Genomic DNA, 70,440 nt, shown 5'->3' with positions numbered 1-70,440 from the left:
ACCATCCCCCCCTCGCTCTCCTCACGCCCCCCCCCCGCGCTGTGCTGCAGCGTCAGACCCTCCCCCTCAGCAGCATCAGCTCCATCTTGGCCTCCAGCCGGCCCTGGGTGCGTACGAGGCTCTGAGGCGCCACCGACCTGGGGGGGCGGCGGGGCGAACGGACCGACCCCCCCTTCCCCGACCCTGCCCCTCCCCTCACTTACCTGCGCGCGCCGCGGCGGGCGGGCAGCACCGGGGAGGGGGTGTCGCCGGGCGAGGGGGGCGGAGGCGGCTCTCCCGGGGGGGGTTGCGGGGCGGCGGCTCCTCCTCACAGGCCGGCCCGGGCTCCGGCGGCGGCGGCGGCGGCGGCGTCTCCTCAGCAGCCGCCAAGCGCCACAAGCGAGCGGGACAAGGAGCGAAGGGGGAGGGGAGGAGCCGGGCAGAGGGAGGCTGCGTGCGCGCTCCCCCAGGCGCCCTCGCCGTTCCGCGGGGGCGAGCACGCCGGCCGCGAGCGCGCCCCGTTCCCGCGGGGCGGGGTTTGGTTGGCTTGGGGGGCGGGGGCGCGCGCGCAGGAGGGAGTCCCCGCGCCGCCCGCCCCGTGCACGCGCGCTGTCATGCCTGCAGGGAAACACGCCTGGACAGGCTGCGTCCGGCGGCGCCTGGCCAGACTAAGGGGGCAGGAGCCTGGGGGCGGGGAGGACCCAGGCAGGCTGCAGCGGCGGCTCGTGCTGCGGGCAGGTTTGCACGGGGGGGGATTGGCCCAAGGTTGCATGGCTGCTGCGGGCGCTGGCCGCTTGCAGCCGTCTAAGCCTCTGACTCAAGGATGTATGTCACTGAGGCAAAGCCCGTCAGAAAAACATCATTTCGCCTCTGGCCCCTCCCGTCTCTGCAAATTGGGAGCAAGCCTGGGTAGTGAAGGCTGGAGCAGCGCCTCTGAAGCGCTGCGCCAGAAGCTAAAGGCCAGGATGAAGCAGCATGGCGAAAGGAGGCAAATCAGGCCCTTTAGAAGGGCTACCTGTAGGGCTTTAAAATTAGGAAGGCTGGGGGGGAAAAAATCACGTTCCCTGACCGGGAATCGAACCCGGGCCGCGGCGGTGAGAGCGCCGAATCCTAACCACTAGACCACCAGGGAGCTCTGAATAATACAGCTCAGACCGCCTTAACTTCCTATCATTGTTTCACTTTCATTTTCATAACCAATGCATTATGAGAGAGAGAAAATGGGTGAGGTCATCTCTTTCATTGGTGCAGCTTCTGTTGGTGAGAGAGACAAGCTTTGGAGCAGGCCCTGAAGAAAGGCTGTGTGTAAGCCCCAAAGCCTCTCTCTTTCACCAACAGAAGTTGGGCAAATAAAATAAATGACCTCACCTAGCTCCTCTCTCTAATAGCCTGGGTCTAACTGCAATACAACATAGCAAACTGAATGCTCAGCCTACATTTAATGTGCTATATCAATACATTATTATTAAATAAGTGAAATGTATAATAAAACTAACAAGGAGTCCGGTGGCACCTTAAAGACAAATTTATTTGGGCATCAGCTTTCGTGGGTAAAAAACCTCACTTCTTCAATCTGATGCCCAAATAGATCTGTTAGTCTTTAAGCTGCCACCAAACTCCTTGTTGTTTTTGTGGATACAGACTAACACGGCTACCTCCTGATACCTGAAATGTATAATGATACACGGAATGCTCCAAAGGGCAGCACCTTTCTTTCAACCCTTTTCAGATCCTCCAGCCTCAGATTTGCATATTAAAAATACCCAGCGTGTTACTGGTAGTAGTCATTTGTTCTATTTCTCCGGAGTTCCATGCCTGACATTTCTCAGCAAGCAAAAAGTCACCAATGCCATCATCCCCAGCCAAACAGAAGGTGAGGGGGATGGCAGGAGCCTTTCCTCTGACACCCGCCCCAGAAGCAAGTGGGGCTGGGCTGGAATCAGGAGCAGCTGTGGGGCTGGGAGAGCCGGGCACAGAAGGGTAGGTCAGTGCCTGGCAGAAAGAGGGTAGGATCTGCTGGGAGGCAGAGCCCAGGGCATCACCCTGAGTGGGCAGGCCAGGGTGAGATTGGTGGGGCTGCAGGAGTTTGGGGCTGTCTCCCTTGTTCCCCATTCTGCCCTGTCCTTTTTCAGCCTCTGCCCCCCACATTTTGTCCCATGTCACCCACCCCAGCCTTTTCTGTCCCTGCATCACATCCCCTCCCCCTCATTCTGCCCTCATCCCACTGCAGGGGCAGGGCCTGCAGGCCCAGGCAGCGCGTAGAGCCCCCTGGTCCCTCCGCCTAGGACAGGGGTGGACAAACTTTTTGGCCTGAGGGCCACATCCGGGTCTGGAAATTGTGTGAATGCTCATGAAATTGGGGGTAGGGGTGCGGGGGCGGGTTGAGAGCTCTGGCTGGGGGTGCAGGCTCTGGGGTGGGGCCAGAAATGAGGAGTTCAGGGTGCAGGAGGGGGCTCCAGGGTTGCAGTGCAGGGGGCGGGGCTGGGGATGAGGGGCTCTGGGCTGGGATTGAGGGGTTTGGAGGGCAGGAGGGGGATCAGGGCTGTGGCAGGGGATTGGGATGCAGGGGGGGGCTCAGGAGTGCAGGCTCCAGGCAGCGCTTACCACAAGCACTCCTGGAAGCATGTCCCCCCTACGGCTCCGAGGCAAGGCCAGGCGGCTCTGCGCACTGCCCGGTACACAGGCACCACCCCTGCAGCTCCCATTGGCCAATAATTGCAGCCAATGGAAGCCACAGGGGCAGTGCCTGGGGACAGGGCAGCGCACAGAGCCATCTGGCCACGCCTCCGCGTACTACATAGGAGCCGGAGGGAGGTCATGCCGGCTGCTTCCTGGGAGACACGCGGAGCGGGGCAAGCTCCTGACCCCGCTCCCCAGCTGGAGCTGAGGGCCAGATTAAATGGTCTGAGGGGCCGGATGTGGCCCGCGGGCTGTAGTTTGCCCCCCCCCGGCCTAGGTGCTTCAGGGACATGCCGGTGGGTGCTGGGGAGCCCCCCACCCCAGGTAAGCGCCCCCTCCCACACACCCAAACTGCTGCTGCTCCTGTGACCTCTGTGACAGACACGCAGCCTTACTTATAGCCTGGGAACGTAAGAATTGCCAGACCAGATCAGACCCCTGGGCCATCTCATCCAGAATCCTGTCTCTGACACCAGCCAACACCTGATGCTTCAGAGGAAGGTGTAAGAACTCTGCAGTAGCAGATGTGGGGTAATCAGACCCCCACATTGATCTCATCTTAATCTCTAATAGAGATTGGTTTAAGCCCCGAACCACAAAGATTAATATCCCTTCCAGAATTTTTGTTAGCATAATTGATAGGCGCTCTAGATATTCTTGTTATCCATATAAATGTCCAGTCCCATTCTGAGTCTTGCTAAGTTCTTGGTCTCAACTTTGACAAACTTTAACTGTTTGGAACTAATATTTCATGCTTTCTCTCTGTCTCAGCAGGGATTTCATTTTTTTAAGTTTGAGCAAAAGTGATTCAGTTTTGAGAAATGAGATCAGTGAGATGTATCATCATCAGCGATCCCTCAATTCGAGGATGATCTCGACCACAGATTTACATATGGGTCCTGAGATGACTCAGGAGTCTGGTCCTAGAACCACAGATCTTCCCATCATAGGTACAGATATTTCCTGATGGGTCAGCTGCCTGCTGGGAGAAATTCTTTCTTTTTCCTTCCTTCTTTCTCTCTTTTTAGCTTTAAGGCCAAGACGCTTCTCCTCCAAGTGGGCCACTGCCTGATGGAGGATGTGGCGCCAGTGACATATATACATATCACTCTCAACCCTCTCAAAATCACACCAACAGGTTCCATTTAAGTCTGCTTTAATGGCTTAGCATTCACCAAATACCTACGTCCTATGGAATTCAGATGGAGAACTCAGTACAGGAGCAGGTCAAGTGAAGATTTTCCCCCTGGAATATGCTTTATTTTATATCACAGCGGATCTACGTTTCTTGCAAAATCACTTTGGATGCTAGAAGAAGTGTGTATCTGACCACTCCGAGGCCACTTCCAAGCTCCACTACGGCTCCATTATAGCTCACATCAAAGCATTCGAGTAGAGCTGACTGACACGTTTGTTTTGTATTTTAAGTCACCCAGAGACATTTAAAGTTTGTTATTTGTCAAGCATCTTTGTTACTTTTTGGCATTTGGGCATTTAGTGCATAAAATTAAATGCAGCTAATTTGAAGCCATATTTTAAGGTACCTTTAAAAGCCTCCTTTTTTACTGTAACCCACCTTTAATCATGACTGTCAATTGGTGGCATGTATTTTATTTTAAATTACTGGGATGTTTTCCCCAGAAAAGATGGTGGCTATAGCACAGTAGTGCATCACTTTCATTTTTTAGATATACACACACATATAACAATTGAGGCTCAAAGTCTGATTCTTCTGTTTATTCTCTTGGTGGTGATATCATTGTCCATGTAGTATGTTGAAATTGTGAACTCCCTTCCAGTTTATGTATTTGGTAATATGAGTCCACCATTGTTTAAGCAGGGAGCCCTGAGTAACCTTTCCAGTGTTTCATTAAGCACTGCATAGCTGGGTTACAGCACTGGGTCTCAAACAGAAGCCCTGCAGAGTTGAGTAATCTTTCAAAACCTAACGATCCAAGGGTTTCACTTGCATTGACACCCTTCCCATTCAGTTCCAGTTTGCCCTTTACTCCTTAAGAGGTCAATTAAGACAAGTGCAAAATACTACAGTTAGGAAGGAAAAATCAAATGCACAAACACCAATTGGGGAATAATTGGCTAGGCAGTCGTACTGCTGAAAAGGAGATGGGGGTTGTAGTGGAGCACAAATTGAATATGAGCCCAACACTATGATGTAGTTGCTAAAAAGGCTAATATCATTCTGGCGTGTGTTAAAGGAGGACTGTGTGTAAGACATGGGAGGTACCTATCCCATTCTACTAGGCATTGTTAAGCCTCTGCTGGAGTCCTGTGTCCAGTTCTGGGTGCCATACTTTAGGAAAGATGTGGACAACTGGATAGAGTCCAGAGGAGAACAACAAAAATTATAAAAGATTTAGAAAACCTATGAGGAGAGTTTAAATAACTGGGCATGTTTAGTCTTGAGAAAAGAAGACTGAGGGGGGACCCGATAACAGTCTTTAAATACATTAAAGTCTGCTAGAAAGAGAACGGGGATCAATTGTTCTCCATGTCTGCTGAAGGTAGGACAAGAAGTAATGGGCTTCATCTGCAGCAAGGGAGATTTAGTTAGATATAGAGGAAAGCTTTCTAACTATAAGGATAGTTATGCTCTGGAATAGGTTTCCAGGGAGCTCGTGGCATCCCCGTCACCAGTGATTTTTAAGAACAGGTTGGACAAACTGTCAGGAAGGGTCTAGGTTCATAGGCGCCGACTTTGTGGGTGCTCCAGGGCTGGAGCACCTACGGGGAAAAATTAGTGGGTGTTCTGCACCCACCAACAGCCAAGCTCCCCTCGCCCGAGTGCGCCGTGTCCCCGCTCCTCCGCCTACCTCCCAGCACTTCCCACAAGGCCGCCGCCAAACAGCTGTTTGGCAGCGTTAGCACGCTCTGGGAAGGAGGGTGAGGAGCGGGAACGTAGCGCACTCAAAGGAGGCGGCGGGGCCGGGGCTGGGATTTGTGGAAGGAGTTGGAATAGGGGCAGGGAGGGGGGTGGAGTTGGGGTGAGGTCTTTGGGGAAGGGTTGGGAAGGGGCAGGGCCTCATGGAAGGGGTGGAGTGGGGGTGGGGCCGAGGACAGAAGTGGGTCGAGCATCCACGGGAAAGAGGGGAGGTCGGTGCCTATGTCTAGGTTTACTTGGTCCTGCCTCAGCACATGGGTCTGGACAAGATGACCTCTTGAGGTCCCTTCAAATTCATATATCTTTGGTTCTCTGATATCTGGGCCTTGTGACATCTCCAGAGTATATGCACTAGCACAGCTTCTGGCCTTTCACAGTTCTAACCGGCTTTTTCCCATTTGTCTACGCTGACCCACATTTTTAAGAAATAAATTATAATGCATTTACTAACAGACTAATCAGGCTGAATCCTGTTATACTGCAGTAGTGCCATTCATTCAATACATCAATGGGCATATTACACCTCTACCTCTATATAACGCTGTCTTCGGGAGCCAAAAAATCTTACCACATTATAGGTGAAACCGCGTTATATTGAACTTGCTTTGATCCGCCAGAGTGCGCAGCCCCCCCCCCCCGAGCACTACTTTACCGCGTTATATCCGAATTCGTGTTATATCGGGTCGCGTTATATCGGGGTAGAGGTGTATCATCCTGGTATGCACTGAAGAACCACCAAGCAGAATTGAGCTACTCTGTCACCTTATCGTGCTCTAAACAAGTGAAGAGACACATATACACACTCATTAGTATGCCTTGAACTGATCACATGCTGGGACAGATACACGGTCCATCCTGTCTCCAACTGTGGCCTGCTCCAGAATGGAAGATACTTCATTATTATTCAATAATATTTCTGTTCCTATAGCATCCAGAGACTCCAACAGAATCAGGTCCCCACTGCATTGGGGAAACAAACCCTCTACAAACAAATATGTGAACCTGCTCCAAATTGCTTGCACTCCAGAAGTTTTAATTTCATCCTCGCTCCCATTGTTGATCCATTTGAAGCATGAAGACAGATGGCCTTTGTAATTTTGTTCTCCCTAATCTAAAACAGAGTTGCTATTATTATTTATATCACATTATTTTTTCAAACAATATTTGCTTTAACGTTAGCATGGAGTAGTAAATTTCATACCTTAATTGCATTTTGTGTATGTAAAAAGTAGTTCCTTTTAGCTGCTTGGAATTTGTTGCCTTTTAATTTCAGCACCTGGGATCAGACAAACAGGAGGAGCAAATGGGCTGCCTTTGTAACCTTCACTATATACAACAGTTGTATCCCCCTTTACTCTTCTAGCCAGGCTAATAAGGAATATTTATTTATTTTCCACCCTTTAATTGACATTTCTCATTGATGTCACCGAATCATTTTTTGTGCCTCTCTCTGGTCCTTCAAAACTGAACACCCTGTTGAGGGCAAGGGCCTAGGTACATTTTTATCATCTCCAATGACTGCAGAAGACTTCACACTTGGAAGTTAAAAGAAAAGAAAAATCAGATTTCTTGGTCAGCGTTTTGCTTTATTGGGACCGTTGCAATATGTGGTGGAGTTTGTTTATAAATTACTAATGTCTTTGTATTTCAATTATTAAAAATATTTTCAGAGTGGGATGATTTATTGAAAACTGAAGTTACAAACCAGCCCATTTGAAATTCAGCCATACCCTGCCTTCCCGTTTCCCATCTCTGCAGCCCTTGGTGGATGCGTGTCGTAATTCCTGGTTCTAGGACTCTGTGAATTTTCATTTCATGCTGGCACAGCGAAGAGGCTCTCCTGAGTTATTTCTCTGCAACTGTTTTTTGTTTGTTTGTTTGATGAAGTACCTACTTCTCCTGGCTGTGATGAATCTTTGATACATCTTTGATACGTGAGTTGTTGATCTTGGCAGGGGCATGGAGCTAAAATATTTTCCATCCAATTACTGTAATCTTGTCTGCTTTTCTAGCTGCACGGATGGAGGCCCACTAACTAGATACCACTACATTAATGCCCCACTGGTAGGTGCTTCAGAAATACTACACAGTCGATTGGGTCCCAGAGTTTTGCACCATGAACATTTTCCTTACAACAGTAAAGTGATGCAATGAAAAAAAATATAGCAACTGCTGTGAAAGAGGTGCCGTCTCCGCCGTGGAAGGGGGTCCAAGATGCAGGCTCGCTGCTGTACAGTCAACAGCACCAGTGTGGCAGGAAATATCAGCTGAAACTAAAAGGCATCAAACCTGGTAACATTAGCCCCAGACTCGGACAAGCTTTGCTGGGAATACATATCCACCCCAGCTAAAATGCAGACCATTAACTGGAAACACTTATAAATTCAGAGAAACAAGAAACAATAATCATGTTTAAAAAAACCAGAGGAATGGGAATGGGGAGATTCTCCTCCCACCCTTGTGAGTGAGTAAGAGAAGTGATGCTGCTCTGTAATAATTTATGAATACTGTATGGTGACCTGGTTATTGGGATGTTTACTGTGTGAATATATTGATTTAGATTAATAAAGGAGTTGTTGGGGGGAAAGGGAACAATGGCTCAGTAAGCCACTCCTCAGAAAACACCAGCAATGCTCCTCTGCCATGTACATTGGCCAAACCGGACAGTCTCTACGCAAAAGAATGAATGGACACAAATCTGACATCAGGAATCATAACATTCAGAAACCAGTAGAACACTTCAATGTCTCTGGTCACTCAGTAACAGACTTAAAGGTGGCAACTTTGCAACATAAAAGCTTCCAAAACAGACTTCAAGGAGCAACTGCTGAACTAGAATTAATTTGCAAACTAGATACCATTAACTTGGGCTTGAATAGAGAGTGAGAGTGGCTGGGTCATTACACAAATTGAATCTATTTCGCCATGTTAAGTATCCTCACACCTTCTTGTCAACTGTCTTAAAATGGGCCATCTTGATTATCACAACAAAAGTTTTTTTCTACTACTGATAATATCTTAATTAATTAGCCTCTTAGAGTTGGTATGGAAACTTCCACCTTTTCATGTTCTCTGCATCTCACGAAGTGGGCTGTAGCCCACGAAAGCTTATGCTCAAATCAATTTGTTAGTCTCTAAGGTACCACAAGTACTCCTGTTCTTAATGCCTGAACTATATTAGCTTTGAAGTTTCTCCTGCCTAGTTCCAGCCAATTTACAGAACCGGTTTGGCTGACTAGGGCCAACGCCTAGGAAGTCACAAGAACAAAGGAGCTGGATTAAAAGGGGAGAGTAGAGAGTTGTTCAGTCGGACCAGACTGACAGACAGGTCCTAGCGGGGGCAGAGCATCTTGGCTGTCAATAGTGGGGGACATGCCACAAGGTAAGATAGACATGTGTAGTTTGTGTTCTAAAATTCTCTCTCTAAATGCTTTGTTCCTACTGTTAAAACAGTATTTTGTCTTTAAGAAGACTGTTTTGTCACTGACTATTACTGGTCACAGACTGGCACAAGAAAGAACTTCAGGTACCACACCCAGTCAGACCTACTAGGAAAGCAAAGTTAGCACACAGGGTGTGGTAGCCGAGGGCTTGGTCTAAACGTAGGAGAAATGCAGATTTCCACCCCAGGGCATTTAGACTTGAGGCCTGTCAACTGACTGGGGGGGTGCATACAGACCAGAAAGGGGGCAAAGATGCAGCTAGCACTGTAGTGGTAACTGTAAAGTGAACAGAATGCTGGGAATAATTAAGAAAGGGATAGATAATAGGACAGAAAATATCCTGTTGCCTCTATATAAATCCATGGTACACCCACATCTTGAATACTGCGTGTAGATGTGGTCACCCCATGTCAAAAAAGATGCATTGGACCTGGAAAAGGTTCAGAAAAGGGCAACAAAAATTATTAGGGGTATGGAACGGCTTCCATATGAGGAGAGATTAATAAGACTGGGACTTTTCAGCTTAGAAAAGAGACGGCTAAGGGGAGATATGATTGAGGTCTATAAAATCATGACTGGTATAGAGAAAGTAGATAAGGAACTGTTGTTTACTACTTCTCATAACACAAGAACTAGAGGTCACAAAATGAAATTAATAGGCAGCAGGTTTAAAACAAATAAAAGGAAGTATTTTTTCACACAACGCACAGTCAACCTGTGGAACTCCTTACCAGAGGATGTTGTGAAGGTGAAGACCATAACACGTTCTAAAAGGAACTAGATAAATTCATGAAGGATAGGTCCATCAATGGCTATTAGCCAGGATGGGCAGGGATGGTGTCCCTAGCCTCTGTTTGCCAGAAGCTGGGAATGGGCGACAGGGGATGGATCACCTGATAATTACTTGTTCTGTTCATTCCCTCTGGGGCACCTGGCATTGGCCACTGTCAGAAGACAGGATACTGGGTTAGATGGACCTTTGGTTTGACCCAGTAGGGCCATTCTTATGTTCTATGTAGGGTGGCCTTGGGTAGTGTATGTAACTGCTCAGGGCCAGAGTTTTAAAAGGTAATTAAGTGCATAACTCACATTAAAATCAATGGGAGGAAGGTACCTAAATACCTTTAAAGTTGTGGCTCTCAGTCCCATTTCCTCTTCTGCAAAAGGACAATTCCCTAATGACACAGGTGTAATCAGACAGTTTATTAGCGTTTGTAAAGCACTTTAAGATCCTTTGATGGAGGTATTGTACAAACACAAATCTCTTCTCCCATCAGTGCTAGCCCCTACAGCAGCTGTCCCTGGGGAGCTGTACTCTCTGCTTGGAATCTGCCCCCTGCCCTCACTCTGACAGCCCAGCCTTGCCATAAAATGTCTTCAACTATAATCCTTGAGTTAACAGCTGTGAAAAAGCAAACATCCTTCTGTTATTGCTCAGCCTGCAAGATGTGCCAGGGACTGACAAGTTCTCTGCCTGACCTTGGATGGGAAAGATATATTGATAGTTCATGGTGAGGTGGGGACAGGGAGAACTGGAGACAATAGGCCAAATCCTGTTCACTGAGGAAAACAGTTGCCTTCCTCTCATGGGACAAGGTGAAAAGAGATGAGTAAGACCATGCACCCACTGCAACAGAGAGGCTCTTTCTACTGCAGTGTCCAAAATACAAGGAAGTACATGATATTTCCTCAAATTACCACCAATTCAAAGAGACGTTGAAGAGCAGTGGGAAAAGCTCTGCTTGACCCTGGACGAAAGGAGATGGCACTGCATTTTGTACCAACTGACCACCAGAAACAGACAGATGAGATTAAACCCCAAATCCTGTGTGTTAACTCCATCCTGGGCAGGTCATAACCACATCTGACAACACAGGGAGCTGACAGTCTTACTCTTTCACCTTGTGTGTAGCTGGTCAAGCCACCGTTTAATTAAATTGAAAAATGAGTTGGTGCTCTGGGTCTCCCCTCCACTCACCTTTTCTACACCACCAAAGAATCCAGCATCTGCAGAGTGAAGTGCTCATGTTTGGAAGTCAGGCAGCAAAAATGAATAAAAACAAACAGCTTTTGTGGTCAGCAAATGAAAGTCTCCAGTTCAGCCATCTGGCTGCACTCTGAAAGGAGAAAATATTTCCCTATGAGGTCACAGAGCTCCGCTGTCTTTCCCTGAAACATGTCTACTCCATATTCATCCTTCTCCAAAGGTCGTGCAGCCTTTGGAGCAATTCCAGACTCTCAGTCAGAATTTCCCCTTTCCTTGCACTGCTTAAGTCACACATGACTGTCAACAGTTTCCAAAAAGCTATTTTCCAGGATTATCATGCTAAAAAATTAAGCCGGTGTTTCAGCTGCTGCTTTTCCATATTCCAAGTTTCTCTCGCTTGAAGAACTTCCAGAATTGTTGCTACTGTTGCCAAAGCTCAAATATGGGACAGAAGCCGAAAATAAGGTTGAGGAAGAATTACTGGAAGGAAGCTTAAAGTCAAGTTCAATTAATCTTTAGCGTACATTTCTAGCAGAGTGATGTATTTGAGATCAATTCCCAATACGAGCAGTTCAATGAGATGGACAGCCGTGATGAATCAGTGGCTAGAATGAGAAACAATTGACACTCTCCATGCAATGACAGTGCCACAGCCCTAGAAGCCCACTGGCGTGGAATGTTTTCATTCAAGACCGAGCTGTTTAAGAATTAAAATGAGGGGCTTTTTAGGCAGTGGGGTGTACAGTAGGTTAACTTTGGTTACTTTGGCTCATTCCAGGGGGGAGAACAGGAAGAGAAAGTTTAAATAAACCTCCCCCCTTTTCTAAGCTATTCCCAGAGGCAACCAAGAGTCCTGTGGCACCTTTAAGACTAACAGATGTATTGAAGCATAAGCTTTCGTGGGTGAATACCCACTTCGTCAGACGCAAGTGGGTATTCACCTATGAAAGCTTATGCTTCAATACATCTGTTAGTCTTAAAGGTGCCACAGGACTCTGTTGCTTTTTACAGATCCAGACTAACACGGCTACCCCTCGGATACTATTCCCAGAGGGAATGAAGGAACGCCCACGTACAACTGAAGGCAGTATGCAAGGGTATGAGTGTGAACTGACCTTTCTGAAGAACTAGCCTGGGGCTCAGTCCCCTCAGAGTTGGTTTTTGACCTACAGCTTTTTAACCCCTTGCCAGCATCGCCTTCAGCAGTGGCTCTCAAACAGGGGTACACAGACGTCTTCCAGGGGGTACATCAACTCATCTAGATATTTGCCTAGTTTTATAACAGGCTACATAAAAAGCAGTAGCAAAGTCAGTACAAACAGACAGTGACTTGTTTATACTGCTCTATATACTATACACTAAAAAAAGTAAGTACAATTGATTTATTTTATAATTGTATGGGAAAATGAGAAAGTACGCAATTTTTCAGTAACAGTGTGCTGTGACACTTTTGTATTTTGATGTCTGATTTTCTAAGCAAATAATTTTCAAGTGAGGTGAAACATGGAGGTATGCAAGAAATCAGATTCCTGAAAGGGGTACAGTAGTCAGGAAAAGTAGACAGGCATTGATAATTTTTACATATGTGATTTTTAATGCAGCACTAGCAGCATCCTTCAATGCTCCTGCACCTTTTCTCTTCCCAAAACTTGGCCCAAGGTTTCCCAAGGGAGTTGTACTAGAATGGTTTTTTCCTGCTTTGGTGCCTACTTTCCTTCGTGTAGAAAATATGTTCTGCTCTGTGCCTCAGATGATACCATGTACTGACCTCTTTTCTGCTCATTCATTGCCTAACGAAACTGTCAGCTCATACCATTCCACTAAGTTCCTTTTGGCTCCAGTCTCTCCACTTGACGGGGGGCCAGCTCCTCCAATTTTAAGCTGCGTGCAAGTTCCCCCCCTTCAGTCAGTTTTGCATAAAAAGTTCCTGGGAGCATACTGTGTGTGTCAACTGATGTTTGCTAGTGGCTGTTCTAGTGAAGTACTAGACAAGAGGTACCAGTTCATCAGCTGAAGCAGAACACATACAGAAGCTTCTAGTGGCCAGAATGGCATGCATTACACAAAAGTCACCAGCCTACACCTCCCTCCCAAAATTACTCTGCTAGATGGATAATGCCCTTGATGGGTTCGTACCCTTTGCACTTACTCATTTAGATTTCTAAGTATAAATGCAGGACCAAAAATTCACTTAATTTGTTTCCCAGTGGAAAGCTTTATTGACAAATTTCCTCAATATTCACCTGTAGAGAGAAACAGTTCAATATCTACCCTCCAGCAGTCCCGCATTTAACTGACACTGTTTCTCCCACATTGAGGGTAATTTCAGCCACAAACAATAAAACCTGGTAAATGACACTCTACACTCCACCTATTTCCTATCACATCTGCCTTCTAATTTTTCATAGTATGTATCCCCCCCAACACCTGCAAAATGTGGGAACAAGGGTGGTTATTGAGGTTTATGATCAGCAAATTCAAATGTCAAAACTTGCTTCTCTAGAGGGCAAAAAAAAATTTTATCCTAGAGAAACTCTAACCAGAGAAACTACTTTGATATGTATGTAAGCAAACCTAAAGACCTGAGTAAGTCCCACTTAGCCTCTAAGGCACAGAATTGCTCACTCTAGGTTTTTATGTGGAGGCACCTTTGCCTAGAATAAGATCAGGCCACCCTAGGGTAACCTTTCATTCTATGGCTCCTGAGTGATAGTGCTGGACAGCAGAATAGCAAAATATCCAGACACTTGAGGAATAAGTTAGTCTCCAGGATTCTCTGCACGCACTGTAAATATGGGTGGAGATATTAGTCAAGAGAATGTACTATCATATTTAGGACCCTCCAAACTGAACCACCTTCACAATGGCAGGGTAGAGACAGGATTCTCCAGTACAGTGCCCACATTGCTAGAGACAGAGCTTTGTCCTTTCCTAATCTGCCTTCAGAGCTTCTTCCTTAAAGGACGACGAAGGCATACACCCAAGAACAGAGAAGCAAGTTGTATACACTCAGGCAACAGAGTGCACATTGAAATGAACACAATAACTGGCACATAGGCATGCTGCTACTATTGTATGATGCAAAACTCCAGTGCTCCAACCCCAACTTTGTAACCCGCACGCTTCTCTCTATATAAAAAGATTATAAACAAATAAAGCATAAGGTGATGTAAGGCTTGCCATTCAGCTTCAGAGTCCAAGGTATTATTTCCCTATATGATGCTCAAGCTCTCACTTAGCTTTTATTTTGGAAGTTCATTACATTTAAAAATAAAGATTTTAGTTCTGTTAAAGCTAGAGCGTTAGTGTAACAACTAGGCAGCTGCTATACGGTTTCCTTTTTGGGAGCCCAGAGAAAATGACTGTTTACTCCATTCCCATATTAACGAGAGAGAAGATTTTCAATGCCGCTCTGGCCCTGCACCTCTGTGGTAGTGGGAGAGAACAGTGATGGGAGACTAGGAACTACTTCTCTTCATAAATAATTTAGAACAGAGGGCTGTCGCCAGAAATTGAAGATTTGTGTTTCCCAGGCTGTTGGCTTCTTCCATATTTGCTCTTCCCACCCTGCCTAAAGAAACAATCTTGCCTACTCAAGCAGCTTATCACGGAGTGAGAAATGCACATGTTTGGCATAAGAAATTCTATTTCTGGACTAGGCTGAGTAAACTCCATTTTACCTGCTCTCCCAAAAGGACAGCACAGTGATACATTTCATCTACAAACTTTAGTGTAAAATATTTGTGTACAAAACATTGTTTTTATTTTACTTGACTCCAGCAGCAATGTCTGTGTATGGATGTATGAATACTTCTCTTCAGAATGGGAACTGCCCCCTTCCTTTATTTGCACGCTGTTGCTGTTGTGAAGAACTAGTGGGGCTCCTGCAGTTGTGCACAGCCGTGCAAAAAGCCACACCAAGGGATTAGAAAGGAGCGTTGTCCTGGGGGGGCTTGTCGCCAGATCCTGTGGGGGACTGGGGGTCAGTGCTGTTCTCCCTGCCGCCCACCACTTTGGACTGCAAAAGGAAGAAAAATTGTTGAAGATGACAAGAGAATGACACTGGTCTTGTGTCCTCAGTGCAAACAGTTACCAAGTCTCCAAGGGGTGTACTGACATACAGTAAAGTTATTCTCCCCTCATAATCTATTACCAATTATTAGCCTTAGAGACTGCACATTCTTAAGAAGAGGGGCTCCGAAGTGCCATTTTCCCCTGAAGTTCTCTGTAAGCACTAGTGCCCCTTTGACAGTTTTAAGCTAGTTTCACACAGACTCTCTTCCATGGGGATTTGCTTAGCATGGATATAAGTGGGAGTTTAACAACAGGAGAACAGACAGTTACCTTTATGGTTCCAACTCGGTCTTCAAATGACTTGAAGGTCGTAGAGTTCCTTAAAGGAAAAAAGGGGCAATGTCAAGTCAAAAGGGGTAAGCTACTGGAGCAACTGGTTTTTAGTTTGAATTGAACAGGCTGAGAATATCAAGCCTGTGAAAGTTCATTAGCCATTCAAATGCAAGAGCACCACCACCCACAACACACCCAAGGCAGTTATCACTCTGGTCTTCTCGCCATCTCCCTGCAAGTTAGGATTCACTATCTCTAACTAGCCAACTGCATTAGACATGCCATACAGCAAGGTCTGCAAGACAGATATTTATACCACATTATATTTTTCCCATTATTTGAATACAGGCCACTCAAGCTAAAAACCTAAAAGGCAGGCTGAGTTCCGTTACGAGTCAATGGATTACAGATTAGGTAGGAGGGGAAAGCCTCACAAACAAAGGACTGGTTTCTTGTTTATGTAAGAAAGCCATGTTTTTAGTCCAAAGGGGAAGCTGAACATTTTCAACAGGCCTGAAAAAAGTCATTCAGCTTTCTCCATTACCTACTATTAGACTGAAAAGGAAGGGCTTCCTTCGGAGTGCAAGAGATGAACGGAACATTAAGAGTTATAACCCAACGAGAATACCTGGGACTCTATTCTCTGACCACACGACAGAAGTAGTCACTTATGTCAGTGGGAGAGATTTGTGTCCTGTGGTATGAGAACTGAACCTTAGAGGTGAGCAATTAATTTTAATCCACTGTTTGATAAATTTAGCCTTTCTGCTTACTGAACGATCACAAATGTTTCAGGAGTAGTAGTCTGTATTGAAGAGTTATGATTTAGCACATATATCACGTGGAATTGTTCCCTCGATAGACTGCAGTGTGCAAGCTCTTCTAGCAAGAACATTCACATGAGAACAGAATTCAGTTTCTGTTCCTAGACATATTTGCGCACAAGACTCATTTTGAACATTTGCACCCATACAACAAACTTAACTGTTTTAGTTTGCCAGAAACACAAGAGGTGCGAGTACAACCAAAGCTCTACTCCCATCATACAGTTCATTCATCCCCATGTGTGGGAATGGGGATTACAGTTTATACCAGATTCTGCTCAATTCTGAAGTATAGCTAAAGTTTTTACTAGAAAATGAGCAGCTTTAAGGATAATTTTGATTTGTAAACTACAGGATTAAGCTTCTCAACTTTGTAGAGATTACTTAAGTGCGGAAAGGATTTGTACTGCTAACTCCTATGAAGATGAAGACAAAGGCACATTTCTGTTCAGGGAAATTATACTGTCCCAATCAAAAGTAAACTCATGCAAAGGAGGACTAAGAACATTTTTCTTACATGTTAAAACCAGAGTTTCCAATTAAACATTTTATTGTAAAGAAAAGCCAAACTTCTTAATCAGTTTATAATTTCTTCAATAGCTAGTGATCATAAGGGTAGTTAAATTCTGGAAGAGGTTACGTGGGGAGGTTGTGTAATCACTTGCACTGGGGGTTTTTAACAGGTGAGCAAACACCTGTCAGCGATGGTGTACATATACCTGGTCCTGTCTTAGCATAGAGGGATGGATTAGGTGACCTTTTGAGGTCCCTTCGAGCTCTACACTGTTATGATTTTACCACATAAGGAAGACATTGTTCTACTGCAAAAGTCAGGGTATTTTGGCTTGCTGGACCATTAGCTTGTAAACCAGGAATACAGCAGGAGGTCAGAGAGATGTCATCTGCACTACTAGTTACAACTGTATTGAAATTCTAACAAAAGGATAATAATTCTCTGTAGGGACCTTTGAAAATAATAAAATTGCAATTTGAGTTTTGGCAGGGTTACAACACTTCACTTGAGTCCTCATTAGGAGAGAGTCTAACATAGCCACTAATAAACCTATGCAACAGGCCTCAAAGCCCTGAACTAGTGGGGCTGCAGGAGACATTACCGCACAATGCACATTAGAGGTCAACTGAAGGAAACAGTCCCAATACCCAAAATGAAAGTTGAATTTAAAGTCCCTAGAAGTGGGTTGGAATTAACTTCGCCTCCCACCCTCCCACTTTTATAGACATTTGCTATGTTACCTCATAGCTGGCATACTTATCGAATGGCGAATGGAATAACTGCTACTCGGAAGCATTAAAAGTGGAAAAGGAAGAGTTAGACAATTCAAACAGACATTGACAGCATGTGTGTTTAGGTCTTGCACGATTTCCAAACACTTACTGTTCCCAACAACATTAAGGCTGCTGTAAATAGCTGAGGCAATAGAAGTAAGCCACAAAATCCCCTCTCCCCTGCCCTTTGACACGCTGCAGCCCAAACTAGTTTTGTAATTATAGGATAGTTAGCCTGAGTATCTCTAACTGAAGAATGCAAGATATGGGCAGAGTGAATGGTGTTTAGAGGCTTTGTGCTTCTACTGCTGACAGATTTGCTTATGTCAGTACAAAGAGCCAAACCTCCCACTGAAAAGCTTAATTTAGGAAAAGCTTTTTCAACACCACGCTATGTCCAAGAGCATCAAGAAAAGGCATCTGGCCCAAGATCCAGGACTAGATTATTTTTATTTCAGAGAGAAGAGACGTTGCATAGGCAGCCCACACAAAAAAAGAGCTGAGAAGGTCCATGACTGGCTTTCTTGTACCAAGTTACTCTGTTAATCAGGGTTTAATTTTAACAGGCAGGATACTCCCAGAATTTAGGAGTAACAGGGAGAGGTACAAGAATGCATGCAGTGAGCCTGAGCATGGAACCGCACTGAGCTGTCAGCTTTCAAATAAAAAAGCTGCTGTAAATTGCCTACAGCCCCATCTACACTACAAATATAACCAAGTGAAGGGACTCAATGACAGCACTGCAATTATTTATGTTCAACCCTCCCGACCAATTGCAATCTCATTGTAAGGCCAGTCCAGTGGCATCTGTTGCAACCAAGTTCCCTAACTAATCTGTATTAGCAGTGCAGATGGGCCACGGTCTGCAGCGTCCCCTGGAAAGATTAGCAAAAAAATAAGTAAGCCTCTTTTAGTACCCCGAAAAGCGTCTTACCTAAAGGAATGCGAGAAGGGATGAGCCCTGGAAGAACCCATCGGCAGCAGCAGGAAAGAAAAGTGAAATGTTAGTTAGACCCCAGTGTCCAACTGACTGCTCCGCTTAGCTGCCCATAAGTCTTGCACACAAATGCCTTAGATAGCAAGCCCACCTATCTACAACAAAATCTGCCCCAAGAGCAATTAAGAAAGCTGCCCAAGACATTTCTTATCCTATGATCTTATATTATGTGAACTGAGGTATGAAGTTGTGCAAAGATCAATAGGTAGTGTCTGCAGTAAGAAGTTACAGCCAGGGCACTGCGCATTCCAGCACTATTGAATCTAATCCCTGCCACAGAGCTGTGTCCACACACTCAAGCGTTGTCTTCATTAGAAAAAGGTTTTAACCCACATGTTGTTCACACCTGGATATTACCAAGGGTTAGCAAACACTGGAAAACCCACCTCTTCCCCCTACACCGGCCACACGCTAAGCTTTCATTTAAAAGTGCTATTGTGAATACTCCTTACAGGAAACAAATGAAAGCCAAGGCACTGTTTTCTTCCTGAGTCTGCAGACATGGCTAGTGAGGGCATGATAACAAAAACTGTTCAGCCTTACTATAATTTATGTCACACTCCAAACTGCCTTCCACCCATTCTTGGGTGCCATGTCACTACTCCACCCACCAAGACTGAACTATCCCATCCAGGCCCGTGACAGCTTCTACAATGGTTACATGTTGCCAATACAAAAGAGTCTAAGGCAGGATGAGAACATGGAGATGGCATAAAATGAATTTACAAAGAAACAACACTGCAGCTACTCTGATTTCTCTATTTTATATTATTTAAATGTAGCTGCCAGAGCTTCATCTTTGCAGCAGTGCGGTGCAGTAGAAACTAAGTAGTCTCGCCACACGCTTAAGATAAAACTTTCCACGGAGAACAAGGGGCGCCAATTACACCAAAGCCCAAGAAGTTAGTCGTGCTTTGTGGTTTTGCCCCCAACATATATTAAGGCCATCTCTTCAACAGACAGAGCCAGAGCGAAAACATTGTCTATTTGTATGTTTGAAAGGGAGAGTTTCTACAACTCGTTCCTGTAAAAAGATTAACAACTTGGACAATATACACAAACATGCACCACTCCCAACACTGTATGTATTACCACAAGCACGGCTCAGCCTGTTTAGCACCTGACACTGAACTTTTGAAGATCTATTGGTGCTTTTTGTAGCCCTTTTCCTTCTTTGATAAAATGTCTCCAGATTACATAAATTCAGGAGCTGTCCTGCAGCCAGTCATCATCAGCTCAAAATAATATTTAACCATCAATATGCTTGTAGTAGTAGCTACAGTAGCAGACTCCTTCAAACATTGACATGAACTGTATATTAGAAAATATACATTCTGAAAGTTGTCCTTTCTAATGATGAAGAGGGCATTCCATTAAGATTAGCTTACTGAAATCATACGCTACAGTAAAATGCTGTAAGGCAAGAATGCCTGAGACCTGCATCAACGGAGAATGCAGAGATAACAGAGAAAGCTAAACTGGCTAAGACTTTTGTAGCTTTAATAGCAACGCTGCACAGGACTTGCAGAACACCCATTCGCATTAGTTAAGCTAGCCACCATATGGACTAGTCCAGTGGTTCTCAAACTTTTGTATTGGTGACCCCTTTCACCTAGCGAGCCTCTGAGTGCAACCCCCCTTATAAATTAAAAACACTTTTTTATATATTTAACACCATTATAAATACTGGAGGCAAAGCGGGGTTTGGGGTGGTGGCTGGCAGTTCACGACCTCCCCAGGTAATAACCTCACGACTCCCTGATGGGTCCCGACCCCCAGTTTGAGAACCCCTGGACTAGTCTCAGAGGTTAGGCGGCTGGAGAAGATGTAGCAGAGTAACGAGCAGCATCAGTCCTTTTAATCATAGACAACTTCAAGTACCAGAAGTTAACTATTGAACATGATGAATTCTAAAGCTATTACATTTCAGACACTCCAGCCATGCATGGCAACTAACTGATGTACTGAAGAGGTTTCCCAACACAAGTTATTTTGATTCTATAGTGGCAATGTGTTTTACAAGGGAATCGTGACCAACCATTCTGCACATTTATGTTGTCATTACCCCCTTCCTAGCATTTTTCAGCAGCTAACTAAGGCTGACAAACAGTCTGCAGTGTCCCCTTCTGTTATCTCAATCCTTGTGGCAGATGGGAAAATAAATGTCTGGATCCTTTTCTTATAAAAATGCAGGCTGAATGGACAATCAGAGATAAAGCCCCAGGAGCATTCTAACAAGCAATTACAGTTAAAGGCTAGCACTGAGATTCATTGAAAACAAGTAACATCTCACCCATTCAGAGGAAAACTGCTCACTACAAGAAACCAACCTCACTCACTGTAATCTCTGATCACATCACGACCACCAACAGTTTACAGTTCTATTTGGAGGGAATGTTGCTGCTGAAGACTTTGCTCCAAAAATATCAATTGAATCTGTATTGAAAGTCTCAGGATTTTTTTTCCCTTTAAGACAGCAGAGAAGTACAGACAGAGAGCAATATAGGTTTACTTCCAGTCTTCCTCTATTGTGTGTGTAGTGTTATTAAATCTTCATGGGAAAGAAGCAAAGGTTACTTTCATTTGTTTTCCACTATAGGGCCATAAATCCACAGCAAATCCCACTGAGTTATTTAGTAATGCTGTGACTGATGTTATATATTTCTGACGGAGAAGCTGCCCACAGACCCACCACTTTGTCTTCCAAGAAGAAAGTGTTAATTGCATTAGTGTAGGGTGTTTTCACATTAGTGCTGCATGTTTAGACAGGAAATTCAGGAGTTTCTTCTATGTAAATTACAATTAACGTGTACCTTTTTCTATTCACTTTTTTTTGCTGAATTCATACCACACAGCCTATATATTTTGATATGGGCACACTGGCATTGCTCTAGGAAATGTAAGGTTACAGAGTTAAATTGAGAACTAACAAGTTCACATTGCTGAACAAACAATATTTGTGCATGGTTTAGTCATGGCAGGTTAGTGGGAGCACAAATGCTCCCAATCAGACTGTGAAGGGATTGGGCTTACAGGGCACAGAATTCACACTTTTGCCACAGCTGCATGTTTGGTAGGTAGATCCCCACATTTACTATGCACTTATGACATTGGCAAAAGGAACCATATTTTGCCCATTTCAGTCTGCTACTGCCTTAAAATAAATGGGAGAAAGAAAAGATTTATACAAATTGCCGGGTCGTTAGTAGGGAAGAGGAGTCAAATGCACACTAGAAAGGTTAGAAACTGGACTAATTCTCTGCCCAATTCACATAACCTGGGTGCTACTGAAGATGTGCACCAATATCTGCTACGTACAACTCAGTGAGTAAATTCGGATTATCCAGTACTATGTGATCAGAGATTACATCAAATGCTTACCACCTGGGTACTCCAAGCCACAGAGGAAAAGGAGAATCTCTGGGAAGAATGAGAGCTGTGATGAAGAAACTGCCCAATCTGAATTTTGTCAAACGTCATGTTTAAAGATAACTTTTTTGGTTTAAAAAAAAAAAAAAAAAAAAGACTATTTTAATAAATTAGGCAGCTATGTATGCAGAGTCTAGGGAAGAGTTGATATCCTGCAAAAAACTCTAGAGAAAAAGTTAAATACTGTAATTTACAGAATATCTTTTCTGTACACTGTCATTAACTGTCTGGAAGACTTCTAACAGATCTTCTTTCCCCATTAAGTTTGGCCCATGCAAGATAGTTCTGGCACAGAATGGAGTAAGTGGGTTTCTGCTGTTCTAACACCTTAGTGCAAACACCATGATCACAATGCTTTTGCACTGAACCTGTATGCAAAGTACAGCTTTACAAAAAATGCACCATTTAACTCCCTTAGGACTAATACACACGTAACGGAGTTTAAGAAGAATGACTGAAGTCATCCTGAGACTCTTTTCCCCCCTTCCTTCCCAGAGGGGATTACACTCTACAATTACTAGATACTAGTTTTGCTTGAAGGTTCTGGACTAAATATGATCACAGAAGACCAAGGCAACTAATACTCAAGCACAGGCAATAATAATATTTAGAGATGAGCTAAAACTGCAATTGTTCATCTGAAGACCTTTGAATTATTTCCATTTGAACCGCTCACGCAAATCTGCCCTTATGGTTTGGTTTCCCTGTTAGATACCATACTGATGGGTGCAATATGAGCACTTAGATCAGAGCAAGCACCACACCCAAAGCCAAATGGATAATTTTTCAGTTAAAGTGTGGCTAAAATCCAGATGATTTTTTTTAAAGCCAGTCTGAACCCTAGTTCTAAGCTGACCTTGAACCTGCAGGGAAGGCTAAATCTTATACAGATCTGAACACTACCTCTGAGGCATCTGAGGCTACGTCTACACTACCGGGGGAGGGGGTGGGGGAAGAATCAATTTCAGATACGCAAATTCAGCTACACAAATAGCGTAGCTGAATTCGATGTATCTGATCCAACTTACCCCGCTGTGAGGACGGCGGCAAATCGACCGCCGCGGCTCCCCCATCGATGGCACTTACTCCTACCTGGGCTGGTGGAGTACGCGCGTCGATTCGGGGATCGATTATCGCGTCCCGAGACGCGATAAATCGATCCCGGAGAGATGGATTTTCTACCGCCGATCCGGGCGGGTAGTGAAAACCAGCCCTCAGTTAGAGATATCGTCAACTTAAGTTGCCTAGGAGTTCTCTTAGTTCAGTGAAGACTGTTTTAACTTGGAACTTCCCTTTGCAAAGCTATGAACCCAAAAAGCATTGGGCTAGTACAAGAGAACTAGAAATTGACTAGTTTAGCCATCCACGCCAAATGAAATGCTAGAAAAGAATTAGCAGAAAGTGAATCACCACATTTTCATAGCTCAGTAGAAGAAATTCATAAAGAAATTAAATTACTTTGTCAGTATCCCTTTGAGATAGGTGTTGTATTGACGGATACTTCCTGCCCTCAAAATTAGGTCAAACTAATACTAGATGGTGCTTACTGAAACCCTGAGTTGATCGCACAAGAATGCCTGGGAATGCCTAATTTCCTAACTTGCATTATTTCATTGATTATAGCAACCTCAAGTCACTAGAGATATTTATGAGGTTAAATATCTGCTATATCGAAGTGTAAGACAGCCGAAATATAGTTGGTTTTGTGCTCCAATGGCTAATATAACACTGGCTTATCCATCGTTTCTAAAGCCACCTTCTGCTGTCCCAGGGAGCTACCTCCTCCGCTACACAGTGAGACATTAGCAGCCTTCCTGGTACAGTAGCTAATACAAGTCTCTAAAACCTATGCAATAATCTAATATTAGCTTTTACATCTAAAGATATAAGAATTTGGGATAAATGACATTGATTCTAGATCTTTAAACAATTCCTCCTGTTCCCTTTCAACAGATTAGTGGGTTTATAAGCCTCTGTAGTCACTGAACATGGAAAGGAAAAGTTCTAGTCCATATTAGTAACAAACACCTGGACTGAGTCACTTCCCTTATTAAACCCCCCTTCCCCACAATACCCATTCCCCACTGTGCTAGGTAGTTGTGCCCATCAGCAAGGAATATTAACTTTCCATACATCAGAGAACTGATGCACATTATTTTCGTTGCATAATATTACATGTTCAGTTTTCTCCACCTTGAGGTTCTCTACATCTCTGATGGAGCCAAAGAGCTAGACTCCATTTTCTCACTTTTTATGGTGGCGTTAAAATAGAGTTCCATCTTCCTGCAGAAGAACAAAAAGGGGCTCCCCTCAAATCTTTTCAACACCACTATTCAAAACAGGATGAATGAGCTGCAGTGGAACAATATGGTACTTCTTCCCGGTATGGGGGAGACTACAATATTTTATCAATTTGTGGAACAAGAGAATTTTATGTTTATGTTAACATATTTATATGTTCTGGGAAGTGTTGAAAATTAAAGCGATAAGAGTTATCACCAAAGACAGACCTCTCAGAACACTGCTGGGGGAAATGATGAAGAAAGGATTCCTGAGAATGGAGCTCTTACCAGAAATAGCTTAGAAAAATATGTATTAAAACCTGAGCGACATATACTGGGTTACATGAAATAGCTGTATCAGATTCATGCAGTGCACAGAACTAAACATGGGGAAAAAAACTAGTCATGAATTCCAGATGCTCAAACCTCAACACTGTGGGAATCCTGGACTCCAGTGCTACAGTGAAAGTGGAACAGAGCTCTTACCTCATGTCACCAAGTTTCCTGCTGATAACAGAGCCCACGTTGGAAAGGGCAGCTGAAGTTTTCTGTCCTGCCTGGGACAGGGTTTCCTGAGTCTTCTTATAACTAAACAGAAAGAAGTTGAACAACTGAAGGTTAGTAGGGGGAAATATTACAAGCAGCCAAGTGAGAAGCACCTGCCAGCATTTTGGAAAAGATGCCAAGGCAAAGAGAGCGGGGCACTAGGTTAGCAGGTTGCACTGACATGGCTGAAAGCTACTCTTCTGGTCTCGTGTGTACTTACGGCTTTGAATCTTAGCAAGAAAATGCAAGTCGATTTATTTCTTCACATTTAGTCCATGTTGATATTTTAGTTTCCTCTAATCATTAAATCTGATTAGCGGATATTTCAGTGAACATTAAAAAAAAAAAAAAAAAACTGGAAATTTTGAAAAGTGCTTACACTCTTCCTTTTCAGAAAAAAATTGCCCCCTTCAGTATTGAGTAATTGTTCTCAAACAAACTTTCAGCCCTGAGGGAGGAGAAAGCATTTTTGTCGCAGAGTTCAGGATGGAAGAAGAAACTGGTAATACTGACATGTTACGAAATAGATAAGAATTGCAAGAATGAGCGAGCATCACCTTTGCAATTGCAGCTTAGAACCAATAGCTAGAAAAGTTTCCCATCAGTTACCTTTAACCACAGGTAAATGAGAAGTCTTGGACAGCTTTACAGGAGTATGATTTTACACATACTTGAAAAGTTCATAAGAGGGTTGGAGAGAATAGGCACTTCAAAGCCTTTTTATTTCAAGCCATGCTCTGGGACCACAGGTGAACAAATACATGCACAACTTGCACAACTGCATCCTACCCAGGCTACTCTTGGGTTGGCAATTAGCATCTATATCTACAGCAACTTCAACTTGTGAGAAAAAAAAAAATCAGCTACATACACCAAGGGAACACCAAATTTGGGGTAAATTAAATCTGGGTTTTCTGGTACCTGAGTATTTACGTCTGAAGTTATCCTTCTTACATAAACTGTGCTAGAGTATTTTGGAACAGGACATGTAAGAGTCACCCACTACTCTCTCATCCCTCAAATACCAAAGCAAGAAGCAACAAGTTCAAGTAGACAATTTAGGCTGACAGTTCTTTCTCTCTCTCACTCTCCAGATGGGAGTGTGGGAGATAACACAATGGCACTTTGAGCCAGATTCCAAGAAGTCCTCTGAAATTATGCTTTTTTAAGCCCAACAACCCACATTCTATAACGTGAACAGGCCTCTTGGCTCAACTACACTAGTTACTGCACATGCCTAGAACTTCACAAAGCTCAGTAATGAATCAGCTTTATTTCCTCACCCCCAGTCCCAACAAAAATGACCATTCATATTGTGTAATCTAGTCATTTGCCAAATTCATGCCTGTCAAATTCAGATAAAAAAGACTTAAAATCCACAGGATATTGGATGTCTAACATCCAGGTCTTCCAGTGTCATTCCTGATCCTTCTCCACAGCCCAACTTGTTTTGTAAGACGTGGTGGTAATTATATGATTTAAGGGTGAGAGATTGGTATTGAATGCTGTTAGCTTTAAAACAGGCTTTCGGGCAATATTGCAGCTAATGAATTTACACCTGACCTGCAGAGTCAAAACTTCCTTGGAAAACAAGGAATTCAGGCTCCATCCCTCCTGGGTACTGGGCATCTCCCCAGAGCAGGCTGTCACACTGTTCAGTAGTGCTACACAACAGAACTGTGACAAGAACTGAATCACACTACACAAATTTTTGTACTGCAGTAATGCCCATAAATTGAGAAGCCTCAGGCTCCAATGCAAGTTAGGACAGCAGGTTGCACATATTAATAAAGTCCAGTACTATGGCAGTGGACACACATGCAATATTACACAAACTTAAATTGGCCCCATATTTAATTTTTTATGAAATTGAGGGCACTAGGGGCCTTCCACATGTTTAAAATGTAAACTCCCTTTTTTAAAGTAATGCTACAATGTTTGGGGTTCCAACACTGCAGCATTAGGAATCTGAAAGTAGATCCAACTACCCAAAGTTAGAGACATTGTTAGTTTCCATTGTCCAAGTTGACAGAAATGCAAGAGTAAACAGCGTGTAATTAGTGATGGGAACATTTTTACTGTTAACCCTTAAGTCGTTTGTTAAACTTTATTATGACTAAAGTAGACTGCCTCCACTAGGGACAACCAAGACTCCATCCTCATTCAAATAAGGGCACGTCTACACTCTGAGCTGGGGGCCTAATACCTGTGCTAGCACTGAACAAGCTCAAGCACTAAAAATAGCGTGTAACCACAGAGGTGCAAGGGGCTATCCATCCTGAGTATGGGCCTGTCCAAAAAGCTAGGTACGCATTCGGGACAGCTGGCCCCTCCTGCTGCAGCTACACTCTAATTTTAGCGCACTAGCGCAATCAGAGCTAGTACAGGTATGTCATGAGCTGGAAGTTACAAGCCCAGCTCAAAGGGTAGATGTGCCCAGTTACACCCCACCCCACTTCACACAAGCCAGAGAAAGATGGCCTTGAACTGTACTATAAACAGGTCAAAGTCAGGCACTGTCAGATCAGCAGAGAGGGGAGCAATTTCTAGAACAGAGGGAAGGCCCTTCAGTAAGTATGCTGTCATACCCCTCCCCCACTCCAATCAGTTATTTAAATATGGGGACTACTACCTTGAGAGCCCTTGATGATCTTAACAACTGAGGTCAAAGGGAAGAAGAGAAGTAGGTCTCTCAAAGAGCCAGAACCCAAGCTATACAGGACTTCAAAATAAAAAAATTTGTTGTACCTGGAAGTGACCAGAAAACAAGAAGTATTGAAGAACTGGTCCAATATGTTTCATGCAACTGACTCTGCTAGGCAGCTGCAAGTTATTGCTAGTGCAGAATGCAAGTGGTCTTAAAAAGGGAGAAGACATCAGATTATTGCTATCTGCAAGCCAAACGCATGAACTGTAGTGAGGTATGGATCCTGAAAACAGACTGGCAAATTGATGCTATATGCTGCTGAAGAGAGCTGGGTTTTGCATATGTCAGATGGGTATCCGGGAGTATCAAGGAAGTAAGAGCACTTTTGAACTGCACACCACTTGGACAAATCCCTTCAACACGGCAAAGGCCTACACCTAGACCCATAAAATTCTCCCCTCTCCCACTAGCCTCACCTCCCTCTTGCTTGCTCTCATCCAGCTGCCAGTGTCAGACACAGAGAAAACAGAAATCACAGAACATCTGACACCGACAGTTCTCTCATCTGACTAAATGATTCTGCAATCTCCTCCAGCCACCTCCTGTACACACTGGGCAATTGCACCAGCTTCTACCCTCCCTCCACATTACATGCTTTGATTAGGTGGCAAACCACGCTCTGTATCAAGGACTGGAAGCCAAGAGAAGCCTCTCAACAATGCACAAAGGATTTCTCTTCGAAAGCGCTACAAGTGTCATAGGTTAGGCCTTTGTTTTCAGTTCAGTCAGGAAGCTTGTAAGTTATGCTGTCTAACAGCTCACGCAGTGGTACAACAGAAGATGACTTACTCAGCAGAAGAGTCCCAAGAAACCTGGCAGGAAAAACAACCTTGTATTTCCTGAATCTGACTACTGGCATTTATTTAATCCTAGATCAAGGAAATGGGAATTCTGCACATGTTTCCCAAAATGCCCTAGGAATTTCACTTTTCATCCCTTCCCACTTTATTTTAAATTTGTGTTTAGCTTGCTAGAGAGAGACAAGGCAGATGAGGTAATGTTTTTCATTGGACTAACTTTGGCTGGAGAGAGAAGCAAAAACTTCTCTCACCAACAGTAGTTAGTCTTATAAAAAAATATTACTTCAGTCACCTTATCTCTCTACTATACTGTGACCAACATGACAACAACATTGTCTAGCTTGCTAGCATTCCAACTGCTGGATAACATTCTTTCTAGTGCCAATCCAAGCAGGAAGACTGGCATGAAAAACTATTCTAGGTGTGAAAAAAACAGCTCTTGAACAAGCTACATAGGCAGGCTTCCCTACTGCTGTTTTCTAGCAATTTATTATCAATGACTGCAAGGAAACAGATCTAACAGGAAGTTTCTTATTCTATGAGAACACGCCCATGGACTGAACTCTGATTAGATACTACTGACTTAGGTAATAACTAGGGTTTAAAGAACAGTGCTCAATGTCACCAAGTAACGAAACAGACAGGGTTTACTCTCATTTTGTAACGCAAGCATAGTCTACTTGAGAACCCCACACTCTGGTAAGTTCTGATGTCCCTCCCCTCTTCCTCTCCCCCCCGCCCCTGTGTTACACAATAAAAAACATCTTCCATTTGCTCCCGTGACAGGAAGCCACCTTTATGTTGACACACACACTAGCAGTTAATATAATTCAAGTTACCAGAAAATAAACTGAATTCCATACCACGATTTACAGAAGGGAGTTCAGCTACAAGTGACCTAAACCTACATTTGCCGTTATCTAAGCAAAATTGGAAAATTAAGGAGCTCCTATCTGCCTCTCATAATCCACTCAGCTCCAATCCATTACAAATGGAGACTGCATTAAAAATGTAATGAGCAGTTTGAGGGCTAGGAATAATTTTTATAATATACTGGTAGCATTTACTCCAGAGAAGACTTCATTCAGTCAGGTAAGCAACAACAAAAATCCAGCTCCAAACAAGGAAACAAATTATATAAGAAATCTCGCAGTCAAGCTACTACGCAAGCAGGCAATTTTAGCCATACTATGACAGGCAGCAAGGCTATTAAGCAAGCTAAGCAAAGTTTATCTTTAGAAGACAGTAGCTACTAGGATTCCTGAGGAGAGAGATTTAACAATCTGCTTTAACATGAGTTAAGATCACAGGTTAGACCTAGATTTTACTGCACCAGTGCTAACACCCTAAAAACAGCATGAAAAGGAGGAACCTCCACCCAAAGAAGGGATTGCTTAACATCAGAAGAGTGACTATTTGAGACTGACGGGCAGAATACAATAGCTGTGGGGTTCGTGAGCTTTTAACATTTACTCGGTGCTCTAAAATGGTATACTGACTGCCTTGGAAACTGAAGCCATATTGATTCTGAGATCAGACACCAAATAGGAAAAAAGTGCAGACTGCATCACAACGACCCATTACTTTCCCTCACCATATCTAGGTATTAGATAGCTCAGTCTGTCTATTCAATTCATGGATTGTCAGGTCACACTGACAAACCCAGTGCCAACTCTGAATACGGTCAGAGTGATATGGACCCCGTCCACCAAAAATTGGAATGAATCAACTCATTTCTCCCAGGTCAGTAGACAGCTGTTGGCGGGTAAAGATGTCACTACTGACCACAGTTGGAGTCACATCAGTGACTTGAATATGAAATGTGTATTTATTGGGTAAACATAAAAGGGTTTTATCGGTAGTACTTTATGGGACTAGTCAAAGCAGAAAATTGTTAGCTTGGGGCAGAGTGTGTTAGTGACAATGTGTTTTTTTGAAAGTTGGTTTACGCTAAAGGTTAAAACACTCACGCTTCTGATTGGGTTAATTTTTCATTCCAGTCCTCCAGTGTGCTGCTGGCTGAAAGATATCTACAAATACAACGGAAATTAGAAAAGGTGCCAATGCTTTCAAGACAGATGCTCTCCTTCCTGGACCATCCACATCACTAATGCTTCTAGATGTTTAAGGAAACAAGTTCTATTCCCATGTGATAGATGTGGGGGGGAGGAGAGGGAATGGCTATTAGAGGAAAGAATTATAAAACACTTTGTTCTTTTAGATGTGGGCAAACATCCAAGCCCAGGTTTCCTCTTTATTCAGATAATGGTGGCTGGCCAAAGAAATTGCACAGATTTAAGCTAGGAGTACAGAAGTTATCAGGCCAGTTCAAACAAAGTTGTAAAGTCTCCCACTTTGCCTCCTGTGGGGGAACCACTCCCTCCCCTCTACTCTCTATTTAGCAGCTACACTGCAGCCTGGTATAGGACTGAGCATAGGAACCAGGAATTGGAGTTCTATTTCCAGCTCTGATACTGCCTTGCATGACCCTGTGCAAGTCATGTAACTTCCATCTCCATTTCCTCATCTTTAACAGAAAATTACATAAGTCCAAAAAACGTACAAGATCTCAACTGCTAGAAGTTCTACTACATGGCAGAACCTACATTATTTTAGAACTTAGATCAATGAATGCCTAATACTAACTAATGAAAATATTCTAAAGACAGATGACCAGGTAACAAGAAATGCATTGTAATAACTACTGTCTGCTAGTAATTGAAGTTCTACTCAACACCACACCAACTAAAATTCACAGAATTCTAACCTATATTGGCATCCAACAGATTAACAATAGGCCCTTATTTGTAAACTGTCAAAGTCACACTAACATGGTAGCAGTTACCAGTAGCTGACACATATATGCCCAAGTTTGTTTGGCCCTCATTCCTCCTAGCACTGAACACATCCAATCATCTTGTCTACCTTTGTGCCCAGAAGAATGGAGTCAGTCAGCTGGTCCCCAAAGTGTTTGCTATGATTTTTATGGAGCGAAGGGGAGAAAGCACAGATTAGCTTTAAAACAGGAAACGCAAGGTTCACTCTGATACGGCATGGGACTTCATTCACACTTTGCCTAACAAGGGCTAGCTGACAGGCAACAGTAATTCTTTACATAAAATGAAGCATGAAATGTTAAGTGTGGCCTGGTAACTGATTGGAATTTTCCTTCAGCTATGGCAACAGACAGCTAAAGTGGTGATAGCAATATCTTTTGCTTCCATCACCTCTGCAGCCGTTGAAAGTCAGGTACCTTGTTAATAAGCAAGAGCTTTGAACATGACTTCACTGTGCCCCAAGCATACGATCAGTCCCTAATGCCTAAAAGAACGAGCAATACAAATTGGAGAATAGAGTGAGGAGCAAGTAGGTGATGCTGATGACCAGAGGAACTCACAGTTCAGACTGTGTCACTTTCTCATTCCATTCTCCAAGTTTCTCAGATGTTTTCATATAACTAGAAACAAAAAAATCTGGTGATTAATCATATTTTAAAATGGGAACATTTAATAAGGAGAAGTCAACACTTCTGAGATTTAAGTTACATGTTGAAACCAGCCAATGATCAGAGACTGAGGGGAGAAGAAATGGGTAGCAAGATGTAGAGCAAGAAAGTCCTTCCCCACATGATGGCATTGTCAGTCAGTTCAGATTCTAATTATAGTCAACATGAGAACACTTATATTAGATAGCATTCCTTCGGTTGCAACACCTCCCTTCCCTCTTGATCATACTCCTATGGCAGTCAATGGCGGTGCTCTTAACTCACCTTGTTTGCATATGCTTCATACTGCCGGACACTGGCAAAAAAAAATCTCAGTCTCACCACTATAGTGCCAGTCAGGGATACTGACAGTCTGGAATGACTCATTGGCCAGTCTAAACCATGACCTCACACCTTTTCATGAAGTTTAGGTGCCTCACTACATTCTGTTCCTGGGTGCAGTCTGCTATAAGTAGGGCCCTACTAAATTCATGACCACAAAACACACGTCAAGGACCATGAAATCTGGTCACCCCCCATGAAATCTGGTCTTGTGTGTGCTTTTACACGATACTACTCAGATTTCACAGAGGAAACCAGTGTTTCTCAAATTGGGGGGTCCTGACCGAAAAGGGGAGTTAAAGCAGGGGGTCACCAGGTTATTTTAGGGGTGTCACGGTATTGCCACCCTTACTTCTGCGTTGCCTTCAGAGCTGGGCACTTAGCCAACAGCCGACACTCTCCGGCCGCCCAGCTCTGAAGGCAGCGCCCTGGCAGCAGCACCGCAGAAGTAAGGGTGGCAATACCATACCATACCATCCTTACTTCTGTGCTGCTGGCAGCTGCTCTGTCTTTAGAGCTGGGTTCCTGGCCAGCAGCCACCGCTCTCCAGCTGCCCAGCTCTGAAGGCAGTGCCGGCGCCAGCAGCAGCGCAAAAGTAAGGATAGTAATACTGGAAGGCCCCCTACAATAACCTTGCAGCCCCCACAACTCCTTTTTAGGTCAGGATACCTACAATTACAACACTGTAAAATGTCATGTTTAAATAGCTGAAATCATGAAATTTATTATTTTTAAAATACTTCGACTGTGAAATTGACCAAAATGGACCGTGAATTTGGTAGGGGCCCTAGCTATAGGACTCAACCTGGTGACCTGAAGCAGGGATTGAGCAAAACTGTGGTTTTCTACACATTAGAAACACCTTGTGCCCTTCCCTCTGAACAGTGAGGCTTTGTCTACACTATCACTTTTGTTGGTAACATTTTTGTCGGTCAGGGATGGGGGGGTGGGGGGGGAGAGAGAAAAAACAACACCCCCAACCAACAAATTCAACCAGCAAAAGTGCATGTCGGCAGGAGAGGCACTCCAAGAAGTGTAAAAATATAAAGAGATTAGACTGTTCTGTTTAATAAAGGCGAGATCTCTGCAACTTCTCTAAGAGAAAAACGATTAAGTAATGATTCACCTGAGCTCACAGGAGGGATATTCCATTTAGCATAAAATAAATGGGGCAGTTGTGGCATTACGATTTAGAGCTCAATTACAGTTTCTTTCTTTCTCTTCACCTCTGTGTCATCAGGTGAGCTGTACTGAGTATTACATGCACTGGGCCATATGCACTATAAAACTAATTCCAATCCCTGCTAAAATATGAAATTCAGAGCATTAAGCTTGAGCAATGAACACAGATCCCCATTGAGCCAACATTCTGGTTTTCATTACAAACACTGAATAATAGTTAGCATTTCAACCTTTAAAAAGAAAGTACTTACTCCAGGACCATTCCAAATTATCAAGCCTCTGAACTATGACATGCACTAGTTAGAAGATGCTTTACCCAAATCATTTCCCAGACAATCAAGTGCTAGATTTCTGGTACTTTTTGCTTGGTAGTCACATTTTACTATGACAAGCAAATATTGTGAGTTTCTTTATCCTCTCTCCACTAAGAAAGTCACAGAGGAACCTCACTTTTTACAGAGGAAGGAACTGCTTTTTACAGAGTGTTTTTATATATATTTGAAATCTATGGCACAGGGAACACCTACGCATTGGAGCCTTGGACATCATGCCAGCTCTTTGACAGGTTCTGCTTCAGCCCATCAAAAGTGGTCAAACCCAGTTTTCTCTTCAGTTCTCCACAGTGCTTCTCTTTGGCAGCCAATACCTGACGCAAGGTACCAATTTCCTCTTCCACCTACAAGACAGGTTCCCAGTTAGAAGCATGCCTTAGAGTTACAGAAATTCAGTTTGATCACAACTTTTAATAAAGTGGTTAAACAGAAAAGTAGGCAATAACTTTTCACAGCTCCCTCAATATAAATCTGATATATTTATACACTGAAGCTCTGCTAACAAAAAAGTGAGATGAAATCTAAATTCCACAGACACCAATTAAATTTGATTTAAAAGATTTAGACAGATTAACTTTAGTATGCCACCAGTAAAAAAAAAATTTGAGGTTAAGTTAGGAAAATGTCCAGAAAAATAACCCCACTGGCCACTTAATGTCACACAAAAAAATCACAGAAGCCTTTTCTAGGGCTGGATCCTCCGTTAACTGTAGATTCTATTAACAGATCTGAAAAACTGCAGAATCCTGCATACAAGGAAAATGGTTTATTTTTATAATTCTGTTCCTTTGTTTTTATTACGAAGCTAAGATCCATCTATTTCTCTGGCTTATTTTCTGGTTTCAATACTGTTTGTCATCAGAACTGTAAGTGTCAGAAAATAGGTGGAGGCAGAAGGAAACAAATCTTAACAAACCACAACGCAGTACATCTGGACTGCTTTGCATTACTGAAATTGCATTCAAGTCAAACAATCAGAATAGATTTCTACAGTGAGTTCAGAAACTACAAGAAAACAGCTGTAGCTCTCACTTCCTGTTTTGTTTCAGGTGCAAGTTATAGACTGACATTTAAAGAGGTCACCTTCATTATTTGCCTATTTGCATGTAAATTTGCAAACCCGCAATATCTTAAAAGCTTTTAGATCTAAAGCCATTGCCTATGATGGGAAAAAACATTAAAAGGAACTCCATGTTCTCATAATTCAAGAGTAGTTTCTCCCCCATACTCCACCTGTTTTCTCATTCTGAATGGAGCCTGAAATTAAATGGCTTTTTGTTTACCCTCAGTTTGTGGAAAACCATTTTCCTTGTAACTTCGATGTCAGGAAAACTCTGATAAAGGTGCTAACTGCTGCAGCAAAACCAGAAGGGGGAACATGAAATAAAGCATATTGTTAAAGTCTAAAAAGTTAGTAGTTACTTTTATTCTTCAGTAGCGGAATGATGGATTTAGATTCCAGAGGAGAGACTAACATTACACCATTGCTGAAGACTAAAACATTTAGTGTCCCTTAAGCTTTCTTATAGCAAATGAAATTACCACTTGTCTCTCTTACTTCTCACAGATATAGAGGTACAGTCTAAACAGAAATGGTAGCGCCATTTTACCTTGGCAAGCTCAGATCTTAACTCCTCTTCCTCAGCCTCAGTCAGCCCCTCAGGTGCAGAGGTCCTTGCACTAGCAGTATTATCCACAGGTACGTCTGTCATGGTATCCGACAACAGACCTTTGTTGGGAGAGTTAAGGTTGATATCTGTCACAGACAAGAAGCAGAATGCGGAAAAAATAAGCCGCTAGCAAGCAAAGCATGTTATGCAAGCAGATGTGCTCCACAGTACATACAGAGGGAGTCCCGGGGAGAAAAAAGAGGAAGAGAAAGTTCGCATCTAACAATAGACATAGCATCTTTCAGAAATATCGGAAGAAAAATGTACTAGTCAAAAATATTTTAACAGCTCCTTGGCCTAAAGTAACACATTAATCACTGAGCACATGCATTGCTAATATACAAGGCAGGGTAAACAAGGTGCATCTCTCTACACAGGAGTGATAAGACCTGGATCGGAAGTTAACTATAAACTGGGCAATCCATCGGCACCTATAACACATCAGAGAGAGACTGGCCTGCAGGGAACATCTGTGCCAGTACATCCCCTGAACTAGCTTGAAGTGTGTCTTTCATTTACAGAATGTGTATAAGGGAAGCCAACAATACAGCTTCCATTTAATTAACAAGTGTCATGACCTCAACTACTAGTTTAGTGAATTACATGCACTACACTACAGATGATACCACTAGCACTGCAGAAGCAAGAAAGCTTTGAAGTCATCCCAGCAAGTGTGCTCTAGAGCAGCACGGTATCTACAGATTATAATAATTATGGTTTGATTCTGTCAAAGAATGGAGTCAGATGCCCTCATTCCTATAATTGCAAATACATTTGTTTACAGCCTCCTCCTCCAGTTCTCATTCTATTAAAAATAGGCGTGGCTCCCGCTCCAGAGGAGTTTTCAAATATATGAGACATCGTAAAAGTTAAGACATTTCCTCTTCCAAACAGAGTTCAGCTCTGATTCTTCCGATCTAGTATCTTCTAGATAAGAACAGGAGTACTTGGGGCACCTTAGAGACTAACAAATGTATTTGAGCATAAGCTTTCGCTTAGTCTCTAAGGTGCCCCAAGTACGCCTGTTCTTTTTGCGGATACAGACTAACACGGCGGCTACTCTGAAACCCATCTTCTAGATCGTATCTCTGGGGTTTCTGCCTAAGGCCAGACAACACAACCAGGGTACTATCAGACTCATCCTCCCTCAGCCATGCACAGGGAGGGGCTTCCCCAGAGGGGCCTTCTCCACCTATCCCTACTGCCTAGAGAGGCGGCGGCTCTCCAGAGGGACCACGGCTGCAAGTTTCTCAGCGCCCCGTGCTGCGGGCAGAGCAGCCCTGAGAACGAGAGCGTCCCGCCCTTCCTCACTCAGCGCCCCGCAGACGGCAGGTGGGGAGCCAGGCCAGGCCTCCGCCGCCAGCGCCCAGGCACCCTGACCCGGGCAGAGGGCGGCGGCGGCCGGGCACCTGCCCCCCCGCCCGCCACACCGAGAGACCCGGCCCAGCCTCTAACCCTGAGAGCAGCCGCCGCCTCAGCTCAGCCCGGGGCGCCTCAGCCGGGCCCCCCCCCCGCCCCTGCAGCACCCGGCCGGGCCGCCCCACCCCCACCCCCGGGCCGGGACGGGACGGAGCTGGGCCCCCTTCGCACCCACCCACCCACCGCAGCGACAGCTCCGGCCCCTCCCCTCCGGGCCCGGCAGCCCCGGCGCAGTACCCTGGCTCGCGCTCTCCATCTCGGACCCGGACCCGGACCCGGACCTGCGCCGCCGCCGCCCACAACGCGACCCGCCGCGCGACCCCTCACCCGCCCGCTTCCGGGGAGGCGCGGGCAGAACACGTCATCGGCGACGCCACGTCCCCGGACCGGAAACAGCCGCGGAGTGGGTGGGGCCACGAAAGGGCGGGCGTTGGGCGGGGCACGAAACGAGGAGCCGGCATACGTCATGGGTAGGGGGCGGGGTCAGAAGGAACCCGGTGACGTCAGGGCGAGGGAGACGTGAACACAGATTTAAGGTGGTGGTTGGCGGGGGGTGAAGGGACCGTGGGTAGGTTGAGAGGGGAATGAGGGGAACTTGGGGGGCCAGGGACTGGGGGGGCTGAGGGGATAATGGGAACTTGGGGGGCCAGGGACTGGGGCTGAGGTAGAGTGACCAGATGTCCCTATTTTATAGGGACAGTCCTGATTTTTGGGTCTTTTTCTTATATAGGCTCCTATTACCCCCCATCCCCTGTCCCAATTTTTCACATTTCCTGTCTGGTCATCCTAGGCTGAGGGGATAATGAGAACGTGAGGGCAGAGAATTGGGGGCTGGGAACTTGAGGGGTCTGAATGGGCTAGGGGTTGCTGGGAACTTGGGGGGGTCTGGATGGGCTAGGGGTTGCTGGGAACTTGGGGGACTTGGAGCAAAGGATGCTCATGCTCCCGTGCCACGCAAGCGGTTATTTTGTGGCTGTGCTGGTGCCCAGCACGGGGATACCTCTGGATAGTTGACGTACCCTGGGGAGCTTCTTGATTCCTTGTGGGAATACTGTGCACATCTGTAGCATTCTTCAGCCTCTGCAGGCCATGGCTTTCCTGCTAGTAGACCCATTAACTTGTCCCACAGTGCCTTCGAGTTGGGCTCCAGCCCTGCACGGGCGGCTCCCTTCTGCAGCTGAGTAGGCCACATTGAACCAGAACAATATGCCACTCCAAACCCTACTACAGAGCTGAATAGGGGCAACAGTGGATGGGGAATTAGCACAACTCTTGGGTTCTGTTCCTAGCTCTGCAGGATCTTTGGCAAGTCTCTTCACCTCTGCAGACCAAATTCAGCCCACTAAAGTCACTTGCGCTATAGCTGAATCTAGCCGTCTTTGCCTCCGTTTCTCCATCTCTGGAATAGTGCTGATGCTTCTCTACCTCAGCTATAAGGCTTAACTCAGATACATTATGCTGAGGAGTGCCTAGTGGCAAAATATAAACATGTTCTGCTGGCTCGCAACCTGAGCAGTAGTCATGTAGCACCTCCCTTGGACTTCTGTTTCAGGTTTCCAATGGAAGGGCAGTGCCATCAGAAATACAGTCAGCTTTCTGTGAGCCTGCAGCTTGTCAGGGTGGTACAGGGAGAGGGGAATCGACAACTCCCACGATATGCTGTCTGAGTAATTATGCCAATTTCCCGGATTATGAAACAAACCTAACAGCAACAACCCTATAACACAGTTGGGACACCTAACATATCCGTTTGCTATTCTAGAGCCCCAAACTGGCACTGATTATGAAAAACACCCTATCAAAGAAGTTTGAGATGGAAGAGATTCATTATGCCATTTAGTTCTTCCTCTGGGCAGTAAAAGATAGTTCCAGTCAATAGATTATTTAGTCCTTTGTCCAGGCTAGACATACAATGTCTAAAGAACTGGGACTTCATCTTCTGAATAAGGAGGGTACCCCGCAGGGCAACATATATATATTCATTAAAGACGATACAATAATTAAAAAATACTCTTCCCAAATCCATTAAAAGTTGTTTTTACACCCAGTGTGTAATTTTCTTTGCATTTTTAGGTGATACATTTCATCCAGAAAACACATTCATCCACCCCTCCAGCCAGGTCTGTCTGAGAATTGGGAGGCGGAGAAGAAAGGGCAAAGCAACAAGAACTGGCCACGGCTGTTTTTCTATCAGCCTTTTCTAATTCTTGCTTGTTATGTCCTTGTTTGAAGGGAAGGTGGCAGCACCAGCACGAGAATCCTCTCTGCCCACAGCAGCCAAGACAAGTCCTATTTATGTTATTTTTATTATTATTCCACCCCAATTGTGACCTAGGCATGAGCCAAAGCCATGATGTGATTCTGTTTAAAAAATCCCCACCATGTCCTTCGTCATTGGAAATACCCCCTTCTTCCACCACCCGAAAAAGAATTAATAGGAAAATCCATTTGACTCTGATCCATATTTCCTTCTCTGTTTTCAAAGGGCCTCCTCACACCAGGTTAGTCATTGCAACATCTCTTCCTCTGTAAGACCCTTTCACAAAGGAGTCATATCCCAGCACAGCAGAAAATAGCAAAGCTCTCTTTGTCTAGGACTTCACTTGCCACAAGGAGAACCCACATCTGGCTGTTGGCTTCACATCTTGTGCCTTCATTATCAGCCTTTATGCAGGATCACAAAGGTCATTTCAAGACAACTCTGCTGTTAGCAACCATATGGCTTCCATACCATGTGACCACAAGGAGACAAACTTCTTTCCTGCCAAGGGGAATTCTACATTTCCTTCCCAAGAGGGAATGAACTCTCAGGAGGCTGATTAATTCACAATGAAACATTTCCAGTCTCCTGCCCATTAGTCGCCAGAGGATTTAGAACTCCCATAGTGATCAGGACCACCCTAAGAAAGGCAGGTCCCTTTGCTAACCCTCCATGTCTTAAGGACACACAAACATCCAACAAGAGAAAAAAATCTCTCCGAAAAATGAGGTTTTTGCTCCATGTTTGTATGTGCGTTTGTGTGTGACGTGTGCAGAGATTCTAAATGTAGGAAATACCCCAGTTACCGAGAAGCAGAGCACAGAATATATAGCAACACGCTCTTCTGTATCATACCAAGGGGCCACTGCCAGGTCAGACATTTCGGTTTTGTTATAAATGATAATACCTATAGAACTTCCCAGCCGAGCATTTCAGTGCTCTTCACAAACATTAAAGGGGCATCATTGCCGTGAAAATCCCACTTCTATCTAAAAATACTCTATTCTGGTTTGAAGTAACGCCACCTTGCTGGTAATGGAAAGAAGTTAGCAGGAAAAGAACACTCTTCTCTATTTTCACTGTGTTCCCTTTATGCTGTTGGCAGCACTTTGCTTATACTCGGTTTCACTGTTTCCCTGTACAAACGGGTAGGCTGCAAACCTGCATATGTTTAACTTCGATTTCCGTAGGATTGCTCACAAACTTAAACTTGAATATGTGCCTATTTGTTTGCAGGATCCGTGCCTCAGTCAGTTTCTCCTTTGCTGAAAAGAGCCTGAGAACAGTCGAAAGGTGATCAGGAAAAGCCTCGTCGGTTGCATTTTTCTTTATTTTGCAGTTTGGTTTGTTGAAATATCTAGTCAGTTGTAGTTTTGTTTTTAGTCAGTTTCACTTTCTGATTTTCTGCCATTGGTCTATTTTCATTGCCCAAGATAAGGCACATGTAAAAAGGCAAACAAATAGAAAAGGTGGAAAGTGCATTCGTTTTCCAAAATTATTTCCAATAGTAACACATGCAAGGCTACAGTATGGTGCCGTGGAGTATAAAAGTTTTCTCAGGATGAGTTTGTAATAACCCCATTATTCACAAGAGGTGAGCTTACCAAGAGTTTATGACGGTCATCCCAAATGCATGCTCAAAACTCCTTTATGCCACATCATCACATATCCTGTCCATGCCAGATAGTTTACAGAAAACTTTTTTTAACATTTTGTATTGGGACTATTTTTTGCATCCCTCCATCGATGTAGGTATGTGCCTGAGTTAGTATGGTCCAGATTTTAAAACAGCCCCGCACCCAAAAGCTCCCAATGAAAACAATGGGAGGGGGCCACTGAGTGCTGAACCGTATTGAAAATCTGGCCACTTCATTGAGGTGCCTAGTCAAGGAACTGAGTTCTTTTGGAAATCTGGCCACATGAACACACATGTACAAGGCTCAGGAGGAACCATAACCTCAGATAGTTTTGCTGTACATAAATATATGACTTGAAAGTCCAATATCTCCAGACCTTCCAGAGGTAGGCGCGAGAGCTGTGTGTCCCCCATTGGGAAGCTGGGGCTCTCTCCCAATGGTATAAAGCTGGATCTCAAGACATTGGGCTTTAAATGGTGCTGGTGCTGCACTAATTAGTCCCTGTTCTGCCCCACTAGATGGTGAAGTTTTGAGGGAGGGAAGGTGCAACTCCACAGCTGGGGGGAGGAAGAAACCATTTTTGTGCCAGGCTGATTTTTTGTATTTGAAATGTTGTCTGTCCGAAGCTGCTAGATGGGCTGGAAATGAATTTGCGGGCAGAGTGCAGGGGACCCGACCAAGTTGCCTGGTAACTACAATGCATCCCATGGCTTTACTGTCTGGCTCACCTCCGCAGCTGGGATGGATATTGATATTGACAGCTAGAGCTGTAACCACATAACCTGACAGGGTCCCTTTAAAGCTGGTTCCTAAGAGCAGAGTTTACTCCAGCAGCGCCCAGGACGTAGGGCAGCGAGCGCTGGGCAACATGCGTGCCTCCCCTTTCGGATGTGTTCATTTCTAAACTTCCAGACAGCCCTTTGCAGAAGCATTTAGCTCACTCTCGCCACCACAGACCAGCTCGCTACATACCGTCCCAGAGTTCCCTTTTTACTGCTGTGGCATTTGTCATCTGTGTGGGTTTGTCACCTTTTCTGTTATTCAACAGCAAACTGTGACATTTGCATCAGGCCTGGACCCTGTTGTCTTTCAGTTCCCTGCGCATGGGGCCATGAGCAGAGCATGTATAATTGATAGATTTATTCCTACGCCCCCACAGGAGCGGCATGTACTCTCCCCTTCCACACATCTAATCCCCGACACACACATGCACACACAGTGCTTCCCAACCATGCAGTGCGCTACAAGAGCAGCTGGAAATGAAGAGAGGGAGAAGGGCGGGGGAAGGCAAGCCTTGAAGGGCAAAGGGAACGTCCCATTGCTTTCTGAGAGGCAGGTGGAATCTAGCCCACGTCCCATGGGCCTGCCACATGTCTAGAGAAAGCAGGGGGCACCACAGGGCGGCACACCTTATGCCAGACCTGCTCAGCCAGAGTCTAGCCACAAAACTTCCTTCTTCCTCAGATGTGAGACCTGTTTGTTTTCTAGCTGCACTAGCTGCAGCAAATGAAACCCGTAGCCCTAGGAGTACAGGTGCACTGCTGCTGCTGCTTCTGCCACCTGCTGCCCGTCTCTGAAATCAGAAGCCAGTGTTTGCCCAGGGCTCAGGCTCGTGTTGGCACCAGCTGCTTCCGGAACATGGGACAGACCCAGAATCCATTCCAGGTGGGCACAACCCTTTCCAGGCTGTCATTTCTCCGCGTCTGTTCTGCGCTCAGACAGACTCCCTCTAGTCTGTTGAGTCCCTTGGAATCAGAAATGAATTGGGCTCAGTGCCCCTCTAAAAGAAAACCCTGACCTAGATTTCACTGCCCACTCGCCGCTCTCCCCCATCCTTCCCCCTCTGCTGGAAAGGGCGAGGGCCTGATCAGGGGCCCTGTAAAGCCATCCTGGCCTGCACTCATAAAAGCAAATAGAGCAAGTCGTGTCGGCTGATAGGGCCATATCACTGTTGCCTGGCACTGCACGTTTCCAAAGCATCTAACAATTAACTCGACATCTCTAAAACACCAGCATGAGGTGGGGGAGCAAGTAGTATTATCACCACCTGGGATGGGGAAACTGAGGCACACAGTGGTGGATGGCCATATCTTCTCACTAGCGCAAAGTCCAGGGGAAGGGGTTGCATGCTGGGGAGATCACAATTTCCCCATCAAGGCAGCAGAGCCACTCCCCAGCCACCACTAAGGCTTCTGTCCCTTTCCCCCAGGGGATGGTTTGGCTGGGAGATCTGCACGGTTCACGTTTGCTGCATTCTGGACCTGCTGGGCCACTGGACTTGGCCCTAAGTAATTTGCCGAGGACTAGGAGCGGAACTCAGCAGTCCCTGCCACCAAGGCCTGCTGTCCTAATCCTCTGTCCCCTGCAGACTTCCCCGCACCCTGCCCTCCAGCCAGGAACCCCAAATGCCTTCTCCAACCCAAGTCACACTCTCTTTACCCTGCCTTCCAGTGGTGCTTCCCTTCTGTTCCACCCCCGGGTCTCTAGTGGCCCTGCCCTCTTCCATCCAAAGCCCCAGTCTCGGACACTTACCACGTCTGCTGCTCCTGGTGGTGGCAAGCAAGCGCAGCTGCCTGCTACTGCCCAGTGGGGCCAGGGGCGTAATTCCCCACATGAGTAGCTCTTGCTCCCCCAGAAGAGGCAGCAAGATGGGTTGGTAGGTTCCAAGGAGCTGCCCGCCGCCTGTACCCACTCGCTGGCTGCAGCACGAGATTTCTGCAGTGAGGGCAAAGATGTGGCAGGCTGCTCTTGGTCCACGCTGCTCTCCCCTCTGGCAACCCCAGCTGCCTCTACCCCACCGCCTCCCATTGGGGGCCAGCCAGCCCCCATGGAGACTCACCATGTCCTTTGTGACAGCAGCAGCTCCTATAAGGTGCCTCCTATACTCACCCCCTCCCTCAGGCCCTGCAGAGGCTGCCAGGGTGTGGGTCGTGCCTGGGGTGACCCGTCAATTATGTCTAGCATTACTGAGCAGTTTTACATGAACGTGACTTTTGATGTCACCCTGTCTGGTCTTAAAAAGCTAAATCCTCCCCCCACCTCCCTGAGACCTTCATCCCATTCCTTAGAGAGCCCCAGTTTTCCCCATCTCTCCCCAGAGAGATCATCCACTCCTCTCCCTACAGAGATTCTCTAATCCCCCTAGATCAGCGTTCTTGCTCCTCTCTCCTAGAGCCCTGTGCTGAGCACAGAAACTCACCCCACCTATCAAGTCTTTAAAACTTGCCACCCCCCCACCACCTGCAAACACCTCCCCCTGTCCCACACCAACGTTGCAGGTGCCGTTAAGCGAATGACAGGCCCTAGTGTGAGGACAAACTCATCTCTTTCCCATCTATACTAAATGTTGAGCGGCTTATACAAAATCTGGTGCTTCAAATGCAATGTGACAATTAGCTGCGAAATATTCCAACCACAATGGGCGTCCCATACAGCGTAGACCCCTCACACCTTGTGATCTATGTCTAAGAGCCAGAGCTGATCCGCCTACACTGTCTGTTGACTCACCCGATGAGATTGCAGCATGCAGATGAGCAGGCGGGGAGAAGAAGAAAGGTGGGGTGATGATGTATCTCTGCTGTCCCACTCCCAGGAGCCCACATGCCCACTGGGAGAAGGGACAAGCAGGGGAATGGCAGATGGACGACAGAGTGGGTGGGGTAATTCACCACTGCTGTCCCACTACTTAGCATAGTGATGTCACAATCCCACCTCTCGGGTCTATGAGTCACAGCTCCATGCTCAACAACGTCCTGACGGGATGAAAAACCAGTCAGCTTCTCCTCCCCGGCCTGTGACACGTTCCTAGAGACCCGCTACTATTTGCTCATCATTTTCCATGTCGTGTAATCTTTGACCCACTTTATTTTGCATCCATCCACTCCCCCCTAGGTGAAATAAAGCCCCTCGAAGCCTGCAGAGCTTGTCACTTCATCTTTACTGGGCGCTCAACTGGGAATGATTGGAAACGCACACAATGAGCATATTGAAGAGGGAAACCCGTTTTGTTAAGTCCTGGCCTCTGCCTCTTTCTCTCTCCTGGGATAATCTCCCCACCACTCCCCACCTACAGCTTCCAGGGCATCTGGAACTCATTGGGCAGTAAGAGAGACCAGTGTGTGGCCTTCACATTCTTCATGTGCTTCCTGGCCAGAAACAAGGCCAGCTGCTGCCTTCTCCTGGGGGTCACGTCCTTCCCGACCCTCCAGGGGAAGCTGTCTTCACTTCCGAGACGGGATTTGTAGCCTTGCAACTTGCTGACACACCAGTCATCATCCACCTCGAAGCGTCTGCAGACGGCCTCTTCCTGCCTCGGGTTGGAGGCTCGCAGCCAGTGACGGACGGCCGCCTCCCCTTCCCAGGATATGACCTCGGGATAGCGGAACTTCAGAAGCTGCAGGAGCAGTTCATTGCCTCTGTTGGACCTGATGTCAGCGAGCTGGTCCGCGGCGCTGATGCGGGTGGTGGTGACTTCATCCTCAGTCCTCCGGATCAGCAGCACCGGCCCCGGGTAGCTGCAGAGCTGCTCGGCCACATTGAGGTTGAAATGCTGCCTCACCGTCCGGACCACCAGCTTGTTCCAGCTCTTGGGCATGACCTTTAGGGCCAGGGGGAGCAAGTCGTCAAAGGTGGCGTCCAGCACTAGGGCCCCCAGCTCCGGGTAGGTCTTGGCGGCCCAGGTGGCTGTGTAGCCCCCCAGGGACCAGCCATAGAGGATGATGTCTTGCACCCGGAAACCCAGGCGACAGATGGCATACTGGATCACCACGTCCACGGCGTTGGCGTCATTCTGTGGGAAGGGCAGGCCCGTGCTCCCAGCATAGCCAGGGTGGTTCCACCCCAGGGCCGAGTAGCCAGCCTCCAGTGGGGTGGAGAGACACCCCACTTCATAGAAACCAACATTCCCCTCGCAGCAGATCACCAGCTGCTTCCCTCGTTGCTCCTCCTCCATCCCCGAGCTCTTTCTCCTGTCCACAAACATGGTGTCGATCTCGTTCCCATCGCGAGCCACCAGCTTGGCCCGCTTCCCGTGAAACTCCTCCAGCAGGCGAGCCTGCCCCTTCACCAGTAAAGGCAGCAGGGCTTTCTGCATGAGGTAAAGGGAGCCCGGGTAAAGCAGCCATCGGCCTAAGGAGTGAGCCACCATGTAACAGACCAGCTGGCCAGGCAACTGCTTCATCTTGCGGAGGTAGTTACACTGGGCGGTCCTAGGCCCTCCGTGCCGAGCTGATCTCAGCAGACCCTCTCTGGCTGTGGTCTGGGACGCAGCCCGGGAGCCAGGCCTGCTATCCTTGCCGCCTGCCTCATCCCATCGGAAGTCCACAGGCCAGCTCCTGAACTCAAAGTTGTAGCTGGCCGTCAAATATGTTTTAAACACGTGGCCAAGAGCTTTAGTGAAGCATATAATGCACATAGGGGGAGCTGAGAACCTCGTTCATGCAAGAAGGAAATAGAAAGGGCACAAGGAGAGGCACTCCAGGAAAGCTAGAAATCACAGGACACGTTGCTGCCGAGGGCCTCCATTGGAGAGGTTCCCCAGCAGATGTCAGCGGCAGCTTCAGGTTAATTAGCTGGGTTACAGCCCTTCCGCCATGACGTGCTCTTTAAGCCGATGTAATCCCAGCAACGTCCCTGAGAAATGCACAGGGCACTTCCTGCATGGTCTCCACAGGCCAGGTAATCAAGGCAGCGTAATAATGAGTGGGGTCAGTCTCCATTATGAGCAAGCACTTCACTGAGTGCTAGGGTCAGCTAGCAACAGGCAAACCAGGGTGCAGTTTTCACTGAACACCACTAGGTGTCTTCTAAAGGAACTACCATGTGGGGTGTGGATACACGAGAGTTACTATAGAGGAGATTAATGGAGATATCCCATCTCTTAGAACTGGAAAGGACCTTGAAAGGTCAAGGAGTCCAGCCCCCTGCCTTCACTAGCAGGACCAAATACTTTATCTATCTATCTATCTATCTATCTATCTATCTATCTATCTATCTATCTATCGCAACAAAATGCAAAACTGCCCCTAACAGCAGACAGTTTTAATGACAAAAGAAGCCCATTATTTTTAAAAACCATACCCCTTTCTTTGATCTCCAATAACCCGTCGAGTGTAAGAGAGCATTCACCTCCTGTAACCTATGTAACGCTGCTGCACAGAACCACATGTACCTCTGTGCATCAGTAACGAAGGCATTATTAGACTCAACAGGAAAACAAGAGTAATGTTAAAAATGGATTTTTAAAAAAACGTTTATTGTTCCCCCCTCCTCATAGCTGCTTGGGTGCCTGCTGCTGTGATGTCCAAAGAGACAGCTCAGAAAAGAAAAGAAAAGAAAAGAAAAGAAAAGAAAGCATCACTTTTTGAAACTACCTTGTTATTTGTGCTCAGATAAAGGGCATGATCCTCAGACATACGGATCACCCCCAATTTCAACTGGAATTAACGCCTGGCATCTCTCAAGATCAGGCCCTATGTTCAGGAAGTGCCACTGAAATGCAGCCCTCTCTGGGGTGGTGGGTAGCATCCAGCACACAAGGAAACATTTTGCCCAAGGACATAGGAGCGAACCCCACTCTCCAAAATCTTGATATCTTTAAAGGTCACAGTAAGCAAACAGGAGCTGGGTTTTTAATTGCTCATCCAGCCTGGTACTCAATTTAGTTCCCTTTGGAGGAGGAGAGACCCCTCCTCGGCATTCAACCAGAGATGCTAAAGGTTCTAGGCATTTCTTGCCTGATGCCTAGATCCCTGTGTCACCCTGGGTCAAGAGCCTTCACACTGAGCAGAGATGACACGAGCTGGATCTATTGGGAAGTCACAGGTTTTACTGGCTGGAAAACCCCCCTTGTACATCAGGTGAGCCAGATCCTCTTTTCTTTGTTTAGCGCCTGGACTTCTCTCTGCCTCATGCCGGGAGGCTGTAGCCTCAGTACCTTTCAGACAGGAGGCAAGAGGGAAGTGCCCCTGTGACTGCAAGAGGCGTTCCTCTTTCTCAGACCTCCTGACACCCCTCACCACTCCACTGCAAGGGTATCGCCTTCCTACTCGTCAGAACAGCCGCTCACCAGACGCAATCTTCCTCTTTTCTCAAAACCTAAAATAACCCCAAGCCCCACCGGGGAGACAGCTGGGGGTCACGGTTCCTCTTTCGGCACACCCAGCCTGGGGGAAGAGAGCAGGATCATCAAGTGGGCCCAGAACAACGTGGGAGGGAAGGAGCTAACCCAGAGCCGACACAGGATGCCTTACAGCTTCCTCCATCAAACAGTATTGCCTGAGACACGGGTCCTCATGGGGGGATGGGGAATAATGTAGGGGACCATTGATGGGGACCCTTGTGATTCCAGTTGGGTTGCGAAGGGGTGCACTGGGAGGGACAGGGGGCTAGAAAACAACATGTAGCTCCAGTGTCCGAGGTCAGGTGGAACATGGCAAACCTTCCTGCAGCAGGATCTGTGGGTTACTGGCTTCTTAAGAGGGATGTCTCTGCGCAGCAGGCAACTGGGTCTTGCCCAGTTTCTATCAGATCTCCAGTTTGTGACTCATGCAAATGCAATATCCCCAGGGTCAGAGGCACCTGCACTGCCCTGAATATGCAGGGCCCTACTGAGTCCTCATACCCATTCCAAACCATGCTCAAGGCAGACAGCAAAAACCACCATCACCCCCACCCTGGGGAACAGCAAGAAGCAGGAGACATTCCCTCGGTGAAACCATCTCTTCCCTGGAAAGATTCAATAACTCCCCAGCACGGACCCTGTGTTTTCCCAGCCCCAGGAGATTTGTCAGTAGCTTGTGTTATCCTTTGCTAACTACCAGCCCTGGGCAGGATTCTGTTCTTATTTCATTTGGCGTGGATAATATTGGCGCTCATGAGGGGTACTTTCAAATCAGGGCACCTGAAGTCAGGCTCCAAAAACCAGATATAGGCTCCTCCCCTCAGCAGGTGCTCCTGTACCTCAGAAAACCAGGCCACCTTTATTGAGGGGCAATTCAGGAGTCTAACTTTAGTCTGCCAACTTTGCAGGTGTTGGCCCTAATTTCTCCTTGATTATCACAACTATTTTTAGCCCTGTGTCCAAGACAAATTTTTCAGTGGTTCTCAGCTGCAAACAAATCTACTTCTGCTGGAAGAAGCGTCTGCCGGCCCCTCTCTCTGTCACCAGCCTATCTGCTCACATCTCTCCTGCGTCCTGCCCCTGTCTGGGAGTTGCGCTTCTCCTGCTTTTAGTTTACTTTGTTTTGCAGCCTTTCAATGGTTTTAACCATTTGATGGCTTCGCATTTCCATTCATAGCCATGAGGTATTTTTTTCCCATCAGTTTTCAAAGGGAGGTTGACACAGAAATTGACCGGTTTAAATAGAATCCTGCCAGGCTTGTGAATACTGTAACGATTTCCTGACCTCCAAACAGAAGCGCCAACTCCGGCGAGGTGGGTGTGGAGGCTTGGGGGAAGAGATGGACTGGGGGCGGGGCCTGGGGCGGAGCTCACACCTTCTTGTCAGCTCTTTGAAATGGGCCATCCTGATTATCACTCCAAAAGTTTTTTTGCTCCTGCTGATAATAGTCCACCTTAATTGATTTGTCTCGTTAGAGTTGGGATGGCAACCCCCATCTTTTCATGTTCTCTGTATATATATATATCTTCCTACTGTATTTTCCACTCCATGCATCTGATGAAGTGGGCTTTAGTCCATGAAAGCTTATGCCCAAATAAATGTGTTAGTCTCTAAGGTGCCACAAGGACTCCTCATTCTTTTTGCTGATACAGACTAACCCGGCTACCACTCTGAAATATGCCTCCAAAGGAATTCACAATTGGTACTACACTGCACACCGTCGTCATGGCATCAGCGGGAACAGAATTCAGATCTTCCTGCTGCAGAGACATAGAAATCTTGAGTGAAAGGAGAACATGCATTAGCTGTTAGCAGTATAGGGACTATGACACACAGCTGAGCAGTTCTAATTCCCTCCAGTAGATGGCGATGGTGCACATACATCCGCGCCAATTCTATACAATCTACATAGGCGCGGATGCTACTTACCGCTCTCCCCAGCTTTGAGACTTTTGTCGCTTCCCTCCTCCCACCGGAGGAATTTCACAAACGTCGCTGTCCAGACCTGGGAATGGTTTTTACTTCACCGTTTGTGGGTTAAGGGTAAAGTAACCAAATGGAAGAAGAACTCTCTCTTTCAAAGGCTGAACCCAGGCTGTGTTCGAATGCTGGCATCTGAACTGCAGGCCGCAGTCTGGGGGGGGGCTCCCAAAGCACAGGCCAGGAGCATGCTGGGGCGTATCCCATTCACAGCTCCACCCACAACCTCCCTCACCGACACCAGCGGGGCGGTGCCACTGAGCAACTGAGCATCAAAGTGTTTCTCTCACAGAATGGGAGGTTGGCAGCCTAATGTCAACCCCAGAGCCTCTGCCCTCAAAGCATGATTAAAACACAGGGACAAATGTTGCTATCCACTCCCTGCTCCTGTGCCAACCGGCTTTGAATGGAGGATCTAAGATGGGCTGGGCCTAGGAAGGAATCCCCCCACAGCATAGCACTGGACACTTTTGTACAGCCCCTAGCACCAATAGGGCCCTGGTCCATGACTAGGACTCCTGGGTTCTACAATAATACAACTAATAAATAATCATAATTAATAACGAGGCAGCTGCTCTGTTAGCACAGGCAGGTATGGGCTGAAATAGGAGCTGCGGCCTGGGCAGGAGGTTATGGCAGTGGAGCCACTAGCAACTTCCCCTCACCCCTCTCTGCCATGTCCCTCGGCAGCTGTGAGCAGAAGCACATCCACAGAGTGAATGGCTTGGGGAACCCCCCCCCCCGTGCGATCTCCACACATCAGCCCCCCATGCCCTCCATGCAGTGGAACTGTGTCCATCCTGTGACCTTTGGGAGCCTTCCACCTCCACAGAGGGGCAGCTGCTGGGACCAGAGAGAGCTTCCCTGGAGCAAAGCAAAGCACGGAAATCTGTCTAGCTAGAGAAAGGGGGGTCGTTTGAGAAGCTGTGGGGGTGACCGGGCCAGGAGGGGAACAGAGCAAAATGGGATCAAAGGGTAAAAAGCCAATGGGTGGATCAAATTCATCAAGGGGAGGGAGGGATAATTGATGGGGGCGAAAGAGAAAGGGAGAGGGAAGGGTCAGCAGGGCTCACGGTAACAGCTGGGAAGGGAGTGGGATGGGAAGTTAGCAGGAAAATGAGAGATCTGACCTGAAAAAGTAAAGAAACAAGAGTTCAGTGGGGAGGGGAAGGGAGGAGAGGTCTCCCCTAAACCCTGTTCTCAGGCTTGTCCGTGGTACTGGGTTCCCCGAAATCATTCTTTGAGGCTGCACCCTGAGAGGTCACCGAGGTCACTGTTACTTAGTGAAATGATGTAAGAAAATAGCAGTGCCTTGAGTGATTCTCCCCAGGGACGGGGCTGGGAACGGAGGCTGGCTGGGGCTTCCTGAAATCTTTAGAGCTTTATCACCAGCCCTTGTTTCTGCCCCTGGAGAAATTACTTCGCATGCAACAAAAACATGTTTTCCTAAAGGAATGAGCCGAGTTACCTCTCGCTACAGGAAAAAATAAAATGTAAACCATCCTGGACTGACCATTCTTCCCCAGCCGCACGGCTCTTGCGAGGCCAGGGAGCGGGGGGCACGGAGGGTGGCAGGCAGGAGAAACTAAAACCAGTTAAACTTAAGAATGTGAAAAAGGAAGAAGGATGGTGGCAGGGTCAAGATTCGGGCCTGAGCTGTGAGACAGCTGGAGTCAATTTCTGGCTCAGACCCAGCCTCCCTTGGGCAAGTCACATGGGACCAAGTTTCCAAGAACTCCGCACCCCCTGTTGGGACTGGGCTTTCTACAGGGCCTCCCGTGTTTTTGAAAATGTGACTCCTTATTTGCAGGCCTAAATGTCCTTCGGTCCTGGGGCTCAGTTCCCCACACCTGTAAACAGGGAGAGGACAACATTTCCCTTCTCCCACCCTTGGTCTGTCTTGTCTAGTAAAACCATCGGCTCCAGGAGCAGGGACTGGTTCTCACCTAGCCCAGCAAGGACCCCGCTTTTGGTGGGAGCCCCTAGATGCTATTGAAATAAATGATATACTCCTAAACCCAAAGCGATGTGACTCTGCAGACAGGCCATGAGATGGGGAGGCTGGGTGCTAGTATTGACTTTACCCTCACAAGCTGTGTGATTTTGGGCACATGACTCATCTCCCCTGTGTCTGTATAAAATGGAGGTGATGCTCATTGTTGTAAAGCTCTTTGAGATCTACAGCTGATTTGTCCCTGGCCAGTCTCAGGTACCAGAAGCCACTGGGTCAGGCACTGCCGCAGGGATTATGGGGAGCATCTGATGAGTTCAGGTGGTAAGCAGCGGAATCTGAGTCATGGTATGAGAGTCGGAGAACCACATTTTCAGACCAGAGCCTCTAATTCTGCACAGGTGGTTGCAGCCATGCGATGGCGTGCATGTGCTGTATCATCAGTGGCTGGGAGTGCAAAAATCGAGGCCAAATGAAGCCTGTTTGGAAATTTGGCCTAATAAGGTAAATAGGGTAAAATTTTCAAAAGCACCTGCGAGATTTAGGAGCCTGTGTCGCATTTCCAGAAGTGATTTAGGGTCAGATTTTCAAAAGAATTTAGGGAACCTAAAGATGCTGATGAAATCAGTTGGCGTTAGGCCTCAAGGTGCTTTTGAAACTCCCTCAGGGCACCTATCTGAATCTAACTATCTTTGAAAACCTGGCCCTAGGCACTAGGAAGTTAGTGCTATGTCACTTTGAGGCTGTTTTGAAATGTGACCCTTAGCGTCTGGAGGTCCTCCAGGTATCAAAACATCTGCACCCACTGCAAATAAACCGTCATTTGCGGGTCCTGTTGTAGAACTTGTTCGATTTAAATCCATTTCCCTTCTCTTTCATTTATTTATTTATTTTCCTCTTTTTTGGTCTAGCGCAATGGTTGGTCTCCAGCCTTCTCCCCCATCCAGCTCACCTCACCTTTGGAGCCATCCAGCACCATCTGCCACTTGGAAAAACCCTGTCTGCTAATCTGCTCTAAGCTCTCTGAATCCTATCTGCTCCTCCAGTCTGTACGGTCTGCCGGGCAGTTGGATGGAAGTAAATGTAGCTATCACCCAGGTTTCCTGGGATATATGAACAGTGACAGCCACAGCTCTTCAAAGCCATCCCCGGGGAGCGCAGGTGGAGTGTCTGCCGTTGCCGCTGGGCTCTGCAGTGTCAGCTGTAATTAAGGTTCCGTTGGCATTTCCATTATAAATGGGATGGTGTAGGGAGAGGGGCAGCTTGTTTTATTTTACCACCTCAGGCATCCCAATCTGCAGCTCGCGGACACCCAGCCCGCAGGCTGCCAGCCTGCATCTCTCGCTTGAATGTAAAAAAATAAAAGATAAAAACTGGACCTCAATTCTGCAGACATTTTCTGAGAGCAGGAAACGCAGCTCTGGATTTCAGCCCTCGCACCCTTCCCCTGGATGGGAATCAATGCCTGTCTCGTAAACGGTTATGGGCCAGTTCATCCCTTCCCCAGAGCGAGGCTCTGATCTCCTATTCTGGGACATGCCAGGAGCTGCCCTGAATTACACCCTAGCTGCAATACCCCCGATGGGCTGTTCCAACTGTCGGGAACCGCCAGGGCGTAGGAATGCCCCAGTCATGTGTCCTCCCTCCCTGCCTCGTGCCCCAGGGCTCCCACGTGGGATGGCACAAGGCTGGCTATCACGCGCTACGCACGTGCCAGGCTCTGCTCTATGCCAGGGCCGATCCTTAAGCATCGTTCCAGGGGCTTTGTGGCACCTTTCCTTTGCAGCCTCACCAGAGCAAAGGGGCTGCGAGGCTGTTTGTCCCTTTGTGCTTAAAGCAGGCAGAGCAGTCATTATAACTAATCTAAGGCCTGATTCTCCCTGGACCCTAGAGTCACTCTGGATTGACATCCTGGTCACAGAGGAGAATCCTACCCTTGCGTTTGAAAATCAGCTGCTGAAGGCTAGTTCCCTGCATTAACATCACATTGAAAATGGCTCGATATGGCACGACAGGCCCTTTTTCCTGTGCACTGCCTTGCTGATTCTGCAGCGCCTCCCGCAGCTCCAGCCCTAGCCTCCCACCGCTCTGCAGATGCACCTCAGACCTGACCCACAGCACCTCCCGCTAGTCAGAGCTCCAGCAGAGACAGCTAATCACGCTTGCTTGTGCTTTAGGGAGCTCAGCTTAAGCCCATGCAGTCTGGAGAGAATTTGGGCGGTTGAATTCCTCCCCGAGTCGATTCTTTCTCAGCCAGGTTCAGTTTTAAACCAACCAGCCCTTTATTTTCCAAGTAGGTGTCTAATGCCAGCCCCGACTGGGTACCAGCATTTGGAGCATCGTCAGTCTCCGCCGTCCCCCCAATCTGCCACCTCTGCTGATTCCCCATCAAAAGGATTTTCCAAGCAAGGCTATCAGGAGAGAGCTGCTTTGGGGGAGCCTTAGCTGTGCTGAGTTAATGGTGGGTGACCTTTGCTTGCATTCTATCTCCCTTTGCTACTTTTGCAAATGAGTCCGTGATTCCCAACACCCAGGGTTAGTTAGTGTCACTTCTAATCCCCTAATGATCCCTGTAATTATGGAGGCATATGGGGCCTCCCACTGCCTTGCCAGATGACCCTCTCCCATCCCCCCACATTGCTTGCAGGATAGCGTCCCCTTTTACAAGGCTGACTTTGAACGAACGCTCTGGACCCTGCTTCCCAATTCTGCCGGAGTCTGTTGTGAATATCAGATTCCCCACTCCCTCCATCTGCCTCAAACATGAGGCCTGCAAAGAGCTGCTGGCTCACGTGGGTCCATTTTCCAGAGCACCTCACTGGAAATGTATCATGCAAGAGCAAAGACACGGGCCTGAGCCTGCAGCGCTTCCACAGGCAAAACCCTCAGCCACCTCGCGTCCAGAGTGCAGGATTGGCCCCTTGAGAGAACCAGCCAAGGAGAGAGGGGAACAGAAGGGTCAGGAGAGAGGCGGGACACGACAGAGCGAGAGAAAGGGACAGATAGAGGGAAATGGGGAACAAAATGCAGCCGGAACGGGAAAGGAAGAGGGGGGAGGAATTAGAAAGAGAGGTGTGAGCCAGACAGAGGGAGAGAGGAGCACAGAGAAAGGGGCAAGAGCTGAATTATTGTGCAAACTGTGCCACTCAGGAAGCGGGGGCTGGAGGAAAGGTGGGGAGAGGCTCCAGCCTCGGAGGAAATGCAGGGGAGATCTTCCTAGAGGATGCTGGGCTGGTGGGGGCTGAAGAGGAAACAGCTGAGGCAGCTGCAGAACATCTGGCAGCAGAAAGAACTCCCCAGGGACTCCAGAGGACAGTGTGACTGGCAGGCAGGCAGAGCAGGGTGGATCCCGCTAGCTCTCCACTTCCTGCGCGGTCCTTGTTTACCAGATGTTTCTCTCCATTCATCCTGTTCGTTCCCCAGCCCCCAGCCCCTTCATGTTGAAGGTGGGGCAGGAGATTCCCCAGTGCTACTCTGGGGAGGGCTGTCAAAGGGCGTGGGGAGGGGCACGGTCAGGGGCTGGGACGAGGCCAGATGGCCCCTCTTGGTGCATCCTTCCTCATGCTGAGTCAATAGTTCCACCCAGCCGTCTGTTTGCCTCCAAACACTTGCCTAGCACCAGCCTCCATTTGTAATCCCAGCGGATGCAATCACCCCAGAGTGAAACACTCCCCCCATCGCCCCAGGGTAAAACAGCCTCCACTGTCTCTATCCCAGGGAGCCTCCCCCACCCCATTTTCCCCAAGGAGAATCACTCCCCCTGCCACCATAACCCCAAAGTGAACCTCCCCTCCATTAGCCACCATGGTGTAACAGCCCCCCGCTGCCTCCATTACCTGCCCCACAACTTTGGGTGAAACACCCCTCTCTCCATTGCCCCGGTAATAGTCACGCTCCAGCTGTTCTCCTAGTACTCCAGACTAATAACCAAACCCCCACTGCCAAGTGATCTTGGGCAGCAGCCCAGTTTCGTTGCCTCCTGTTGGTTCTGGGTAACAAAGGTTTATCTGCTTAGGAGCCTTTGGGCCGTTATGGGCCTTGGGAATGGTCTCCTGCTGAACCCCACTCCCTCCCGCCCCCCAGCACACCGTGTGAGCTCTGGTTCAAGGTTCCTCGCTGGGCATGGCCCTGATCTCCACCTGGAGCTCAGCCAGCGCCCCAAGCATGGTCTTCTGGGGGTGGGACTGTGCTGTTGGAAGTGCTGTCTTGCAGAGATGTGCATAGCCTAAGGGTCCAGTCCCGGAACCACTGACTGTGGAATATAGTCCTTTCCCTGCAATGGGATTACACTCCGTAGCGAGCACTAACGCAAGCCAGTAAGCATTACACCGTAGTTAGTGTCTGTAGAGTTGGATGCTGTCATGGCCTACTTATACTCTGTCTTGTTGGTTCAGTTGGATACAGTATTGTTAGCTCCCAGATCTGACCGGCTGCTTAGTGCTGCCAAGGGCTATGAAATGACAGCTGTTTCCCACCCCACAAGGAATTCATTTTGGTAGTGGATGAAATCAGGTCACAAGGCCAGTCGGATGCTGCCCCTGTATTATGGAGAACAGGGTAAAGGAGAAAGAACATTGATTGAAATTAAAAGGCTGTGGATTTAAAACACATATGAGGAAATGCCTTTTATCACAAGGGGTAGTAATCCCATGGAACTCACTGCCACATGATTATTGCAGCAAACAGCTTGGTAAGATTTTTTTGTTGAAGGATTAGACACACAAATTAAAAGTAGCCTCTTTCCTTCAACGAGCTCAGAAAACAAAATAACCCACAGCTAATGATTCAGGGACTAAACTGATCAGCAGCTGAGATCAGGACACTCTTCCCCCTACAGTATTGCACAATTAGGTGCATTATGGGGAGCTTATGTCTTCCTCTGAGCCATCTGGCACGGGCCACTGTCTAAGACCGAATACCGGTCTAGCTGGCTCATTGGCCTGTCCCAGCAGGGCCGGTCCTGTGCTCCTGGGAGACTGTGTTAATGGGAGTTATCCCCTCGCTCTGCTGAGCATTTACTCCTTAGAGTCCAATCCGTTTGTTTTATCAGGTGTTCATTTAACCCGGGTTTCCCATCAGTCTAGGGCATCCGTACAACCTTTAACCAAGGGTGAGCACACAGTCCATTCCAGACGGGCCAATAGTCCAGTTCAGGTTACTTTCCTCTCTAGGCTGTAAACAGAGTCAAAGTTCCAGATGGCCTCCGAAATCCAGTTATTCTTCACCCTAGAGCAGTGCCTAGAGGCCATTTCAGATTGTCCCAGAAATCCAGGGCAGGACTTTCCCCACCTCAATCCACATGGAGAAACAGGCTGCGAGAGTCCTCTACCTCCCTTAACCCTAATGCAAGACTTAACCAACGGTGCTTCCCGCAGGACAGTCAAAGGTAGGGTGACCAGATGTCCTGATTTTATAGGGACAGTCCCGATTTTTGGGTCTTTTTCTTATATAGGCTCCTATTACCCTCCACCCCCGTCCCGATTTTTCACATGTGCTGTCTGGTCGCCCTAGTCAAAGGTAAATCCCAGCCTGGAGATGTGCAGGTTTCCCTGAAAGAGATTCGAGCTGCTCCCCCGCCTATCTATCTTTGCCATTCTGCATGGACATTTGCTGGTACACCCCCGCCGCCAGGGGACTGTCCCCTTCTCCTTGGTGGTTCTGCTGCCAGTGGAAAAACCCTGCTTGGGGTAATTTTCATGTGAAGGGCCAGGCCCTCTCGGGGAATGCTTCCTCTTTTTCTGGATCAGTATTTAAGATTCCTTTAGCAAATGTACTGCTCCGATCTGTACTCTGTCCTGTTGGCTCAGCTCCCCGGGAGTTTCGCGTCGGGTCACTGCAAGAGCGATAGTAGCTCCGAAGGCAAGAAATAGGGAGTCAAAGTCAGAGGAATACAATTAAATTAAAAACATCTATTCTCTAATCCCGGGGATGCAACAGGGGAAGCAGCTGAACATTCACCTACAGAACAATCCTAGCAGGATTTGTCTGTAGGCAAATTGCATCTCATATTCATTGTCACTTCCTAGCTGAAATCTTAATCCAGGCCCAGCAGTGAGGGAAAGATTCGGGAGGAACACAAACGACGCAGGGATTTCCGTAGGGCTTCTCACCTTCCTTCACAGCCCTTAAGAGTCTCCAGCTTTAGCTGTTTTTTTATTTCACCCAGAATGCTTGGCGTGGCCTTAATCCTTGATGCGTTCACTCATCAGCACTGACCCTAAAACTGATTAGCCCCAATTTTCCTACTGTTCACAGCTCGGACTTGATCTTCCCTTGATCCCATGTGAGGCAGGAGAGATGAATTTCCCTAAGTCACAGGAAGCAGGGGCTCCTGGCTCATGTCCCTATCATCCCCAGAGGCTTTCACATACACACAGGCCTAGTCGGGTCCCTGGGATGAAGACTCGCCTCGCAATCAGCTGCCTCCCCTCACGCAAAAGGCCGACAGATGGCGTATGGCAGCTGCCTCGCTCTGATGGTCACTTTAGGGTGGCATAGAGGGTAGGATAAAGTGGGGGCTTTCGAGTCCTGGACTGGGGGAGCCCTGACTGTGGCAGTTTGGGGCTCTCAGTTCCTGTGGTGGTGGGCAGGGAAGGGGAAAGGCAGGAGACAGTTGTGTGGGGGGCAGAAACCCAGGGCAAGAGATCCAGTCTAGGTGCCCCGGTTCCATATGTATCTGTCAGGTGACAGGCAACGATTCTGGTCTTTGGTTCGTGTTGTCACGCGCAAGGTGAGTGGTAAATACAAAATAAGCCACCCGTGATTCCATACAGGGTGAGGGCCCTGATTTTGCAACGACAGCAGAGTCCTGGGTTAGGCTCTGTCAGCCACTGACTGAGGGCATTCACTCATCCATCACCATCAAGGTTCACCATTTGGGGGTCCGGTTAGATTCGCATCAAATACCAGCACTGACCAGCACAGCTTCTATCCATCCTCGTCCAGCCAGGAAGCTGTGTCCTTTCTTCCTGGATGGGCCCATGCTCCGTATCTTTATCGCCTCTAGGCTGTATCACTGCAATGCTCTCTGCCTGGGGCTGCACCTGAAATCCATGTGGAAGCTGGTGGAGAATGTGGAGACTCGCTTGTTAAGAGGCGTATCTGGCCGGGGGCAGGTGACAACCATGTCCTCGGATCTGCGCTGGCTGCCGATTGGCTCCAAGTGAAGCTTGAAGTGTTGGTGTTGACCTATATAGCCCTAAGTGGCCCGGGGCCATCCTGCCTGAGAGACCATGTCCCCCATCACCCCATCTAGCACTGTTTGAGGTCAGCAGAGGCACTCACGCTGGAACTTCCAGGGAGAGGGGGCTGACGGCAGAGGGTTCTCCAGGCACCTTGACTTTGGCATTCACTTCCCCTCCCTTGATCCTGCGGAGATGGAACCTGCTGCCCTTCAGCGCTCACCGTTGTGAACCAGTGTCGTTGGGGCGGGGGCTGAGCGTGCTCGGGGAATGTCTACACCGGCGGTGGAGGGCTTCAGACGGGATTGTGCGCTGGGCAACTCGCCCCTCCCGCCACCTGCACTGCTCTTTGTAGTGCACGCTTTGAATCAGCGCTAGCGCAGATATGGAAATCCCACCTCCAGCTCCAGTGTGGACGTACCTTGGTGGAAACCCAAGGGGTCAGGAGAGTTTGTGCTGCAGTGTTTCCCTGGCTGATTGGCTGACTGGGGTGGACGGGGGTGGGAGTTTCTGCTGTTCTGGTTTTACTCTCCTGGGTTGTATTTTGAGTCAATGGTGGGGTGTCTGCAGCTTGGGAGAGCCCCGGTATGTGGGCCGAGCTCAGACAAACAAAGGATGCGGGATCTGAGCTTAAGTCCAGGGCTCGGCCCTACAGTCTCCAACCCAGCAGAGCTGGCCTCAGACACAAGCAAGGCAAACCCCTGCTCCTTGGCAGCAGACACAATGACTCACAGGCCATTTCCCCTTTGACAGTTCAGGCTCCTGCCGGCCGGGAGGAAGGGCAGGGTTTGGGTTGCTGGAGCAGAGCAGGCTGATGAAAGTAGAGAGGTGGTAGGTTATGGGAACACGCTAAGTCACGCTGCTCCTTCCGCCGGGGCCCAGGTGGCCACACGCCATGGGAGGCAGGACCATGGCGCTTTCCTCAGTTTCTTTTTGCAGCGGCTGGGGGAGAAAAGTGTGCTCTGCCCCCCTCCCTCCCACGCCAATAAAGGACGCCTGCTCCTTCCCCAACCCAGCTCCCTATGGCAGCTTTGCGGGGACATGTGTAGCCTCAGGCTTCCTCCCCACCCCCAATAGCTGGAGAACGTCTCTGGGGCTAGACTGACGTCCCTCAGCCTCTCACAGCAGGAGGGTCTTTTCCCCCACAGCTCCCGGGCAGTGCTAAAAGCCCAGATGCATGCAGAACCAGGACCCATTGCTGCACTGAGCTTGGCCTGGGCAAACTCTCTGCTCACGAGGCACTCAGCGCAGGAGCAGGGCCGTAGGCGGGGGCCCAAGGTGCTGCAATTACATCCAGCTGCTTCTCCACCAGGCACTTTTCCTCCATGCTGTCCCGTGTTCATGGAACACCCTCCCCACACAGGTCCAGGAAGCCAGCACCCTCTCCTCCTCCAGTGGCATTTGGATCACATCCAGAGGTGGCCTGTCTTGTGCATATTCTTGTCAGTGTCACCTTCCCCTGAGTCTATGTCACATCTCCTCTTATAGTAGATTGGAAGCCCTTTGGGGCCTGGGCTGTTGGCACAGAGTCCAGCACGCTGACTGGGGCTGTTGGGATCTACAGTGATGCAAAGAGTAATCAAAGAATGAAAACAGCCAGATCCCATCTTGCTAGGTCATCAATCAACATTTCACTTTGATAAAAAAATCCCCCCTGCACACACACACACATCCCACACACACTCAGAACAGTCCCCCACAGGAACCGCCAGCCTGAAGGACAGTGGGATTTTATCTTATGAGACGAAGTGGGGATTTTCCCTGGTTACGTTGTATGTGAGTCTTACTGTTGAGCCTATGTGAGTTTTACTGTTTTGCATGAATACGGCGTGTGCCTCAGTTTCCCTGTGTGCTGCACCAATGCCTAGGAGGTGGAAATAAGGGTGTGTGACTTTGGCTGAGACCTCTGGGGCAGGTGAAGCTGCTCCAGCTGTCTGCACATATGCTATGGCCGGTGCCCTTCGTAACCTGAGACCCAGGAGGGGGATGCAACCAGGTGACAACCAGGTGACTCTTTGCCCAGGAAGGGACACACAGACAAGGAGGAAGAGCAACGGGGATGTCGGAGGTCAGGTGGCTGGAAGCTGGCAGTCTGCTTGGGGGGACTGGAAGAGGGGAAGTCCAGGGCTTCTGGCCCAGGACTCCCCAAGATGGACTTGGCAGAAAGTCACTGATTTCTGTGTTAACAAGTTCTGTTCTACGCGGTGTTCCCTGTCGACTAATAAACCTGTTTTACTGGCTGGCTGAGAGTCACGTCTGACTGCGGAGTTGGGGTGCAGGCAGGGCCGGTGCAACCCATTAGGCGACCTAGGCGGTCGCCTAGGGCACTAGCATTTGGGGGGGCAGCATTTCGGGTCCTTCGGCGGCGACCGCGGCGGCCGGATCTTCGGCCGCTCCGGTTGTCGGCGGCATTTAGGCGGAGGGAGCTGGGGTAGGGGGGCGCGGGGAAGGCCGCCTGCAGCAAGGGGGGGGGGGGGGGCGGCACACAGGGGAACTCCCCACCCCAGCTCACCTCTGCTCCGCCTCCTCCCCTGAGCGCGCCGCCCCGCTCTGCTTCTCTCCCTCCCAGGCTTGCGGCGCCAAACAGCTGATTGGCGCCGCAAGCCTGGGAGGTGGGAGAAGTGGAGCGGTGACAGCGTGCTCAGGGAGGAGGCGGAGCAGAGGTGAGCTGGGGCGGGGAGCTGCCACACGGCTTCCCTGGCTGGGGGCAGCTGCTGCGGGAGGGGGTCACCTCAGGGCGGATGGGGGGATCTGCTGCGGGGGGGGGGCGTCTCGGGGAGGGGGGAGTGCTGCCACAGGGCTCAGGGAGAGTGGGGCACAAGGTGGAAGTTTCGCCTCCGCCTTCCCCCATCCCCCGGCGCCTCAGCACGCTGCATCCAGGAGTGGCCCTGGACAGCGCTGCAGCCGCATGGTTCGGGCGGGGCCTGAGCTCCTCCCGCTCAGAGCCGCGTGGTAAGGGGGCGGGGCGCCGAGCTCCGGGCCGAGCAGCGGGAGCTCAGGTCCCGTGGAGCCACCACACCGCTGCAGCGCTGGCCAGGGCTGCTCCTGGATGCGGCGCGCTGAGGCTCTGGGAGAGGGGGGAGGTGGGAGTAAGCAGCATGGTAAGCCCCTCTGAGCCGGACACCCCTTTCCCCCCACAGCCCTGACCCCTAGCTCCAAGCCCAGCCCCTCTGAGCCGGGCACCCCCCTGGCCCCATCCCCCCACAGCCCTGACCCCTCTCCAAGCCCAGCCCCTGTGAGCTGGGCACCCCCCTGACCCCACTCCCCCCACAGCCCTGACCCCCAGCTCTGAGCACAGCCCCTGTGAGCCGGGCACCCCCCGACCCAGAGCCCAGCTCCCCACCCACCCCTGGGCAACAGCAGCGCCACCCCGAGGCAGCGACAGCCCATTGGCACCAACCATCACCATCACCCAGTGACAGCCCATTATGTAATTGCAAATGTATACATACCATTAAAGCATTTAATGTTTTTCAATAATGTATTTCCTGTATTTTCAAATTATTACAAATTAATTTTTGAATGTATTTCACTGGTTATTTTTTACATTTCCAAATACATGTTACTAGAGAATTGCAACTTTTTTGTATGGAAGGGGCCCCCGAAATTGCTTTGCCCCAGGCCCCCTGAATCCTCTGGGCGGCCCTGCCCAGGTTCTTTCCGGCAATGTCAGAAGGATGGCTCAGGTGGGTGGGGGCAATACTACCCCAGCGAGTGTCTGGGAAACAGCTTCCTCTTTCTCACAGCAGCTAATAACATGCCTGAACCAGTCCCGGTGTTCTGGCTTTGAAAGGAGTCCTCAAAAGGAGCCAGTTCCCCAGGGCTACAAACACCCAGGAAGGGGTTCAGAAACCCAGGCCAATCCTGGCCCCAAAGGACCTCAGGCAGGGAGAGTCTCTCTGGGCTTCAGTTCTTCCATCTTTGACATGATCAGAGTGATTCTCACCATCTCTGGGAGGTGGGAGGAGAGTTCTGGCCCGCAAAGCTCCTTGGAGGGTACTGGGCAAAGTACAAAGCATCACCATCACCACTAATAATCCCAAGTCACCTGCAGGGCAGCCGTGACTTTCTGTATCATCGGAACAGAAAGAGCCGTGAAGGATAGGATTAAAGAAGGGATCACCAGGAGGTGTCAATTCAAAGCGTAGCTCACCCAGAAACCTTTGGCATTGGACAAACAGTAGAAGCGGCTGCAGCCCGTTGGCTTGACATAGGAGAGGCCGGGAGCCAGATGGTCACTCTCTGTTGAGAGCATCACCTAAAGGGTGACTCAATGTCAGAGCAGTGGGGGTGGGCCAGCCCTGAAATCCAGCCGGGGTTGGTGAAAGGTGAGCTACAAACCAGACCTTCGTTGTCCCGAGAGATTCCCAGGCCAGTGGCAAAAGAACCTGCAGTGAAAAATTAGTAATAGGGGCAGAGCAGCACGGCTCCTCTTGCCCCAGCCCATGAGGATGAATTGATCGCAAGTGCTGGCTCTCTAGAGGAAAGTGGCGCTCTGCCCTGGGGAGGTAGGGAGCCACGGCCGGGCCAGCAGCTGAAACTGTATTAGGCTAGAGATGTTTCCACCAATTCCAGTTTTCTGCCCCCCCCAGTCAATGCTTGGAAACAGCTTTTCTTTGTAACATTCCCCGTCTATTCTTCCCCTTTCTTCCTGCACTGACCTGAGTCACAGTGGCCGCAACTGAACCGTACCACAGCCCTTGACTTTGTGCAGCATCTTCCAGAAGAACTAGAATGGCCCAAATGCTCCCCAGAAGAATGTCATGAAAGACAAAGGGCAGTGTCAGGTGTCAATGATAACAAAGGGGAGGTATTGTGGGGCAAGTGTCAGGAAGAGAGAACTGTTTCTTTACCTCTCTAGCAGTGCTGGCAATTCTACTGATTTTATTATAAGTCTTGCAAAAAAAAAAAAAAAAAGTGTTTTCCGCAAAGCCCCAGCTCCTGGAGTCATGGGAAAACAGCTTATTTTGTGGCCAGAGCATGGCAGAGCCCCACCCTCTTTAGTTCTCCACTCTGAGGAGCCTCCAATCCTTCTTCTCACCGTACACCTAGGGACCTGCCAGCTGTAGCAGCCGCTGCCAGTGTCCTCCAGACCTGAGCAGCCATCTCCAGCCTTGACAGGGCCAGGATCCCCTGCTGGTGGGCTGCAGATCTCCTCCCCCACAGTGCTGTCAGCTGCCGTCTCCTAGCAGGGGTTGGTCTCCACCTCAGCGGGCTGCAGCCCAGAAGTGGGAGAAAAGAAGGAAAGAGGTTTTTTAAAAAATACAATCCCCAGATATTTCTAAGTCAGTAAATGAGTGAGGGCTCCCTGCCCTTGCCAAGGGCCACCAGTGTGCGATGAGGGAATTGTGAGCACCCCCTCTGCTGCGGGAGAGAAGAGACCGGAATATCAGGCGGGGGCAGGTTTTGAAGGTGGAGAGGAAGTTCAGGTTGATGTATCTGGGAGGAGTGGCTGGTTCTGGGGGGATAGGAGTGTGGGGGTGCTGATGGTGAGTGTGCAAGGGATAGAATTTTTTTAAATGGGGGGAATGGGGAGAATTGATTTGGCCTGGGGAGGGAATGGACTGAGGGGCCAGATGATAATTGGCTTTGGGGAAGGGGGGCTGCTAGTGAGTGGAAAGGGGGGGGGAGGGAGGGGCAGGGTTGGTTCTGAGAGGGAGGGGAGGAGCGGGTAGTGACAGTAGCTGCCACAGGGGTGATGTGTGCTTGCAAATCCCAGTCTGGGATGCTGGGAGGGTAGGCAGCTCACCAGATGGCCTCACCCCCGAGGGGACTCGGTGCTAGGGAAAAGCCTGGGAAGGAGCCATGGGTCAGGCACCGGGTGTCAGAGCTAGAGATCCCAGGCAATGCTGCCAGCCCCAGCTCTGCGGGGACCAGGACAAAATCCAGCCCGCTCTCGGGACCCTGAGCCTCCCAGGCATCGCAGATGGGTCCTCCCGCCGTTCCCTGTGGGTGAAGTAGCTCTGTCCCTGTGGTACAGATGGCGAGCTGAGGCCCCTTGAGAGGGACGGTGACTTGTCCAAGGTCATTCCTGTGTTGTACCCCTAGGAACATCCCATGCCCATACTGAATCCCCCCCCCCAAAGGCTGATCACCAGTGCTCACAATTCCTGCTCTGAAATAAAGAGGTGCAAGGAGTCTCTGGTTCCCATGGCCCCTGCGGTATCAAGCCGGAACAGACAGGCTCCTAGAGGGATCATCCCGCTCCAATTTTATCTGTCACCTCCTCCCACCGCCGGAGGATCCAGGCCCCAGCCACGCCCACAGCCAGGGCTCCCCTTTCCCCAGCCTGTGGCATCATCCAACTGGTCTAGTTTGCAGCCTCTTTCTAAGTCACTTACCCAGATTAAAAACAGCAACTGTCCCAGCCCTGACCCCAGGAGACCCCATTCAAGGCTTCCTCCCCAGCTCCTCTCACAAGTACTCTCTGTTCTCTAGTTTAAGCTGGGGGCTGCTGTGGCCATCCCACTCAGCACCCCTCCCCCCCAATCCATCCTGCCGCCCCACACAGCGCCTGGGGCTGGAGGGTGGGGAGGGGTCTGCCTCAAGCATTATCTGTGTTCAAAGCCATCCCCGACCATGGAAGCCAAGCTGACCCCACCCTTATCGTCTTCCTCCTTGTGGTTTCTGGAGGAGGGGGCAGGGGAATTGCAGAAGTGGGAGGCTATTTATGGGGGCGGAGGGGGGGGATTTGCAAGCTCTGGCCAGGCTACATTCTGCAGCCCATCCCAGATCCAGCCCCAGCACAGAAGAGCAGACGGCCCAGGACAGCTTCAGCTGTGGCATAAGTGGGGGCAGCTCCTAAGGGCTTTGCTGTGAGCTGCGCCCACATATCCCAGCCATGGGCGTGGCCTGCGGGCTCTCGGCGCCTGATCCACCTGCCAGCATCAGAGCCAGAAAGGGTCCCTAAGTCTCACTCTCTCTCTCGCAGCCAGAGCTGGACTGGGAGCCTCCCAAAACTGGGGGTGGGGTGGGGGTGGATCTGGGGTTGGCTTGATTTGGCCCACTGAAGCTCTGAGCCAGACTTGCAGACTGAACTCTTGCTCCCCACCGAGATGGGGGAAGGAATGGGTTTGGATCCGGGGCTAGGTTCAGCCCCTTCTCTAGTTAACCGCAGGGGACAGACACGTGATGATCCCTGTGTCAGGAGAAACTGACCGAGTGCCCTGTGCATGGCCAGGGACACGTACACTGTTCAGACAATCACCTCCCGCCCTAAACCCTCAAATGGATACAGTATTGATGTACTGTTAAACAGCTGGTCTGTGCCACCCCAGACATGGGTGCATTTCAGTGGTGGCCAGAATGACCTCCCTGCTTCCCTCACCCACCTCCCTGGGGTGTTGGGAGGTGCTGTACCATGTCTCCACAGCTCTCAGAGCCACCTGGGGACAGGCGAAGCGTGGCTGTGATACAAATATATTGAAGGCAGCTGACTGAAGACCAGGAAAGCAGCATTCTCAAGCTCTGTCCGCAGCTACACGCTGTGGGTGCTGAGACGTGATATTTAGATGGGGGCGGCAGGAGAGAGGAGTGGGACCCATGGTCCACTCATTGCTGGCAGTGCCCCCCAAGAACAATGGCGTCTGGGTGGACCCTGTATGCCTGGATCTCTCCAGGCCCGCACGGACAGCCATCTCTCCAGCACCGTGACCCCTTTGGGACACCATAGGCTGCCCCCAGAAGCTGCCCTCTGTGCCTGGGTAGAACAGCCTCCTCCCACCCCCCCTTGCAGGGAATACTTAGGACTGCAGAGCCCCCAGCCTGTGCCAGCAGAAAACATTTTAAAGTGGCTCCAGTTGTAGCCTCAGGTTGGGCACCCATGGGAGGGGAGTTGGCAACTTCTCGGCTCCGGCAGATCCCAGGGCTCTGCACCGATGTTGAGGGAGCTGTTGCTTGGGGGGGCCCCCTCTGCTTTTCCCATGGAGAGGAGGGCAGGATTCAGAGGAACCTGGAGTTTTCTATACTGGGTATTTCCAGAGACTTCATCGCTGTGGTAGCCATGGTAACTCCCTCCTTCCCCCTGACCCCTGTGGTTGGTTTGCTGGAGTCTGGTTCAGGAGGGGCAGCATCGCAGATAATGAACAGCACCATGCATTAACTCCACCCATCTCCCGTGTCCTGCGGGGCTGGAGAAGGGATCCCAGCACCATGACACACAGAGCAGGGAGACGAGACACAGAGGTGACTCTGCCAGGGGTGCCCGGAGCTGGGATCCTGCCTGCCTGGCACCCATTCCACTAGGCCATGCTGGCTCTGACCAAGGCTTGGCCCTGCTAGGTGGGAACAGTCCCATCTAATTCCAAGCACTACGCAGAGTGAACATGGGCTACAGAATCAGGCCCCAAGGAAGCAGCCTCAGGGGGGCTGGGTAAATTTCCTCTAGCACAAGAGGCCTTCCCCCACTTTGTTCCCCACTGAGCGGGATTCAAGCCCCATCCAGGGTGGGACTCCTGGATGAGCTGGGGCCCCTCGCCTGTAAGCCAGGGCCAAGGAGGGAGCACCGCTTGCAGCTCCCTGTGTGCAGGCTGGCGCTCACAAGGCGCCCGCCCCAGCTCCCTGCAGAGGAACTAGCCAAGCGACCACAAAGGCAGAAGGGGCCCTGGGCTGCTTTGATGTGCCTGGGCAGCAGGAGCTGCTAACCCATGCGCCAGACAGACCTGAGCACACTGGGCCCTGCCGCACCCCGCGCCCAGCCTGCTCTCAACGGTGCTTCCTGAGCAGCACAGGGCGCCCTGCTCTCGGGCCCGCGCCGCTCAGCCTCTGACGGTCACTTGTGCTCAGATCCCCTGGGAAGAGAGGCACTAAAGCCAGGCAGAGAAAAATAGCAAGGGGCCACAAGGGGCAGGGCCGGAGGTGGCATCACGGTGACTGAGCCTGGTGTCTCGCTGGGGGCTTCTCCGTCGCCGTCATCCAGCAGGAAAACGGCCTCACTTGTGCCACAGCCATCGCCGCTGTGGAGAGCTGAGCGTGGGGATGTAGGATTAGCATCACCTGGACGCAACTCCCCCCCGCACCCCCCCCGAGCTTGGGGCTTTGCACACCAGAAGTGCAGGCCCCACGCTTGACCCCGGGATCGTGGGTCCGGCTCAGCCCTCTGGGCTATTTGGATGCTGGGGCTGGGTTCCAACTCATCCGCCCCGAAGACCCTCGTGCTGTGGTCATGCAAGGGGGCCCGATGAGCCAGGCAGGGAGACCGGTGCGCTCCACAACTCCGGATGCAAACGGGTTAATGCTCTGGGCAAATTCCTCAGAGGCCTTTTGCATGTTTGCCTCAGTGTAACTGGAGCTCTCCAAAGAATTGTCCCCCACCCACCCCCCGCAACTGGCATTGCCCCAGCCTCCCCTTGCTCCCGTCTCCCTTTCATCTCCCCATCCCCCAGGGCTCTCATTTCAACAGCCCCACACGCCTCCGGCCCCCATCTGAGCGTGAGAAACCCTCTGTGCCCTCCTGCCTTGCCCCTCCCCTGAATATCCTGCCCAAAGGCAGAGAGATTAAAGCTCAGTTTGCAGCATGCCCGGCCTGCCTGCCTCCCACATCCTTCCCTGTGAATTCCTCTCCCTCCTTCATCTCACCAGGGGAGCCTGGCTGCAGTTATCAGCACAGCAGACCCAGGCTGCAGGAGACCTTCGCATTTTCCCCTCTGTTAAAAATAGCTTGAGATTTATTTTCTGGCAGCATGGAAAGCCCCCGGGGCGTAAGAGAGGAAGCAGACAGGCTTCTGCAAGCCGGGGAAGGTGGGGGGTGGGGGGAGAGCGAAAAGGGCAGGAAATAACCCCCCGGCAGCAGCAGGCCTGTAGAGGGGAAAATGCTCAAATGCAAACAGTATGTGGTTAATGTGGAAACTCCCAGGGCAGAGACAGAGTGGCCTTGTGTATCCTGCTGTCCAGTGAAACAGCCTCTTCCTGCACTGGGCCCGCTCCAAGACCCAGGAGCAGAGGCCCTGCCCAAGCCAGGCGACACAGGCAGCCTCCACCTGCACACGCTAGGAGAGCAGGCTGCCTTGGCGCTCACACGCACCTCTGGGCTTGGCTAGCCGGCTGGCCCCCCTTCTTTTCCTTCGCAGCCTCTGCCCCCCTCCTTCCCTTTGCACGGCGCACGCTTGCTGGCCCCATTTCTCTCTCCTCCTCCCCCGCTCAGGTTAATGCTCTGGATACAACCCCCCCCTGAGTATTTCGGGGGGGGGGGGCTAGAGTAGGTCTGGTGCTCTTTAATAACTAGCAGGTCACACACTTTGTTGCTTCTGCAGGCCGAGCTCCTTGCATACAGCAGGGGCTCCTTGTCTCCCTCCATTCCCTGCCACCCATCCCTGTCCCGGACTCCTTGTGTACCCCCCTCCCATGCCCCTCTGTTTCTGGGACTCCCGCAAACCATCCCCTACTACACACACACCCCCTCCCTCATGGTAGGGGCTCTGTGTGTCCCCCATTTTCCCTCCTCCATACCAGGGTCCTCCATTTCCCACCCACCCCCTATGCCAGGGGCTCCCCCTCTACCATGGGCCAGAAGCTCTGTGTGCCCCCAGCATATCCCCCATGGCAGGGGTTCTGTGTGCCCATCTCCTTCCCTTTGTGCTGTGTGCTCCCCTCCAATTCTCCCCCATGGGTCTGGGTGCTGGCTTGGGAGGGAGAAGGGCGAGAACTCTATGTGCCACCCCCATTCTCATTTCTTTTCTGTCTGAGAGAGAAGTCAGTCAGGGGGTCACCATGCTAAACGCTGTTGGGAGGATGCACCGTGCTGAGATGGGGTGGTGCTGTGCTGAAGGGTGCTAATGGCCACCACGGACCTGTTCTTTGATCTGGAAAGAATTCCAGAGGTGGTTGAAGCTGCTGGGTCTGCTAGCCAGATGCAAAGGGCTGCGTGGGTCCCCCTTTTCCCTCTTCCACTTTTCCGATGTTCACCAAAATCTACAGGGCTTTGCCCATTGGTGCCTAGAACATTCCCTGAGATTTTGGAATTGACAGGATGTGACATTCAAAAGTTACCATGTTACATCCAAACAGAAATGCCAGGAAGCGGACTGTAGGGCCTCCACCAACTCTGATAGCGCCAAGTACTTAAGGCAGGGGGCAAACGGGACAAAAATGAGTAATGTCACGCTTCCTCTCTCCGCCCACAAACCAAGCTCCTACCCACTTGTGACACCCAAAGAGTTGCTACCCGCAGAAGATGCAGCTCTTGATAACAAGATCCTCTGTCTTCTTTCTTGGGTGCTTTGATCGCAGTGAAATAATTAACAATATTTAAATGGTCACAGTTAGCCATCGGAGCCTACACCCAGCCATTGAGATGATAGGGAGCGTTTTTCCACACCTTTCAGAGCTGTTGTTTCAGGCTGGTTGCAGACTCAAGCAGACACTACTGTTCTGGTTTATATTTGGTTCACATTTTGAAGGATTTCTTTGTAATCATACATGTTAAAGAATTAATAAAACAATGATTCTGAAGCACAAGGTGGCAGCCACATGAAACTGTTCCAATTTGCCAAGCAGTCACAAATCACAGTATCTCTCAAAGGTTTTCTTCTGGTTTTTTTTTATTTGTTTGTTTGTTTGTTTGTTTGTTTTTCCACAAAGGAGAGTATCGTTGTCCCTGTTACAAAGATGGGGAAACAGAGACACAACGAGGTGAAATGCTGTTGCTCAAGGTCAGTGACTCAGTGTCTCAGCGGCAA

General features: G+C 48.6%; 3 protein-coding genes and 1 non-coding gene across 16 annotated transcripts in view; all 4 read right to left on the bottom strand.

The window, feature by feature from the left end:
• The window catches only part of DNAJC5 (DnaJ heat shock protein family (Hsp40) member C5), a 44,190-nt gene extending 43,963 nt beyond the window's left edge, over positions 1–227 (bottom strand). Inside the window, exon 1 of the mRNA XM_034786968.1 lies at positions 204–227. The gene's annotated coding sequence lies outside the window, so the exon portion shown is untranslated. The remainder of the gene's footprint in view (positions 1–203) is intronic.
• Positions 228–1,039: 812 nt separating this feature from the next.
• Positions 1,040–1,111, bottom strand: TRNAE-CUC. The gene has a single exon. It is a non-coding gene; the product is annotated as a tRNA-Glu (tRNA).
• Positions 1,112–13,173: 12,062 nt separating this feature from the next.
• Positions 13,174–37,056, bottom strand: TPD52L2 (TPD52 like 2). 13 transcript variants are annotated; one of them, XM_034787029.1, is made up of 8 exons: positions 36,917–37,056; positions 35,157–35,302; positions 33,742–33,890; positions 31,604–31,663; positions 30,177–30,236; positions 24,640–24,741; positions 15,332–15,380; positions 13,174–15,005 (listed from the first exon to the last, which is right to left on the bottom strand). In XM_034787029.1, exons 2-8 carry the CDS (start codon positions 35,256–35,258, stop codon positions 14,913–14,915), a joined length of 615 nt encoding a protein of 204 aa, XP_034642920.1. In that variant the 5' UTR covers positions 35,259–35,302; positions 36,917–37,056; the 3' UTR covers positions 13,174–14,912. The 13 variants fall into 13 exon arrangements, with proteins under 13 accessions (XP_034642920.1, XP_034642922.1, XP_034642914.1 ...); XM_034787031.1 differs by having other exon boundaries at positions 35,157–35,275; XM_034787023.1 differs by having other exon boundaries at positions 36,873–37,029.
• Positions 37,057–44,498: 7,442 nt separating this feature from the next.
• On the bottom strand, positions 44,499–46,202 carry ABHD16B (abhydrolase domain containing 16B). Its single transcript, XM_034787858.1, has one exon. It carries the CDS (start codon positions 45,943–45,945, stop codon positions 44,599–44,601), a length of 1,347 nt encoding a protein of 448 aa, XP_034643749.1. The 5' UTR covers positions 45,946–46,202; the 3' UTR covers positions 44,499–44,598.
• Between the last annotated feature and the right edge of the window lie 24,238 nt (positions 46,203–70,440).

Source organism: Trachemys scripta, chromosome 12 (genome assembly GCF_013100865.1).
Source record: "Trachemys scripta elegans isolate TJP31775 chromosome 12, CAS_Tse_1.0, whole genome shotgun sequence".
In the NCBI taxonomy this organism is placed as follows: domain Eukaryota; kingdom Metazoa; phylum Chordata; order Testudines; family Emydidae; genus Trachemys; species Trachemys scripta.
This window is presented reverse-complemented; position numbering and strand designations above follow the sequence as displayed.

What these genes read in the sequence shown, in the direction of transcription:
- ABHD16B (XM_034787858.1), bottom strand. Translation starts at nt 45,945, where the DNA reads ATGTGCATTATATGCTTCACTAAAGCTCTTGGCCACGTGTTTAAAACA.
- TPD52L2 (XM_034787021.1), bottom strand. Translation starts at nt 36,891, where the DNA reads ATGGAGAGCGCGAGCCAGGGTACTGCGCCGGGGCTGCCGGGCCCGGAG. An exon ending in AAAGTGACACAGTCTGAACT is followed by an intron (nt 30,237 to 31,603) that starts GTGAGTTCCTCT and finishes TTGTATTTGTAG; the next exon opens with ATATCTTTCAGCCAGCAGCA. An exon ending in ACCGAGTTGGAACCATAAAG is followed by an intron (nt 15,006 to 15,331) that starts GTAACTGTCTGT and finishes TTCCTTTTGCAG; the next exon opens with TCCAAAGTGGTGGGCGGCAG.